The following is a 53035-nucleotide window of genomic DNA, read 5'->3' on the forward strand; positions in this document are numbered from 1 at the left end:
TTGGCTCCAGCATGCCTGCAACCCCTTGCAAGGAGTACGTTAAAAAAATAGATGGTCCTACTGGACCCTTTCACACCCTGCCCACTACCACTTACATGAAGGAATTAGATTAAAGTGTCCTCCATACTTATTTCTCATGATGAAAATAGTGCAGCATGTTCTACCGAAGACAAATTCCTTGTGTGTTCTACACACTTGGCCAATAAAGATGATTCTGATTGGATAGAAATCAGAGATGGAATTACCACACAGTTCCTGCTGCCAGACTTGAATTTTATTCAGGCGTTCTCTGACACACACACATGATGTTCATACCGGCAACAAAAAAGAAGGCAGCAACAGTCTGTGGCCTGAAAGGACGTCCATTTTGAGCATTTGAGGTCAGCATTCAACTTGGCGGACATTTTGAGCCAATGCAAACAAAAAGAAAGAGACTATTAAAAATAAGACTGAGATGTGTCTGAGTGGCCACAAACCCATGGATTCAGTTGGTGACCAATTTGAAGTTCAAATGGATTTTAAACAGTTGGACATCAATAAGTACAGTGATACCTCAGCTCACAAACTTAATTGGTTTCCAGAAAGTGTCTGTAATGCAAAAAGTTCGTCTTCCGAACATTTATTTCCCATAAACCATTAAAATGAGAATAATCCGTTCCCAGCTCACCATAAAACATACTTTTCTACTAAATAAGCCTTAAAACAACACAAAATATACCTTATTTTATGTATAATAAATGTGATATTGTACTGTAATTAAAGAAATAAACTGTACTATATAATAAAGTCATTTTATTGAACTTTGTGATGGTCGTTGATGTAGTTGCCTCTTGATGATATTCGAGTAAAGTTGCTGAGCTTTCTCGGCAATAATACCCTCACTCACACGGTCCCCTGCTAGATGATTTTCCTTAATCCAAATCAACATAAGTTTTTCAACCTCTTCTATTGCCTGTGCTACAGTCTGTGCTTAGACAACACAAAAACACCTTTATCCACACGTAGCAATGGTCAACTTAGGATACTGATCGTGGGACAATAAGTCACACAAACGCACACCTCATTCGTGTTTTTTGATGATCTCCTTTTTCTGCTCGACCGTAATTTTCTTGTGTCTTCTTCGGCTTAACACTAGCCTGTGTTAGGGTCTTTTTGGGTCCCATAATAGCAAAAGTACTACACTCGATTAACAAGCCACGTCTGCACTCAAAGAAAGGGGGTGACAAAAACTAGTCCCCCAGCCACTGTGGCGCTGTTCGACCGTGTGGTTTGATTCGTCCGCCGAAAACTAGTTCGTCATTCGAGACTATATGTTCGCAAATTTAATGTTCGTAAGGAGAAATGTTCATGAGCTGAAGCGTTCGTATGCGGAGGTATCACTTTACCAGGAAAATCTGTTGTGTCCATGTGCCATCAGTGTCGCGAATGCCGCATGCAGTGTTCATGTAAAAGCGACAATTTGGATGTTAAGGCATTTCCAGGAAACATCTTAATAAAAAAATGTCAATAAAGCAGTTCTGTTAAACTGTGAGAAGCCAATAACAAGTCATCCAGTAGTCCCATTGCTTCACAGTGAATCTTTGCTGTTAATACTGCCAAACAATAACATGGCTCTTTTCATTTGTTTTCAAATTTCCGTCTCTCAAAATGACCTGAGGAATTCCAAGTATCAAAGCAAATAACTAGCATGTTATCATCGAGAATGATATTTGTGTCTTTTACATGTCCAAAAGAAGCTAACGTTAGCAAATTTGGCACAGCGGGTTTTTTCTCATCTTTCCAAAGAGAATATCATCAAACAAGAACCAACCAGAAACTGATAAATACCGACAAGCAAATATGGCTGGTTGGGTTTTGCCGAATCATCCATTGAGTACGTCACAAAAGCAATATCGATCCATGGCTTTCATGTCGACTGTGTGCGGTCATTCACTCGATGCATCAATGTCGTGTCACTTTTCATATTAAATGTTGGACTATGGTGAGACAAAGGAGAAGTAAAGCAAGCAACAGGCCATAATACATTTGGTTGCGAATTAGTGTCATGGGGAGATTTTAACAGAGGTCAGTGCAGCTCAATAAAAGCTTCCATCTCCTCAGAGATGAGCCCCCTGTAGGGAAGTTTGTGCTTTTCCACCGCACGAGCCGCCAGGCACTGAAGGGTGATGTAGTTAAGCGGGTAAAGAGCCGGGTCACCCATATTATGCTCATCTAACAGCTCGTAGGGTGCTTTCTTTCGTGCGTTGGTGGCATCAAAGTGAGCGCCGGCTTTCATGAGAAGCGCCATGATCTCCGGACAGCCGTTACAGGCGGCCACGTGCAGCGGCGTGTTGTTGTCGCAGTCCCGCGCGTCCACGTCGGCGCCGCATTCCAGGAGAAGCGACGCCACCGCCTGGGAGGGGAATCGCCCCACCGGGTAGCGACCCACGGACGTGGTTTCCTTATCCACGGCCATGTGGAGCGGCGTGAAGCCACAACGCCCGCGGGGGTTTAGCTTTAGGAGGCGGTAGACCGTGTGTTTCTTCTGGTGTTCCTGCTCAGGGTTGCACTCCAGCTTCTCAAGCAAGAAGATGAGATGGAGGATAATGGCGAGCGCTTTGGTGAACTGAGGGGCTTCTGGGGGATTGTCCTTTTGCGCCACGGCTCGCTCCACCTCCCGCACGCTTTTACCCAACACCGTCATCAGATCGTGGAAGGTGACGCGTGTTGACAGGGTACCTTTGGCACGGTCTTGAAGGACAAAGGAGAAGAGCTCGGCGAAGGACAAGAAACTCGAGGCCGTCATGGGGCTGAGTGGATCCAGGTTGCTCTGCTGCATATCCAAAGCGTATTTCCACAAGCTGATGCATCTTTCAAAATTGCCCGAGTCGGCGTAGACGGCTCCCCTGTAGCGGATGTAATATGAGGTGTCCGGGTGGGATGGTCCCAGGATGCGCTCGCGAACCAACAAGGCCTGCATCCTCATCTCGTCGGGGTCTGTGATCAGAGCTTCCAGCTCCTCTGCACTGTTCACCTCCTGCGCGCAGCCATAGGCGGGAACGGGTGGCCCGGGTGGGGGCTTGGTCAGGCACCCTGCTTTTTCTCCTGGTTGCCTAAGTTCCATGGCCCGTCGCCAGTACTTCATGGCCCCCAATAGATCCCGTTTCTTGTCCACAAAAGTGGCTCCGAGCAGCTCAAGCGCATCTATGCGTTCCTCCCTGGAAGTGCGGGGCTGGTGGGCAAGGTACTCCACAATGTTGGTGTGTCCAGTAACGCTGGAGGCGAGGAGAGGGGTCATCCCGTAACCGTCCCTTTCCATGCGAGCGCTACACTTTAACAACATTTTCATGATGTCCAGGCTGCCGGACTCGGCACAGTCGTGGAGGGCCGTGTTTCCCTTGACGCTTTTACGGTTGACATCGGCACCGCGGTCCAGGAGAAACTTGGCGATCTCCTTGTGGCCTTTGTAGCAGGAGATCATGAGGCAAGTGTGACCGTGTCTATTGGCCACCTCCATGTCAGCCCTGTGCTCCACCAGATAACGGACGATTTCCAAGTGGCCGTCGAAGCAGGCAGCCCGTAGCGGAGTAGAGTTAGTTAGAGTCGCGTTGTTCACCGAAGCACCGTGTTTTAAAAGCGTCTTGACAACGGCGAGGTGACCGGCAGCAGAAGCCGCCCACAATGGAGGCGCTCCTTCGATCGTCTCGCCGTCAAAGTTCACCGAGCCCCCGAGTTCGACGTTCGCTCGACAATATTCAAGGAGGTAGTCTACGACTTCTAAATGTCCATATCGTGACGCTATCAAAAGAGGCGTACCTCCCTGTGTTTTCTCTTCGGCTAAAGCTTCGAGCTCGTCGGGAGTTTTGTTGCTCAGCAACTTCTGGATAAGTTTCAGCTTACCATCTCTGGCCGCGTTGAACACCGCCGTCGTTATATCCATTGTTAAAGGCTCAGCGTTGTGTCACATGACATCAACCCCATAACCACTAGTTTACCACCAAAAAGGTGAGTTTGGCTTCAAAAAGGGAGAATTTCTGTCTGGGTTATGGTTCGAGCTCTCATCTTTCTTCCATTTTGAGGGCGCTGGCAAGATGGCGTTTGTGTTGCTTGACAGCTCTGTGTTTACCGTGGCCGTGTTGCATTGTGGGTGACGTAGTTTTAACCGCGGAGATGCTGACGCTATGTCCCATAATAATAAACTACTTGTCACACAATGCAATGGGATTAAAAAAACTCAATCCAGCTGGTGGGTTCTTTTGATTTCGAACAATCAAGGTACACTTATTGCCTTCGTAAACTGACACCTGTCACGTCAATGCGACGTTAAAGGTTGGGAATCCCAAAGCTCCCTTCGATATGACACATTGACGTTCAACTTGGAAGCGTTAATATAAATATTCTTTTGGTAAAAAGTATTCGGGTAATAAGAATTGAACACTTAAAAGCGCGTAAGAACATCTGTCAACGTGAGTCATATGTTAACGTGTGTTCTTCAAAGAAATCTCGATAAAACATGTACCCACATCGATGCTTTAAGACTATTTATTTAAGATGGACTGCAAATATACAGTACTCAATTTAAAACTCAAATACCGTACCACGGAATTGTCATTACCTGTGATTCTATCGAGTTCCATTCGAGGGCGCCCACGTACCACATTATGGGAATGACTCATTTTCGTATTCCCTTGAATGCCATTAGAACTCGAAATTACCAACTTCAACATACCTTGGTAACCTGTTGTTGGTTCTCGCTGCCCTTTTCTCTGCGAGGCACATTTCAATCAGATATCTATGTTCCAAATATTAAACAGGGAGTTGGAATTCACAGAGACAATATTTTATGCACATAAACGAGAAGAAGCCTCTCAAATGTCTTCCAGCTTCTTCTTGACCCTCAGGATCACTTCGGTAGATTTGTGTATTAAAAAAAACATGAACAAATCATTTTAAATACACGAAATAGGCAAATACACGACAAACCACTTTATTAATGCTTCAATTCAAACGACATCAAACATAAATAAAGCATTGTTCTTTGGAACATAGATGAACTTATTATTTTGACAGCAAGACACAGCAGCCTCGGGGGTGTTATATTCAGGAGCCAGTACATAAGCAAATACGGCATCTGTCAAAAAGAAAAAGGGCATCGTTCATTTGACAAAGCACAGTTGATACAATATCATTTGGCATCATTGCAGCAATACCGACTCCATGGAAACTAGACCATTACATCTAATTGAAAACGGTGATACATTGTGCAATTCCGATACGTAAACAAGGTTCCACTGTATTTAGACTGTTAAATTGGTTTTTGGTTTGGCTCTTAGTGTGCAAGATATGATTTCTTTTACCTCTCCGGGATCGATACAATCTCTGAAGTGGAATGAAGGTGATAAAATAACGGCTCAGAAGATGAAGGGCTGCTTGTTTTTCACCAAAGTCCTGACAGGGATTTCCCTACAGGCCCATGAGCAGCTCACTCAGCAGCACTTCTCTTTCTCCAAGAAGTGTGTCTCTCTTCAAACTGGTTCCCTTATTCACTACCTTGATCTTCATGGCTAGACTTTTGACTTGTGCCTTAGGCAGTGAGTCAAAAAAGAAGTCCTCGTTAAAAATGGGATTCCTGCTATTCTTTATAATGGTGCTTCTTTGTTTCTGTTTCTTGCCAGGTTTCAGGTAGAGCGCCACACAGCAGTTGATGCTCTTCAGGTCTGTCTGCTGGCCATAAATGGCCTCCGCCGATAGCACGCGAACCCTCAGCCTTGCCGCCTCTGGGTCGTAGTGCGTACTAAGTCTGAGTGTCCCGCCCTTGTGCAGGTTAATGGTGTGTTCACGCTGCAAGGGGTCAGATGCCAAAGCCCTGGAGCTGCTTGTCCTGCCTTTGCGGAGTGCGGGAGAGGTAGGGCAACGCATACGCCGGCGCTGCATGTTGGGGCTGTTGTCGGCAGAGCTGCAATCATCCGTGGAGAGAGAGCTGTGGCGAGCCAGGGAGCGCTTGGCACGAGATACCTCAAGACAAACGAGAAACACACGTGTAAACTGGCAATACCCAGAATGTTGATATTTCTTTTCCGCAGCGTGCAGTTCGATGTGCGAGAGAAATCGCTAGAGAAAGAATGATACCGTCCGTTCCACATCATTAAAATTGATCTACTTTCGGTTAACAAGGTGCACGCAGTACGTTATTAATTTGCGTATTTATGTCTCATCGAACAGATTGTAGTAATATCGATTGTTGTTTTAAATGTCTTTTAGTTTTCACGGTGTTCCATAATAAACGTTTTGGACATTATTATGGGGCGTCATCCTTCACTGGGGTAGATAAAGTGACGATGGAAAACATAGCCATATGATGATTAACACATTCACTGCAACTCACGAATTTATTCGGGGTTTGAAAATATGACGTGGAGCGCCATTTCTGAATTTGCTCGGGTTTTGTTTTTTCATGCTTGGGTGCTACTATTGCATTGTATTTTGGACAGCCGCCCTCATTTCAAGCTCTTATAACTCCCGACCCATATAATTTAGGAATTAACTCTCTTTTTCTGATGAAAGAAAAGAGCCTAAGGTTTCTAATGATGTATTGACTGTTTATGTAGTCCTAAAACTCTATATTCAGTGGGTCCTGGAATTCAAGTGACAATGACAAAACCCCTGGCACTGGAGTGGACAATTTTTTTTCACATTTCTGGCAGTGAATGAGTTAATCTCAGGTTAGAAAATTTCAGACTTCATGTGAAGTGGTTTCAATTCAAAAAGGCAAAAAAGGTAACCACTTGCCTTGGCTTGTGTCTCTTGTGTGATGGAGCGCAGGAGGGACGCCGAGCGGGACAGCAAAGGAGAGTTAAAAGGGGACGAGTCCGCCGAGGAGCAGGTGTCACTCTCGCCGCCACTGAAGTAACGGTAAGGGTTGGTGTTGGACGGAGTTAGATGAGTCGCCCCTTGTGAGCGCCTCTGGGAGATCGGGGAGGTAAGAGGGCTACTGGGGTCGCTGTGAAATAGGCTCTCCTTGCGTCGGGTATGAGGAGACTCCACTAAGGTGGAAAAGCCATAGGAGGTCTGAGCCTTAGGGACGTAAGGTAGTGACATGGCGGTCTGTGACTGAGGATCTGCGTTGGTGTTGGCGTCCCAAGTCCCGGCGGCTGGCTCGTCTGCACTCTCGATTTGAATAATGTGACGGTTCGCTGACTTTTGGAGATTACGTGCGTCCCCACCCAAACGGGAAAAGAGGCGAGGGCTGCAGGGGTTTTTGCTGCTGTGAGCTCTGGGGCTCTGCACACAGATGACATGATCGGAGGTGGAGGGTCGCAAGGCGGAGCAGTGCTGAGGCTGCTCAGGGGTTGCCGATTCCTCCGGTGGGCAGCAGATGAGTGTGGGGGGGATGAAAAAATCTGGAATTTTTCCAGGCGTGAGCACATTAGCGTATACAGACACTGGAATGGCCTCGGTGGTCTGCGGGAGCTGAGATTGTGTTCCACTGCTCTCTATTTTGCTACGTAGCTTCTCCAGTAGCCACATGTCCAACCAAGGCGTGTCAAATCTGCATTTACTAAACAGTTTTTTTCACAGAAGGAATATCAGAGATCGTCAATGGAAATTGATCCTGCAGTACAGCAAGGTGATTCAAAACTAAACGATATCCAGTGATACCTCGGCTTACGAACGCATCTGCTCACAAACCTTTCGCCTTATGAACATTAAATTTGCGAGAATATAATCTTAGCATCCGAACTAGTTTTCGGGAAACACACGGAGTGCCACAATGGCTGGCAGACTAGTTTTCGGCGGAAGAACACCAAACCACATGGCCGAACAGCGGCTCCATGGCTGCCGGACTACTTTTCCACACACCCCTTCTCTGAGTGAATACGTGGCATATGTGGTTTGTTTTCGAGTGGAGTACTTTTGCTTTTTTGGGACCGAAAAAGATGCCACCACAGGCTAGTGTTAAGCCGAAGAGGACACAAAAGAAAATTACGGTCGAGCAGAAGAAGATCATCGAAAAACACGAACGAGGTGTGCGTTTGTGTGACTTAGCGTATCATTACCAGTATGCTAAGTCGACCATTGCTACGTGTGGCTAAGGGTGTTTCTGTGTTGTCTAAGCAACGGTCTCAGGCAATAGCAGAGGTTGAAAAATTTCTGTTGATTTGGATTAACGAAAAGCAGCTAGCAGGGGACAGTGTGTGAGTGTATTATTGCCGAGAAAGCACCGCAAATTCACTCGGATATCATCAAGAGGCAACTACATCAACGACCATCACAAAGATAAATACAGGTAATATCCGACTTATGACCAGTTTCCGTTCCGACAAAACCGTCGTAAGTCAAACGGCCGTAAATCGAAAAGCATTCAAAATGGCTGACGTGAGGATCACATGATCATAACAAATGACGACACGCTGGCAACTCCTATACGACAGGATAGTATACGATGTCAATCTGTTGTTTTTAAGCAACGTTTTCGATTGAATACTATTACAGTAAAGTCTCGTTATATCGATATCGGATATATCGATAGTCCCGGTTATATCGATACTATTTCTATGCACGCACGGAGAAAATTACATGCAAACAGGGTCGGATATATCGATAGTCCCGGTTATATCGATATTTTTTCGGACTCCCTTGAATATCGATATAACGAGACTTTACTGTATATACAAAAATGTTGACAGTTCAATTATAAATCTTACAACGAGCTTATGCGAGCTGTCAAAAAAAACAGCTGTCCAAAAATCGCTCTCCTTGCTAACGGAGAAGCCAGAAGAGGTCACCTGTCTCAAAGAGGCGGCGACGCTGACCGTGAGCCCAACGTGGCGTTCGCGTCGCGGCGATCCCACCCGCTCTGCCTCGGCCTTGGTGAAAATTGTCATACGCGTTTGTTAAGAAACAGTTATTTTGTAACGTCATTTTGTGCAATGATGCTCCGGCAAATAAACACCCTACTTGTTCGATATTGTCACGTTCGGATTGACAGCTGGGAGTGGGGCCACGCCTCCCCGCTTCCTTCTTCAGGACAGTGGGTACGAAAACGGGACGCTGTCAACTTGTGTTTGTACTTTGTATTACCCTGGACTTTGTCTTCGGTGCGCGGTCCGAGCCCCCCACATCCCGTAATCCTTTTGGGATTGTACCGTGTGCGAGTTGCTTTTCGCCATTGTGGGGTTCACATTGCCACACCCCACTCGTCGTTTTTCGTATTCGTTATTTTTGATTATTCTCCTGGTCCTCGTTTTAGGAACAGTGCTTTGTGTTGTAGCTTAATAAATCATCATGCACGGACCTCTGTCTCTGTCGCGTTGCTGGCTGTAGCTGTGGCAGCCATAGAATAAAAAAAAAAAGTCTGGCGGTCGTGGTCGTAAGTACGGGTGGTCGGAACTCGCACCGGTCGTAAATCGGATCTTACCTGTATAAGGACTTTATTATACAATATTGAATTTATTATACAATACAATAGCACATTTATTATAAATAAAATAAGGTATATGTTGTGTAGTTTTAAGGCTTACTCAGTAGAAAAGTATGTTTTATGGGGACCTGGAACCGGATTATTCTCATTTTTCATGTATTCCTATGGGAAATTAATGTTTGGAAGACACACTTTTCGCCTTCACACACTTTCTGGGAACCAATTAAGTTCATAAGCTTGAGGTATCACTGTATTTTCAAAAATCATTTTATGCATTCTCATGTTAGTGTGTGATTTGTGTTTACCAAAGAAAATGTCGTGGCAGACCACCAAATAAAAATGTCATACAAAGTACAGTCACTGAAAGTATAAGCTTATCAACACTGAAAAAAATATGGCTGTTGAATTACCATTTTGTTTTTGTCAATTTAAGAATCATTTAGATTCAGATTTTTAGATATCTTGTCAAGAGATCATGTCAGTCTCAATGGTAATGGGTGAATATTTTCTACCTGTCAGTAAACATTGAGGCTGCAAAGAAACACAGAATACAAGACAATACAACACTAATTTATATGGCACGTTCTTTCACAACAGCAGCAGCTGTAACAAAGCACTTCACAACAACACAAGGCAAAATAATAAACACAACAGGAACATCAAAACATGGACAGTTGTGCAATCTTAACGACTTTCCCACATGTACTCTGTGATGTAATAATATCTGACGTAAAATGTAATAACTAGCCCCAGTGAGTTTTTATGGAACCACTACTTTCCTGCGTACATTTGACAAGAAGTGCATATGAAAAGAACACATTTAACATGACGTTTTGTTTAAAACTCAATTTGGACTCATCGTCAAATATTAAATGACAAACACACACACATATATGCACACACACAGACACACAAAAGAGAAAACATTGAAACACATTTTAAAATAATATATTATAATATATTATAAATACATGTTTTAAAATATTCCGTTACAAATTATAAGAAATTGATACAATCTCAAAATATAAAACACAGTACTGTACACCCAAAATCCCAGAAAATACAAGGTAATAATGATTTCATTCAAAATGAATGATTTCACATTCACGGTTTGATGATTTATACAGAAAAAAATGCTGTCGCAAATGGACATTCAAATACACGTTTTTTTAACCTGCAAGCAACGATATAAACAGCATGCGAATTCCTTTTCAACCCTTTCTCACATAGTAGAAGTTTCTTGACGATTTTCACCAAACCTACCTGTTGACTGCAGAACTTCTGGCTTCCTCCAAACAGTTTTGAGAAGTGATGCGTACGATTAAAACGTTCGTCTGCTTCAAATGTGATCCAGAAGCGGTGGCGAGGAAAGCATCGAGATCAGGCGCCCGTTTTATAACGATTGAGCTGCGCTCAAGCCAACAGCCAATAGGGACGTTGTGAAAGCCTCCCAAGATATTGACCAACAATTCATTTTTCGCTTGAGGGAGGGGGGGGGGGTCACAATCCAATTTAAAATCACCTACAAATAATCTCACATCGTCCGTTTGGAAGCTGAACGTCGCAGTGATTTCAGTTGGCTTCTCCGCCATAAACTGACTCCTTGTATGTGTGTGGTGGACGTATGAGGCAGTCACTCCCGTTACGTCGTTACTGTAACGCAACGCAGAGAGTGCAAATAAAACCAGAGCCCTTAATTGCACTATTCAACGGTGTGCTGATGAGGTAGAGAGAAATAACGCTTTCTTCATCGAACACAAGGATTTGTGAAGCATAACAACAACATCATTAAGAAGATAGATATACAGTGTAGGTAGATAGGTAGATACGTAGAGATAGATAGATAGATAGATAGATAGATAGATAGATAGATAGATAGATAGATAGATAGATAGATAGATAGATAGATAGATAGATAGATAGATAGATAGATAGATAGATAGATAGATAGATAGATAGTGAGAGAAGGGGTGAAGGGTCGTCGTTCTGTGCCAATTGAATAAGTAAAGATTTTACTTTAAAATTTGACTGTTTAAAGAATAAAGAGAGGGTTCGAAAGTTTTTTTTAGATTAAATAAAGATTGCAAATCTGTTGAATCCAAAGTGTGGGAAGTAATGCGGATTTTTGTTGCTTCTATCTTGATCAGTTTGTGTTTGATGGAAGCCCAAAATGTTTCCAACACACTGAGCCTCTTGCCAGGTGTTAAACATGGAGGTGGATGAGCAGCAATCACGTAGGTGTCACCAGTCACCGCTTTGTTGTGTTTAAAAAATATAAACATTATACTGCAGGTTCACTTTTCATAACACTTAAAGGGCAACCGACGTCACTTTTTTGTTTTTTAACTGACGTCAGAAAAACGTTTTATAGCATCTAAAATACCCAAAACACACAGTATGATATTTTTAGTCAAATGCATAACACCAATAAAAATTTCCAAAAAATTGAGCTGCGATTTGGTCATTTTCAGAAAGTCCCGCCCCCAGTTCGTGACGTCACGCCAAGACGTCTTGCATTGCTGGAGAATAAAAACAATGGCTTCAGATTCAGATAATATGCTTTCTTGTTACACATCCAGTTATGAATATGATTCAAATAGTTCTGAAGACGAAAGCAGACATGTTTGCCATCGATTAAAGAAGTCCTTCCGTGTCATTTTGAGGCATCTGGACTGCAATGTAACGTCCCACAAAAGAGGCAGAAAAATGGCGACCAGCTCCTGTGAGGAATGAATCAGCCCGTTTCCACAGGCTGATACATTCCTTGCATGGAGCTTGGACTCCCTCTGCTGGCGTCTTTTGGATGTAACACAAGGGTTTCAAAAGAAACAGTACAGCAAAATACATTGACGTGATGGAAAGACGATAGATACAATGCGTCTTTTTTACGGTCAGGAGGTGGTCCTTTTCTGGCGTCACGTGAGGACTCGTCACCAACTTAAAAACAAGACTTCCTGAATGTTCAGCGAGAGTCTTAAAACGTAAAATATAGCTACATGCGGTGGAATCTTATTAAAATACGCCCAGTAGAAGTCATTTGAAGCCATTTTACAAATTATGGACACAACTTGTCCAGAGTCGTCGGTTGTCCTTTAAGTCTTTCACTGCCATTTGCGAATGTAAAGCATATCGTGGAGCGCCATTCCCGAATTTGTTCGGGTTTGGTTTTGTCTCGCGAGAGGTGCCGATAAAGCACTGGTCAGACCTCTGGCAATGTTTTCCCTTCCACGAGAGGGGCAGCATTTGCCGTTTGCCCATGTTAGTGCTTTATTCCAGCTTCAGCTGTTGTGAAAGCACTACATAAATGTATTGTGTTGTTTTTTGTCCAGCTGCCCCCATTTCAAGCTTATCTAACTACAGACCCATATAACTTAGGAATTAACTCTTTTCTCTGATGAAAGAAGAGACTGTAAGGTTTCTTACACTGTATTGAATGTTTATGTAGTCCTAAAACTCAATAGTCTGTGGGACCTGGAATTTGAGTGACAATGACAAAAACCCTGGCACTGGAGTGGACACATTTTTGCACATCATCTGGCAGTGAAAAAAATTCTTATCCCATGAGTGCAAAGTGTCCTTGAGAGTTTTGAACGGAGCGTCAAAATAAAATGTATTATCATTATTATTATTAACAAATGTAAGTGTCGTCGTTTAAATAGAAGTTTTGGAACCTTAAAGGCAATCACTTGAACGAAAAGATTCACCCATTTATTTTTCCATCTGAAAATAGAACAAAGTCCATTAGGGATTGGTGAAGCCCCATTAGACACTGAGATGAATCATCCCGTGCGCTCGCCATCAATTTAGCTTTCTGAACACTCATTTCTTTTCAAATTATGTCTAAATGTGAGAGTGACATGGCACTCACATTTGTGACATGCATGCGAATGTAAAAAAAAAACGTTTGGGCAGAATGAAATTGAGTGCTGCAGGAGGACACCTTAGGAAAAGTGGCCCTCCTGAGAATTTGTGCTGGTTGGTCGATGCAAAATTCTCCCAAGCAATTCAAGCTCCTTTGCCCTCTCAGAACAGGAGCAGAGGCGGTCTTATAAAGAGAACTAGCAGTAAAATAATAATAATAATAATAATAATAATACATTGTATTTATAAGCGCCTTTCAAAACTCTCAAGTACACTTTACAGTCATGGGATAAGAACATTTTTCTTCCAAGTCGTTCGGGGTGTCCCCCGCCTAGTGCCCAAAGACGACTGAGATAGGCTTCAAGACCCCCCATGACCCTTAATAATACTGTGCATGATGACATTCTGCGTGTTAAATGATGCTGCACATATGGCCGCCATTGAGCGAGGCACACTCAAATCAGAAGCAACGTGCTGACCATTGAATTCTTTACCATTCTTTACAATATATTTAATTATGTCACTTATGTTTTTCTGAAGCGCACAATTAACAAGTGTCATCTTGAATGAGGAGTTTGTTTATGAGCATAGTCGGGATTGCCTGTCTGCAGATTCGCCATCACAGTCAAATGACATGATTTATTTTTGCCTTCCCTTCTCATGTTAAACGGTTCCGTGTATAAGGGAAAACAATGTTCCAGTCCGCCTCCTACACGTTTGTGCTATGGCATCAGCCTTCATTAGTGTCACGGTTTGCGAGGTGGTGATGGCGGGTTCGGATCCCAAAAAGCAGGCAGGAGGGAGCAGGAGGTTGTTTGACAAATTGAATTAAAATAAAGTCAGCAGGAACAAAATGTAAAACATCAAAATGATCTGAATGGAAAAAATACAAAGTAGCAAAAGAAGACCAAAAGTAAAAGCCCGCCAAGGTTAAACAAACCCGTACACGATGCATGCTGCAACCAAGCAGCAAACAAACAATGAATCGGCACCGGATGATCGTGCCAGGTGTCTTTTTAAGTGTCATTGATTATAACGACCAGCACCTGCGAGGCTGCCGGCAGGGCTGACGTCGCTACCCGCTGGTCGCCAATTTGATCGGGACGACCAGCACCTGTGCAGGTGCAGGCGGGGCCGACAGCGCCCCCCGTTGGTCGCCAACCAGATCATGACAGTACCCCCCCTTCAAGGGGCTGCTTCCAGAAGTCCCAACAGTCTCCCAAAAGGTCCACTCGCCAGGGAACGGTCGGTGGAGAGGGCAACCGCGGCCTCTCCAGCATACGACGGGCGGCGGCCTGATGGGAACGGGACTCGGCCTGGGGTGGACGAAGACGCGGCACGGATCGTCGTGGGCGTGAGTGCGATCCCTCTCGCACGTTCACGCGACGGCGCATGGCTCTGCGTGGACGTCGAACTGCCAGGCGCAGAATGGCACCCCGTACGGCCGTATGGGACCAGGTCTCGGCCGGACGCCGACGTGGGCGTGAACTGCCCGGCTCCGGGGGAACGAGACGGGTCCAGAGCCGCTCCGGGATCCAGCGGTGAGTGGGGTCTCGGACTGACATTGACGCGGACGTTGCACGGCTCGTCGTGGATGAGACTCAATCCGTCATGCACGACGACAGCGTGGCTGGACGTGGGCGTGCAATGCCAGTCACCCAGGGTCACCCTGGACGGCCACCTGGAAGGAGGTCTCGGCCGGACGTTTACGTGGACGTTGCGGCTCGTCGAGTGACGCAATTCAAACTCGACGAGGCTTGCGCTAACGTGGACGTAGCATTGCCAGGCACAGGGTGGAAATGAGACGGGTCCGATGTACCTGCGGGATCCGATGGTTGGCCGATTCATTCTGTCACGGTTTGCGAGGTGGTGATGGCGGGTTCGGATCCCAAAAAGCAGGCAGGAGGGAGCAGGAGGTTGTTTGACAAATTGTATTAAAATAAAGTCAGCAGGAACAAAATGTAAAACATCAAAATGATCTGAATGGAAAAAATACAAAGTAGCAAAAGAAGACCAAAAGTAAAAGCCCGCCAAGGTTAAACAAACCCGTACACGATGCATGCTGCAACCAAGCAGCAAACAAACAATGAATCGGCACCGGATGATCGTGCCAGGTGTCTTTTTAAGTGTCATTGATTATAACGACCAGCACCTGCGAGGCTGCCGGCAGGGCTGACGTCGCTACCCGCTGGTCGCCAATTTGATCGGGACGACCAGCACCTGTGCAGGTGCAGGCGGGGCCGACAGCGCCCCCCGTTGGTCGCCAACCAGATCATGACAGTACCCCCCCTTCAAGGGGTTGCTTCCAGAAGTCCCAACAGTCTCCCAAAAGGTCCACTCGCCAGGGAACGGTCGGTGGAGAGGGCAACCGCGGCCTCTCCAGCATACGACGGGCGGCGGCCTGATGGGAACGGGACTCGGCCTGGGGTGGACGAAGACGCGGCACGGATCGTCGTGGGCGTGAGTGCGATCCCTCTCGCACGTTCACGCGACGGCGCATGGCTCTGCGTGGACGTCGAACTGCCAGGCGCAGAATGGCACCCCGTACGGCCGTATGGGACCAGGTCTCAGCCGGACGCCGACGTGGGCGTGAACTGCCCGGCTCCGGGGGAACGAGACGGGTCCAGAGCCGCTCCGGGATCCAGCGGTGAGTGGGGTCTCGGACTGACATTGACGCGGACGTTGCACGGCTCGTCGTGGATGAGACTCAATCCGTCATGCACGACGACAGCGTGGCTGGACGTGGGCGTGCAATGCCAGTCACCCAGGGTCACCCTGGACGGCCACCTGGAAGGAGGTCTCGGCCGGACGTTTACGTGGACGTTGCGGCTCGTCGAGTGACGCAATTCAAACTCGACGAGGCTTGCGCTAACGTGGACGTAGCATTGCCAGGCACAGGGTGGAAATGAGACGGGTCCGATGTACCTGCGGGATCCGATGGTTGGCCGATTCATTCTGTCACGGTTTGCGAGGTGGTGATGGCGGGTTCGGATCCCAAAAAGCAGGCAGGAGGGAGCAGGAGGTTGTTTGACAAATTGTATTAAAATAAAGTCAGCAGGAACAAAATGTAAAACATCAAAATGATCTGAATGGAAAAAATACAAAGTAGCAAAAGAAGACCAAAAGTAAAAGCCCGCCAAGGTTAAACAAACCCGTACACGATGCATGCTGCAACCAAGCAGCAAACAAACAATGAATCGGCACCGGATGATCGTGCCAGGTGTCTTTTTAAGTGTCATTGATTATAACGACCAGCACCTGCGAGGCTGCCGGCAGGGCTGACGTCGCTACCCGCTGGTCGCCAATTTGATCGGGACGACCAGCACCTGTGCAGGTGCAGGCGGGGCCGACAGCGCCCCCCGTTGGTCGCCAACCAGATCATGACAATTAGTGAGTATTCACTATGTGATCTTTGACGGATGAGGCTATATAGCAAAAGTGTTCCCATATCACATCTCCATCTGTTATACACAGTACAATTTTTTTTCCTTCACCATGTGTATGGAATAAATGAAGCGAATCTACTCTATTTTATCTGCTATTTTAAAATAGCAACAGATGCTTGATTGAGTCACATTGCTATTTTTAGTCCACGGGAGGTTACCTTTGGAATCTTGGCAAGCAGTTGCTGGGCTTTCTTGACAGACTGAATGATCTCATCACGTTGACTCTGAAGAAAAAAGAACGCTAATTATGTTAATGACGTGTCGATTCAAGATTTCATAGTCGAGTACAGAATTAAAAACTTTATTCTCTGAAAACTTCAAAGCTGAAGTCAAAGCGTTTGAGTCATTTCTCCGTTTGAAGCCGACCACGAGGACAAAATCGTTGAGTCAAGTGCAAAGCAGCAGGGGGGATTGTGGTGATTTTGAAAGAGCTGCTGCGGCGCTCTAATTTGGAGAATGTTGGAAATCTCCTGGTGGCTATTGGCTTTAACTTCATACCGCACAGAAGATAGAAATGATTACGCACGGTGTGACTCAGACTTTCGATTGGAGAGGTCAATGTTTAGAATGGGCCATGTGTTTATTTATAAAAGATGGTGTTTGCGCTGATTAAAAAATATATAGTGGGAAATAAATCCTCTGAAATCCCACAAAATTCTCACCGAGGCAAAAACACGCGTTTGGAATAAAGCATATAGTGATGAATGTTTTTAAATCGGGTGTCATCAGTCGTATCACGCATATCAAATCGCACATCCCACACATAAACAACAAAGAGAGCGCACATGCATGACACTGATCCCTTTGTTCATGTTACACAAAGCTGATACGCACACTTTGATGCCATGCCAGAGCTGCGTTTCATATTTTCTTCATTATCTCTTTCGGTTTTGATGTCGCATCATAATATCAGAGGTGAATGTGACAGAGTCAAATTTGACGAGGCTGCCATGTTAACATTCGCCGGGCGATGTTGTTGTTTCAGCTAAATTATGCTCAGGCTTTAGCCGAGCTGTGAATTTGACACCTAGGCCTTCAGTCGTTGTACGTCTGAATCAATCCAACCCTTACCCCGTTCACTGCCACACGTGCAAAAATGAGTCCACTCCAGTGCCAGGGTTTTTGTCATTTTCACTCAAATTCCAGGACCCACAGAATATTGAGTTTTAGGACTACATAATAAACATCCAATGCGCGTAAGAAACCTTAGACTTTCTTCTTTCATCAGAAGAGTTAATTCCTAAATTATATGGGTCTGGACTTATCTGAGCTTGAAATGAGGGTGGATGTTCAAAATACAATGCAATACTTATGTCTTGGTTTATATAACGCTTCAACAACAGCTGAAGCTGGAACAATGCGCTAAGATGGACGAAAGGGAAATCCTGCCCCTTGTGGAAAACAACAAACATTGGCACAGCGCTTTATCGGCACCCAAACAAGAAAAAAACTCTCTTCTTTCATCAGAAAAAAGTGTTAATTCCTAAATTATTTGGGTCTGGAGTAATATGAGGTGCAAGTGGGGGTGGCTGTACAAAACGCAAATGCTGCCCCCTCGTGGAAGGGTAAAATATTGCCAGAGGTCTGACCAGTGCTTAGTCGTCAACAAGAAAAATCAAAACCCGAACAAATTCTTGAATGGCGCTCCACATCATATTTTCAATTCCAAATAAATTTGGGAATGGCAGTGAATGAGTTAAATACGAAAACACACATCTGGTAGTAGCACAAGAGAGGAAAAGCAATGAAAGGAAGCTAAAAGCCAATTTGGAATTCATGGACCAAATATAATTAACATCAGTCTGTGATTAAGATATTTTTAAGCCAGCAGAGAAGCCCTTGCAGGCCCTGGTGCTCACATTTAAGGAAGCTGGAGCATTTCTAAAATGGCATCTCAGAGAACGAATCATTCAGAAAAACTACCGAGTGTGTGATTTTGTGTTGATCGTATAGCTTTGTATCACAGTCTTGACATATGGACAATGCATTCCAAACAACTTTGTTCCGGAAAACATCACGGCATCCCTGCCTCAACGACATATTTTGTGAGATCGTGCTAAGAAAATTCTTCAAACGATGTACTATCTGGTGTTGGACTCATTCACCAGCTGCACCGAAATCTCCTTTAAGGCTCTTTCAGTCCATTACGCCATCTGGTCAGGGGCCACGGGCAACAAAGGTAAACAGACATCAAGCGACATTCTCTGCTAAAGAGAGAGTAATTTCTATGTCGGCCTCCGGGCTCGTGATGAGACACCCGTTTGAGGATTAGCGCATATGCGGACCAAAAGAGCAGATGACTGGAGAGTACATCGAACAAGTAAACATGGCGAACAGAACATTGGACAGATGGAGATGGGGTGAAGACAAGACGGAGAATGCAGAAATGAAACACGGACCTGCACCATCTGTAAGACAGTGTGGATGAAACACAGTAGCTTCTTGACTAGGCGATAACAAGAAAACCAAAAGGAGGAAGTCTTTTTGACTTTTCGTTTTCTTTCAACTCGCTCCAGTAGACACCGCTATGTTTTCCGAAGCGGAGCAGCCTTGGGAACTCACTAAAACCACACGATGGCATGCACAGGAGATTGTTGTGAACACCTCAAAAAGTCTTGGACTTATTTACTTTTTATGTCTGTGTTCTACCCACTAAATTAACTCAAGCACTGCCATTCAAAAATGTACTCGGCAATTGAAAATATGCGCCATTCCCGAATTTGTTCGGGTTTTGGTTTTTCATACTTTGTGCTGATAGAGCTGCCCCAATTTCAAGCTCAGACAACTCCAGACCCATATAACTTAGGAATTAACTTTTTTTTCTGATGAAAGAAGAGAGTCTAAGGTTTCTGACACTGCACTTGTCACGGTTTGCGAGGTGGTGATGGTTGTGGATCCCAAATAAGCAGGCAGGAGGGAGCCGCAGGTTGTATTTGACAAATTGCATTAAAATAAATCAGCAGGAACAAAATCTAAAACATCAAAGTCATCCGAACAGAAAAGTACAAAGTATCAAAGAAAACCATGAGTATAAATCTGCCAAGATGAAACAAACTTGCCAGGGTGAAGCAAACACGTACAATGAATAGAATTACCCGACCCCCGAATGGTCGTGCTGGGAGACCTTTTAACTGCCACTGATGACGACAACGAACACCTGTGCAACTTAGGGCGGGGCCGTCAGCGCTATCCGTTGGTCGCCAACCAGAATGTGACAATCTGCCACGGATTGGAACGACCAACACCTGTGCAAGTGCCGGCGGGGCCAACAGCGCCACCCGTTGGTCGCCAACTAGATCGTGACAGCACCGAATGTTTATGTAGTCATAAAACTCAATATTCTGTGGGTCCTGGAATTTTAGTGACAATGACAAAAACTCTGGCACTACAGTGGACTCATTTTTGCACATATCTGGCGGTGAATGAGTTAAGGATAAACCATAATGTTAAAGTATTGGTCGAAACAGAGTACGTAGTTGATTAGCAACATTGCTTAACTCATTCACTGCCATTCACAAATTTATTCAGGAATTGAAAATATGACATAGAGCGCCATTCCCAAATTTAATCAGGTTTTGTTTTTTTCATGCCTGCTTGCCGATACAGTGCTGGCCATGGCCTCTGGCAATGTTTTTTCTTTTCCACAAGGGGCCAGCATTTGCATTTTTTCATGTTAGCGCTTTATTCCAGCTTCAGCTGTTGTTAAAGCGCTATATAAACCATTATGTATGTATTGCATTGTAATTTTAACAGCCACCCTCATTTCAAACTCATTTAACTCCAGACCCATATCATTTAGGAATTACCGTTTTGTTTTTTCCTATGAAAGAAAACGGCCTGCGGTTTCTAACTCTGTATTGAACGCTCATGTATTCCGAAAACTCAACATTCTGTAGGTCCTGGAAATCAAGTGACAATGACAAAAACCCTGGCACTGGAGTGGACACATTTATGCACGTCTGGCAGTGAATGAGTTAAGTGGCCAATTGGGTTCAGCTTTGAAGGAAGTCTAATCTTCAGATTTATACATATCAACTTGGATTCGTCACCACTCCAGGAAAAATTGCTCCTAAAATGAATTTGATGGACGTTTTTATTGCCGCCCCAACGAGAAAAAAATAGCTCAATAATCACTCAACGTTTGACAAACTCACTCATCTCGGCCCACACCATTGTAACAGCGAGCAGTCCCTAATTAATGACAAGTTGGAAATCTAATTCTTTACTTTTCTCAATACAATAGGAACGTGAGCAGCCATCTTTTTGGTCATTTAAATAGCACAAGGCGATAAAGAACAAGAGAATCATTACAACTGCATCCATGTCCCTCAACTCACCTTAGTCGAGTGAAGAACCCCGTGCCCAAAACAATAACAAAGCAAACAAACATATTTGAATTGTGTTCGGCATAACACCATCCATGGCTCGCTCATTAATTCGCAGTGCCGTTCAACGGCACTTTATCGCACTGTGAGATTTTTATTATAAACATATCCAGAAGAATATGCCCGCGAGTCAATTAGAGCGAATATCGTTTTCACCCCTCTGTGAATTGCAACTGGTGTTTTGAAAATAGCAGAATGTTGATGCAGCTCTTGTATTGGATCTCATTAGCGTGCGGATTGACCAACTGTTGTCCCCCAAGACTGTACAAATTGCATTTTTTTGGTTTAAAAATACAATGTCAGAGATGTTTGGTCGGACACTGTAAACAAAGGCTCGAACATGACCGATTCATGACCGATGCCCAACGTCTGCAGCCCTCTGCCAAGCTATATATTGAAAGTATATGCAAATTTAAGTGATACGTTTGTAAAACCATGACCCTGGACGTCCCAAGCACCAACATCCATAAAACAACAGAACATAGATATTTTAATAGGTTGTCGTTTCCATGAACTGATAGATTTGTAACCTGGCTAATGACCTCTTCCTGTGAATGAGTTTACCAAGTCGAAAATTAGCCCAAGGCCAGATCTCCTACATGATGATGAGAGTTCGACAGGCTGTGTCTATTCACCTCAGACTGACCCCAGATTTTCTCAGCTTCCATTGTGAGCCTTCTAAGCATTCAACTTTTAAACATGATAACTTCTATTCTGTCTATTCTCTATCATATAATGAATTAAAAAAATCAAATACAAAAGAAACTTCACAGATGCTGTTAAGCTGTGGATTTCAAAAAGCACGAACAGATCTGTGCACACGAGCAGCCCTCATCGAAATGAACGATTGACATCCAAAGGCTACTTTATGTATAATTGTGTCATTATGTATAATACAACAAAGGACGATTTTCAAAGAACGCTGTTTTTGATAGCGCTCAAACCACAAACCGCAGAATGAAAAGGCAGACGTAGTAAGTGAATCGTGCTACCGGTAGCAAAATTATGTCATTACATAACATATTTTAATGCCTTACGTTGAATTCCATCTACTTTTATTGTCACGTAGAACAATCTGAACGAATACAGCCAGGAAAAAAACACAACAACAATATATTTGATTCTGTAATTAAACTTACAACGTACGCACAGTGAGACGTGTGGCACCTCCTATAGGACTCCTATTTCCACACATACTTCTTTCTGCCTTGCGACGCCCACAATCAAATTGGCTATTACATGTATTGGTAATCGCGGCGTATTATGACTCACTGAATATCAGCGACTTTATTGTCGACTTTATTTGCGACATAAAGAAACAATCCCGGCTGGTCGCTGTGGCCCTGCTAGTTTGTTAACATCCTACAAAAGTTCACTGTCCTTGCTGTTAGCTTTGCCTTTTATTTCTCTTTCTTTTGTCACTTGGCCCACCCTTGGTGGTGCACAATGGCAACACATCGGTGAGGGTGTTTGAAACGGAGGAGGACTTTAGGTGGTGAGACAAGAACAGAACACACTTAACATAACAGAGCTTGGGTTTATTTAGATTTTTTTAACACGCCTACAACGTGCACTTGAACACTAATCAGTAATCTTGAACCAGTGCAGCATTGTTATCTTTTTTTTTTGCAACTCAAGACATTAATTTGCACTGCAGTATCTCAACTGTATAAACACACACATATTTAAAATTGCATCAACAAACAAATCAAAGGCGATGAAAGTATTTTGTGGTGATTTTTTTTAATGATCATGTATCCTTTTGCAGAATCATTCGCTGCCATTCCCGACTTTGTTTGGGTTTTGTTTTTGTCATGCTTTGGTGCCGATGAAGCGCTGGTCAGACCTCTGGCAATGTTTTTTCCTTCCACAAGGGGGCAGCATTTCCCTTTTTTTCCCATGTTAGTGCTTTGTTCCAGCTTCAACTCTTGTTAAAGGACAACCGACGTCACTTTTTTGTTTTTTAACTGACATTAGAAAAACGTTTTATAGCATCTAAAATACCCAAAACATGCAGTATGATATTTTAGTCAAATGCAAAACACCAATAAAAATGACTTAAAGTGTACAAAATCTGCAAATAATTGAGCTGCGAATTGGGCATTTTCAGAAAGTCCCGCCCCCAGTTCGTGACGTCACGCCAAGATGTCTTGCATTGCTTGTGAATCAAACCAATGGCTTCAGATTCGGAGAATATGCTTTCTTGTTACACATCCAGTTATGAATATGATTCAAATAGTTCTGAAGAGGAAAACATACATGTTTGCAATTGATTAAATAATTATATGTGCCATATTGAGGAAACATTGGGGGGAAATCTCTCACCCCCCCAAAAAAAGAGGCACAAAATGGCGACCTCCAGTGGCCACCTCCGCTTCCACAGGCTGATAAATTCCTTATATGGAGCTTGGATGCCCTCTTCTGGCGGCTTTTGGGTGCAACACGGTTCTCAGACCAAACATGTACAGCAAAATACATTGACGTGATGGAAGGACTGCTACAATGTGTGTTTTTTTTTTCAGTCAGGGGCGGTCCTTTCGTGACGTCACGTACGGACTCGTCACCAACTCAAAAACAAGACTTCCTGAATATTCAGGGCGAGTCTTAAATCGTAAAATATAGCTATAAGCGGTGGAATCTTATTAAAATACAACACAACTTGTCCGGAAACGTCGGTTGTCCTTTAAAGCGCAACATAAACCAATATTGGATTGTATTTTGGACAGCCGCCCTCATTTCAAGCTCATATAACTCCAGATCCATATCATTTAGGAATTAAATCTTTTTTTCTGATGAAAGAAAATAGTTTCTAACATTGTATTGAACATTTATGTAGTTGGTAGAGAATAAGAACTTATCATATTTAAAAGTTTCTTGCTGTTATATGCTTAGTCTACATGTATGACTCGAATACACAATTGAAGCACAGACAACCTGGGGTCAATCAGGTCAACAGACACAGCATTAAACTGTCAGCTTCATCTAGGAGATCTTGCCTTGCACAAAATTTAGGACTTGGGAAACTCCTTATCAGAGAAGTAATTTAGGACTTCAAACTCCTTCACAGGAAGAGCTCATTAGCCAGATGACAAATTTATCAGTTCATGAAAAACAAAGTGTTTTATTGCTTACAGCTGTTCGTGCTTATACTCAAGAGGTGTGGTATTCTAATCAAGAAAACTATGTTTTACTAATGTATCACTTTAATTTGCATGTACTCTCAATAAATAGCTTGGCAGAAGGCTGCAGAATTCAGACGTCTGTCATGAATGGCTGCGTCTCCTGCCGGCAGTAAGAAGACAATCTTTCTGGGTTTGAGTCTCTGTTCAAATAGTACAGATAATAGTCCTAAAATTCAATATTCTATGGGTCGTGGAATTCAAGTAACAATGACAAAAACCCTGGCACCGGAATGGACACATTTATGCACATGTCTGGCAGTGACTGATTTAAGTGGCCAATTGGATTCAGCTTTGAAGGAAGTTTAATCTTTGGATTTATATACAGTAAAGTCTCGTTATATCGATATTCAAGGGAGTCCGAAAAAATATCGATATAACCGGGACTATCGATATATCCGATATCGATATCACGAGACTTTACTGTATGTCAACTTGGATTTCTCAGCACTCCAGGAAAAATTGCTCCTTAGATGAATTTGATGGACGTTTTTATTGTCGCCCCAACGAGAGAAATTAGCTCAATAATCACTCAACGTTTGACAAAGTCGCTCCTCTCGGCGCACACCATTGTAACAGCAGACATTTAAACAGCTTCTTCCCCCAAGCCATTAACTCGTTAAACAGTACCCCAAATAGAACTGTATAGTGCCTCTTTGCAATGTTTTGATGATGATACTAGTGCAGCGTGTTCTACCGGAAACAAATTCTTTGTGTGTTCTACATACTTGCCAATAAAGATGATTCTGATTCTGATCTGATTAGTAAAAGAGTCTGAAACGCGTACTCTCAGCGTGACTGAAAAAAGACGATGCACAGTGTAGCAGGAATGGCTTGACAACCGTTTTCCCCCTGTTGCTAAAGCAACAAGTAATGCCATGGCCTTTTAGAGAAATGAAACTAAGAAGGCAGGAGGGAAAATGCGGCCGCTGTATGTATCTCCACCTGCTTGACGTCTCCACCTATCCAGTCCCTCGTTTAACACCGGCAGGAGGCATCTGTGGAAAGGAAGTTGCAAATTAAAATCATGTGAATGCTACTTTTAATCACACCTTTCCTAACTTTGACAGATGTTCATTACGCATGTATTTTCTGTTGCGTTGACGAACCCCCCCTTCCCCCCTGCCAAACAATTAATCCCTCAATCATAGGTTATTTTTAGCATTGCAAACGTGTGCCTCCTCACTTGGTTATGGTTCATCGCCACAGGAGTGTGTAATTAACTCTGGCTGATGCCGCCAAAGGCTTCCGCAGTCCTTTCGATTTGATGTAAGCTGATGCCAATTAAGCCTCGGAAATGTTTTTATCACCCAAGAAGAGAAAGAACAGAATCACCTGTTAAAATGACCAGCACTTCACCTCGATCGCTGAAAAATAAAGCATACGATATTTTGTATGTGCAGTAGTATATTCTGTTGGTTTTTTTTCTCACTTGATCGTATTAACTCATTCATTGCCAGACATATGCAAAAATATGTCCACTCCAGTGCCAGGGTTTTTGTCATTGTCACTGAAATTCCAGGATCCACGGCAAACATTCAATACAGTGATAAAAAGCATAGACTCTCTTCTTTCACCAGAAAAAGAGTTAATTCCTCAATTATGGGGGTCTGAAGTTATCTGAGCTTGAAATGAGGGCGGCTGTCCAAAATACAATGCAATACACACATATCGGTTTATATAGCGCTTTAACAACAACGGATGCTGGGACAAATCGCTAACATGAAAAAAAGGGAAATGCTGACCCCTTGTAGAAGGGAAAAACATTGCCAGTGGTCGGGCCAGTGCTTTATTGGCACCCAAGCAAGAAAAACAAACCCGAACTGTAAATACTGTAGTTAAAAGTTTATATAGTATATAGTGACCTTGTTTTGAAATGGATCTTTGTTTTTGTACTTTAAATTATTTTCGGAGCACTCTATTGTTTGTATCGTGTATAATAATTATAATAATAATAATAATAATAATAATAATAATAATAATAATAATAATAATAATAATAATAATAATAATAAATTTCATTTATAAGCGCCTTTCAAAACTCATAAGGACACTTTACAGTCACAGGATATTTTTTAAGCGGGCGAGCAGCGGCAGCCACACGCACCACCGTTCACTCAACCCGGAAGTAGTTCAAAAGAATATCAAGCCATATACATTAAACGTGATATATTGTATGTTTGTTTGTTTTTTTTTGCATTAGTAATTAATTTTACATATCATTTGACCTTATCTTTGGTAGTAAATCAATTTAAACTGAGGAGCCATTTGGGAGCAAAAAGCCGGTTCATTTTGGTGAGCCGAGACAAAAGAACCGGCTCTCTAAAAAGAGACAGAATTCCCATCACTAGAATGACACAGACTTATATAATAGTTTTTTTTGGCCCCAAACTGCAGTTCAAGCTTCGTGAGAGTGATTCAGCCCTCAATCACTGATAAAAAAAAAAGGGGTTCAGGACAAATCAGTCAGGTCTGAACCGGAAGCAAGCGTGTGTGCGGATGTGGACAACGCAGACTTTACAGTCGGAACATGGGCGCCATCTGTAGGTCTTAACCATCATTCGACATTTATTTTCATACATTTTAATATAATAAAATTTCTTTACGTCATTAGCAACGGACTAATTTTTTTCTCGTTGTTTTTGAATTCAAATACGCTTCTCATGCACTGTAGGCAGTCGCTGGGTGGGGCTTAGAAATGACGTAACAACGGTCGTTGGTGTCATAAGCATGTGGTTCGTTCGACCGCCTTCCGTGTTGTTGGGTTTGCTGGGCAGCAGAGGAGTGACGCGAGCCATGGTAAAAAAAAACGTGTAATTCCATTCCTGTAAACATGCAGATGTGATATGACTTAATCGATTTTATTAACATTTTCGGTGCACTTATAACGACGCGAAAGTAATGCTATTTATAAAAGGCGGTGTAACCAAGAAATAGGTCCGACGTTCGTGTTCGTGTTTCCTGTTCATGGATCGAAACAACAACGCGGTGGCCGATTTAAGTCTCGAATCTGGTAGATTCCTGTTTGTGCCATTTTGTTTGGCCACGCAAAAGCAACTTTAGTCTTTGTGGAAAGCTTACGTCGGAATTTGTGGCGTTGAGTCGTTTTGCTAAAATGCGCGTGCTGTACACTGAGACAAAGCACATAGTCATTTATTTGACATGAGGAAAACTAGAGAGCACAGTACCAAACAAAAATGTCACAAGTTGACGCATTGGCGAGTTATGTACCCCCTGTCAACTCGTGGTAGAGCGTTTTCATTGTTTATGTTTCTGGCATAGGTGGCATGATAAAACTTCTTTTTACTATAAACAATTTCACAAAACGTACGGTATAAGTAATTAAATATTGACCTTCAGTGGACTATCCGTGTCACGTTTGGGCTTGTTTCCTTAAATGTATGATGACATAATGAAAGAGACACACCCATGAGTTTATGAAAAACATTTTGAACCAAATACCCAAATCAAATTGGATAATTTTCCATAACACATCTCGAAAATCCGTGCTGTGGCAGTGAGACTCAGCACACTACTGAGCATTCTATCGGAGTTAGACTACTGTAAAATGTAATCGCTGTATCAAAATGCCTTGAGATATGTGTCTAGGTCAAGTGTTATCATAAAAAAATATGTAAAAGGATTACACTGTGAGGGGAAATTAGTGATTCCATGTCATGTGGTTAGGTTAAAGGTTACTTCAAAATTAAGAGAAGTGATATTTGAGCAAGCTGTTCACATTGTTGTCTATTTCCTGATTGCACAACTTGACCCTTTTGCCTCACCTTTGTGCAGTGCGCCCAAATGAAAGATTGGCAAAGTGCCAAGTCCATCTATGAATTCTCTGCCAAGGATATTGATGGAAATGAAGTGTCTCTAGAAAAATACAGGTAAAATGTCATCGTGTGTGATTTAATCTATTGTAGCAATCCCTAGCCTTTTTTTGGGCCACAGACCAGTTCAGACAAGTTTATGCTTTGAGCATACTGGCAACAATTCACAAACTACAGAGAGTTCTGTGCTTAACAATTTCATTCACACAGAAAGTATGTTTTTGGACTAAATTAAAAAGATGGTGAAGAGAGAAGATTGCTTTTCATTTATTCAGGAGTACAATAAATCTAGAACAACATAAAATAAGAAGCAACGTTTTAGAAAAGCCTACATTTAATTTAGTATATTACTGTCTGATTCTGTGACAGGGGTTACGTGTGCGTCATTGTAAACGTGGCCTCCAAATGAGGAAAGACCAGAGTAAACTACACTCAGCTTGCGGAAATGCACGCTTCCCTGGCTGAGAAGGGTTTACGCATCCTTGGATTCCCATGTAATCAGTTTGGAGGACAGGTAACTGGCACCGGGAATGATTTGCTATGTTTCATTTGGCGTTTGTCACATCAGCATGGGATTGTCAATACTCGAAAATATTTTTTTGAACTCATTCACAGCCAGACGTGCAAAAATATGTCCACTCTAGTGCCAGGGTTTTGTCATTGTCACTTAAATTCCAGGAACCACGGAATATTGAGTTTTAGGACTACATAAACATTTAATACATCGTTAGAAACCATAGGCTCCTTTCTTTCATCAGAAAAAAATTAGTTACTTCCTAAATTATATGGGTCTGGAGTTGTATTAGCTAGAAATGAGGGTGGCTGTCCAAAATACAAGGCAATACATATTTATATAGCGCTTTAACAACGGCTGAAGCTGGAACAGAGTGCTAACATGGAAAAACGGGAAATGCTGCCCCATTGTGGGGACAAACATTCCCAGAGGCCATGGCCAGCGCTTTATTGGCATCCAAGCATTACAAAACAAAACCCGAACAAATTCGGGAATGGCGCTCTCCGTCACATTTTCAATTCCTGAATACATTTGGGAATTGCAGTGAATGTGTTAAGCAATTTGGTTAATCAACTATGTACTCAGTTGCGACCAATAATTTAACATTTTGGTTCATCCTTAACTCATTCACTGCCAGACATGGGTCTGGAGTTATCTGAGCTTGAAATTGGGGCAGCTGTACAAAAGGCAAATGCTGCCCCCTCGTGGGAGGGAAAAACCTTGCCAGATGTCTGACCAGCCTTTTGATCGGCACCCCCCTGCAAGAAAAAAAAAACAAAACCCAAACAAATTCAGGAATGGCACTCCACGTCATATCTTCAATTCCCGAATAAATTTGAGAATGGCAGCGAATGAGTTAATATTGAATGAATTTAACATTGTATTTGGTTGATTTTTTTTTATTTTTTTTTGTACTGTATACTGGTGACATACGTTAGTATTTGGCACACCACCAGTCGCAACTGGTCATAAATTGTATGTTTATTCTTGTCGGTGATCTGTAGGAGCCTGGAACTGAGGCGGAGATTAAAGAATTTGCCAAAGGTTTCAATGCAGACTTCGACCTCTTCAGTAAAATTGATGTGAATGGAGACAATGCTCACCCTCTTTGGAAGTGGATGAAAGCACAGCCAAAGGGAAAGGGAACATTTGGAAAGTATGTTTGCCGTCAAGCAAATGTCTGAGTGAAATACATCATGCGTTAGCAAAAAAAGTTTTTAGCTCTGACTCTCTCATACATTGTGAACCGGCCGTATTTTGCCATATTCTGTACAATTTTTGCACATTTTTAGATGTGGATGGCATACAAGAAAGTTTGTACGGGAAACGCAAAAATTGTCAAATATAATTTTGAGATATTTTCAATTCCCTTTTCGTCATTAAAGATTAGCACTATTGTTAATGATAACAAATATCGATACTCGTAAAAAGCAGTCGACCATCAAGAAAACAAGTCTGTGCGAAAAGCCTCGAAGAAAAAAAAATTACAAGAAGACAAGTTCCGGTCAAGTGGAATTTTATTTTTCAACATGTTTCTATTTTTTTCACTCTAATATCATTCATATTTTTTATAACCATTATACATCGTAAGAACACAAATTCAAATTACAGTGATACCTTGGCTTACGAGCTTAATTGGTTCCCAGACAGAGTGTGTCAGACGAAAAGTGTGTATGCCAAAAATTTATTTCCCGTAGGAAACCATTAAAATGAGAATAATCCGTCCCCAGGTCCCCATAAAACATAGTTTTCTACTTTCTAATTTTCTCATCCTTAAAACTACATAAAATATACCTTATCTTATATATATATAATAAATGTGATATAGTATTTTAATTAAAGAACTAAACTGTACTGTATGATAAAGTCGTTTTATTTACCTTTGTGATGGTCGTTGATGGCTTGGAATGGAGTGGCTGGCCGGTTTCATCAGCATTAAACACTTGATGAGGAACGTAACTTTCTTCTTTCACCATCTTGAGGAATGATCCCTTGTAGGTGCTTTCTCTGTGATAATTTTACCTGCTTCCTCATCAATTGTGTTGTTTAGCTGGGTTGATAGCTTTTTTCATCAAGTGTACAGATGGCTTGCGCGGGTTATTTGCAGAGCCTGATTGATGGGAATTTTAACCTTGCAGTCTACACTTTGCCTTTGAACTATCAAAGTTGAAACAAGTCCAAATTTTACTGTTTTCTATCCATTTTTTCACTCTCTGTCGTCTGCCTGTGTCTTTAATGTTTAAACCACCTGCCCTCACTGCTGCGTTCTTGACCAATCACGTGGCTTTAACCGAAGACTGGGGGCGGGCAGTGGACGACAAAAAAATGTCGGCTGCCATATTCTTTTTCGGAGAATGGCTTCACTCTCTCTGTCTGTAAACCCTCCCCCTCACTGCTGCGTTCTCGACCAATCACGTGGCTTTAACCGACAACTGGGGGCCGGGAATAGAGGACCAAAACAAGCGGGCTGCCATTTTTCGTTAGAACCGGCTCTTCGCGAACGACACATCACTCATTGTGGCAGCTCCGTGTGTATGCCAAGGTAAAATTGTCATAAATTTAACGTTCGTAAACCGAAAAGTTTCTAAGCCAAGAGGTTCGTAAACCGAGGTATAACTATTTTTTTGCCACAAAAAAGCCACAATGCTCTACAACAAAGAACATGCTTGATTATTGCTAGAAATATGTTGTAACTTGTTAAAAGTATTCATGTTTACATGTGAAATTTTGTTAATAAAATTGCGCAATGAAATATTACACACACGTTTTTTTTTCTCAGTAAGGAGAAATTGAGCCGTTAATAAGTTTACGGTGTCTCGCAGGTTGACAGCTATGCTCTCTTGAAACTGCTGATGCTAGCATGTTGACACATTAAAAATCTTATTGCATCGCTGAAAATGAAAAGATAAAACTAATCCTCCCTGTCCCTCCATGTTTTCACAGTAGCATCAAATGGAACTTCACAAAGGTAACTTGGCTTAATTAAAGCTCCTTTTTTCTCGTCTATTCTATGAGAAAATATTTATTTAAATTCCTTGACAGTTTCTTATCAACAAAGAGGGACAAGTGGTGAAGCGGTACGGTCCAACAGATGATCCCGTTGTAAGTGTCACTGATTGCGTCACTGTTTTGAGATGTTTGTTTTTCAATCCACGTAATACATTTTTTGAACCTTATGTTTAGGTTGTGGAAAAGGATCTGCCATCGTACCTATAATACAACTATCTCCAATGTGTATGACCGCTTCTGGGTCTCCCATATGGACTTGAGGTTGTTGGTGTGTGGGTGTCTGGACTAATGACGGCCTGTCTGTGAACCCGATTCTCGGAATGGGCAGGTCTGATGACTCGGCGTGCAGCTCACCTCCAGGCTTCCCACCGCACCACCCTATAAGTCCATATCGGTCGAGATTTCTTAGTGATCTAACCTGAGGAATATTTGTTTTAGAAAATTACAAGAATTTAAGCAACCATTCCTTCAATATAATCAGTGATGTGTGGTGTTTAGGATTTTGGGTGCTTTCATTATGCCATCTGCCATTCAAAAGCAAAAGATGCCGTCATCCACTGACAAAAAGCCACTGACAATGGCTGCACTGACCCAAAAGTGTTGTTGGTATTGTGTTTCAAATTTCTTTCTTTTGCTTTGCAATCACGTGCTTGTGAGAAATATGGGGGTTTTGGCCTTTAGGGTGTTTAAAGTAAAAACAATGCTCATCTGCTGTAATTGTTGCTGTATACTTTTAGTGTTACTTTGCAGGGAATTAAACTGTCAACAAAACATAAATTATGTTTTCACATTGACTGCACAGTTATTGCCCCAGTCTGATAATTTTTTGGCGGAAATGACTATCCAATTAGAAAACGAATGAAAAGAATGTTGAGCAGTTTTCTCAAGAAGAGACTTAAATGTAAGAATGTTTTTTTTTTTTTATTTAAAAACATTACAACCAAGTACAGTAAAGTCTCGTTATATCGATATTCAAGGGAGCCCGACAAAATATCGATATAACCGGGACTATCGATATATCCGATCCTGTTTGCATGTAATTTTCTCCGTGCGTGCATAGAAATTGTATCGATATAACCGGGGCTGTCGATATATCCGATATCGATATAACGAGACTTTACTGTAATTTAAAAAACTGATTTTGCACTGTGGGATTATTAAAGGCTTTCTGATTTTGAACATAATGGCAACAATCAATTTTAAGTTGAGTGTAAAGAAAATATTCACAAAACGTTCCCCTCTGTTTACTTGCATCTTGCTCCTATTCATTAAAGGTAAAAAAAAACACTTACCTGTCATCCATTTTTTTCCCCTCCAGGGTGAATTTTTGAACGCCTGAAGAGTTGTTTATTTTTTTAAGCTGTTACAGAAAAAGTCTATTGTGATAAAGCAGGTAGCAAGTACAACTGTTTTCAAGTATAGGGAGTAAATGTAAAAAGTAGACCGAAAATATATTATTCAATACATTAGGAAAAAATACCGAAGCACGGTAACGAAGTACGTTATCTGTAATCGTTACGTTCCATCATGGCGAGCAATATTCTTGGGGGACAGTGTTGGATAACAGTGAAAATGTTTCTAATTTCCATAAAAAAAAACATAAACCGTCTCATCTTTAGATTTTAACATTGTGCTTGCATGATATTTGTCGTGTCTGCATGAAATTATGACGTCGTGATTAGAATGAAGCCGGATCTGTAACGTCGCTGCACGAGCATCGGTCGCGAGTCAAGGGACGAAAAAACGAGACGGCTAAAACGAGGACATTTCATTTATCTTCCCGGCTACAACTTCAGTAATACTAAATCACTTTGAATATTTAATTTCCAAGTTATGTAGGCTGCAGTCCAACAACGGTAATGTGATGGTCTTTCTCCGACCGTCGCAACCGGCTCGTCTGCCGTCATGGAGCTGGACCAAGTGACTGCGGAATCTGTCCGGGGAAATGAGGAGGAAGATGGACATGTTTTGCATCTGGACCTCGGTGACATAGGTGGGGATTTATTCTTTTCATGTGTTTGGAAATACTTTTTATTCGCGAATCATTGCCCATTATACATATAGATGTCGCCATTTTGAAGTGCTGTCATATGTCGTATGATTCTCCCCCCTTTTGAAACTGAGGAGTTGTATCACAGACGAAATGTACACCGATTAACACATTGTACGGAAAAGTTAAATACAACTGAACTGTACTCAAAGGAGAGGTGAAGTCAAAAATGGACAATTTTTTTCTATACAAGCCCCGCAAGTTGAAAACATTGTTCTGGTTAATATGTTGTTTGTAAAATATGAAATAACGAGAGAAACTCGCCTGTATTTATATCAAGAGGCTTGCTGTTGGTTTAACATGACAATAAGTATGTACCATATTTTCCTTGATATTCTTCAAAAGATGACCTTGTGTCTAATACGTAGGTGCGCCTTATATGTGAAGTAATATTGACTGTCAGCAGCCACCAACTCCATATTCCCCTTGAAGGTGTGCCCTATAGTCCGGTGGCTTTATATATGGAAAATGTTTGAAAATACACCATTCATTGGATGATTGCCTTAATACTCTGGTGTGCTATTGTACATCGGAAAATACAGTAATTATGGTGCCCCTGCGCAATGTTTCATATCTGGTTTTCATTTGACTCATCAATGAACAATTTTGTCCACTATATTAAAAAAAAAAATCCTATACACTAGATTCTCGTGTATATGATTTTTTTTTTTTCTAGTGAGTCGAAGCTATGGTGAATTTTCCAATTCACAAATATTTTGGGGCATCATATACCCTTTGTGGGCGGCCCGGTAGTCGAGTGGTTAGCACACCGGCTTCACAGTGCAGAGGTCGCCGGTTCGCGTCCCGGTCTGGCCTCCCTGTGTGGAGTTTGCATGTTCTCCCCGGACCCGCGTGGGTTTTCTCCGGGTCCTCCGGTTTCCTCCCACACTCCAAAAACATGCATGGCAGGCAGATTGACCACTCCAAATTGTCCCGAGGTGTGAGTGTGAGAGTGACTGTTGTATGTCTTTGTGTGCCCTGCGATTGGCTGGCAACCAATTCAGGGTGTCCCCCGCCTCGTGCCCGAAGACAGCTGAGATAGGCTCCAGCACCCCCCGCGACCCTAATGAGGAATAAGCGGTACGGAAAATGAGATGAGATGAGATATACCCTTTGTGGGTGGCCCGGTAGTCAAGTGGTTAGCACGCCGGGCCTCAGGCTTCGCAGTGCAGAGGTTGTGAAATAAAGACATATCACAAGTTTAGTCACAGCTGGTGTTCTATTCCAAAACGTTCCAAAGTAGTTTCTCCCCATTGGCTTGTTTAAGAGGGACTTGAAAGCTCAGAATAAAACAGCCAGAGGGGAACAGATGTAGATGGCACGAGACGCATTTCAATTGTTTTGTGTGGATACAGAAACATGAAACCTCCTCTTGACATCTCTTCACAAGATCCAATTTCTCAGCCTCTCCTCATCTTTGCATGTCTTTTTCCTTCTCCCTGCCAGATCTGATAAGTGCATTACATAATGCAACATGGAATTATAACCTAAACCGCACGCACTAATCCCTTGTTGTCCCAAGAACCGCTGCAGACATTGAAGTGGAAATAATAACATGGCGGGTTCATAATGTTTACGTTTAAACATAAATTAAGAGTTACACCGGAGTATTCAAGGAGAAGTGTTAATGTAGTATATGCATAATATTGTGCATGGGAGTATCATGAACATACTGTTTATGGGATGATACTGCTTGAGCAGAATACCAAAATGCAATATAAAACTGCAGCAACTGGATGTGTTGTATTTCCCCCACTGGCGCAATCTGCTTTGCTATGATACTAGGCTACCCATTGTTATATTATTTTACAATTTTCAGTTTCCAGATGAACTTCTTTTCCTAAATGGGTTAAAATAAGATGGTCCAAACAGCGCCCTTGTGGTTAATTTCCCTTTCTTTCTTAACCCTAATCCTCCATGTGCGCGTGTGCCTGTGAGGCTCTGGTTGGTTAGCAGTGTGATCTTCAGACATCAGCCAAAAGCAGGACTCAGATTAAAGAGGAAGTCAGTCCAAGTCGAGGTTTTACAACCCACCTCGGGGCCATTGTGGCTCTTACAAGCCATAGCATGAACAGTGTCAACTGCTCTGCTCTGATTAATTTTTCCTTGGCAATTGCCTGTTTGGGAACGTAAACACAAAACCCTTCTGTCGGTGAGTGAAGTCATGATTTCCGATGAATTAGGTTGATGAGAGTTGTATTTCTGAATATTTGGCAATATATCTCTAAGCTTGTACAGGCGCTCACCAATTTACAAATGAGATACGTTCCGAATGGTAAGGTGAATTTGTTCATACATTGCTTCAGTGCAATGGTTTAGGATTGTATAAGTAACATGTTTTCGTTTGTAATGAAAAATAAACATTTAATAAAAATATATGCTCGATAAAGATATGTACATCCCTGCAGAATACTACATATGTAACTACAAAAATGTTGTTCGTAACTCGAATGTTCGTAAGTAGGGGAGCGTCTGTATACACAAGTGTAAAGATGATTTGAACTGTTAGAAGTGTATTCATCAAAAGTTAATTTTTACTGGTAAGTAGAAAATTCCCCATAAATGTATTCTTTATTTGTTTGTTTGTTTTTGTTTGTTTTACACTGCAAAGACATTTAGCAAAATTCTATGCTCCCAACTGTAGAACTTTTCTATTCTAACAGCTAGAAAATGCATTTAACTCCATTGACCTCCGACCTCCCAAATAGTGAATGGGATTTTTTTTTTCCAAACAAACATCATTATTTAGATGTTTTTATTTGTATGCTTTGAATACCCACCATTGCTTTTATAGCAAAAAAAAAAAAAACAGAAGCCGTAATCCTACCTTTTCCTCAATTTTTGACTTCCACCAGGTGTTCAAATACATTTTTTTTCCATTTGTGTATGTTTATTGAAGGGGATCCAAGTACGGCGACATATTTGTCGTGTAGAGACCGAGTTGGGAAGCAGGTGAATAAATATTGAAATCATGCACCGTTGCTCGTATGGACAAATAGATACATGGACCGTTGCCTAATTCTAATACATCCAAATCTCATTTGACCTTGTGTTTCCCCCTCCTGTTTGCTTGTAGATCCAACCAAAAAGGGTCAAGTCGAGGTGAGTGTTTGGATTGCTCGCTCCGACAGGGCAAAGGATTGCAATTTTTTTATTGAAATTCCAACAATTCTTTTGATGCAGATGCCATCTCCGTTCGGAGCAGGCCAAGCTCCCGAGAAGAAGATTGGCCACAGGAGAGTGGATGCCTCCGGAGAGACGTCGTACAAGAAGGTCGGCTTTGCCTCATTGTCATTTGTGTCTTTCTGCGTGTATGCGCTTCAGTTCTCGCAATAAGAGTAGTCGTGATCACTTTTATTGTGTGGGATGCTTTTGCGGTCCAAAAGTTGGCATCAAGATTCCATCAGATGCCCTCCACCCACACGTGACTGTTGATTTATCTGGCACCCCCAGACATCCTCCTCCGCCTTAAAAGGGGCCATCCAACTAGGTATTGGCTACACAGTTGGCAATCTCAGCTCCAAGCCCGAGAGAGATGTGCTCATGCAGGACTTCTATGTGGTGGAAAGCATCTTCTTCCCCAGGTAGTTTCTATATACGCTCATGTATGAGCGGTCAACATATTATAGTGCGCATGTATAATCCACTTTCATTTGTCGCAGCGAGGGCAGCAACCTCACACCAGCCCACCACTTTCCTGACTTCAGGTTTAAAACGTACGCCCCCGTGGCTTTCCGCTACTTCAGGGAACTCTTTGGAATCCGACCAGATGACTACTTGGTAATGTTTTTTTTTTTTTAATTGAAGAAGAAACATGAATTAAATTGTATCATTTCAAAAAGTGAAATGTTTTTTTTAATTTATTTATTATTTTTGATTTATTTATTTATTTATTTATTTATTTATTTATGTATTTATTTATCCATTCATTTATCTAATTATTTATGGATTTGGATGTATTTTTTGATTGATTTATTATTTTTGATTTATTTATTATTGTGATTTATTTAATTAATATTTATTGTTTTTATTTATTAATTTATCCAACTACTTATTTATGTATTTATTATTTTGAATGTGTTTATTATTTTCAATGTATTTATTATTTTTATTTTTGATTTCTTTCTTTCTTTATTATTTTTGATGTATTTATTATTTTTATTTATTTATTTATTTGTTTATTTATTTATTTATTTATTTATTTATCCATTTATTTATTTATTATTGTTAAATTTATTTCTTAATGATTATTTTTGACTTATTTATTTTTGATGTATTTATTATTTTGATGTATTTATTTATTTAATTATTTAATATTATTTTTGATGTATTTATTATTTTTATTTATTTATTCATCAATTTATTTATTTATTATTATTAATGTATTTCTTAATGATTATTTTTGACTTATTTACTATTTTTGATGTATTTATTATTTTTGATGTATTTATTTATTTATTTATTCATTATTTCTATATAATAATATATAATATATTTATTCAAATCTCTTCAAACATGCCAAAAAAGAAGAAGAAAAAAGACATAAAAAACACACATTTTGAGTTTTTCAAACGGCATCTCATCAAATTATCATCCAAAGGAAACAAATGATTGCATGTGACAATCGAAAGCGTTACAAAAACCCGTTGGTATTGATTGGGTGGAATGCACATCTGTAATTTAATGTATCCATTGGATGTGAACTACTGTCCGATCACTTTAGAATCAGCAAATAAAAGATCACATGCATTCCCATGCACGCATCTAGTGCTACGCCAGCACGGCAATTTCATGCGCTGTCACACGTGCAAGTGGCGATGCACATTTGCCTACACACGCAGACGTGCTTTGCACTTACTTGGCTGCAGTATTTAAGCTCTCGCTGACTCCTGGTGCCAGAGGAAGATTAGTAAACTAAAGCTTCCTTTTTTTAAACTCGGCCCAGAAGCAACAGACAGTGCGGCGGTGTCTGTCATTTGCATTTGTCGCGTCACTTTTAATAAAGCTGCAAAACTGCTGTCAAGCAACTTTGCATTCACTGAAGTTTCTGTTAAATGTAACGCAAAACTTTATCACTCGAGGCGTGACATGTATATACGAAAGACTGCTTGTCTGGGTTTTATGCTATGTTGATGCATTTGTGTGCTTCTTTCCAGTATTCCCTCTGTAACGAGCCATTGATCGAGTTGACTAATCCAGGAGCCAGTGGCTCAATTTTCTACGTAACACGTGACGATGAGTTTATCATCAAAACAGTCCAACATAAGGAGGCAGAGTTCCTACAGAAACTGCTGCCTGGCTACTACATGGTAAGTCTCAGTCAAAGTTGTCAAAATGAGGAAAAATAAGGCTTTTGTACGTGCACTGTTGTTCTAAATTCCGCCCAACTGCATCTTGTGTATTAGAGCAGAGGGGTTGGACGTAGTTAAGTACGCCTTAACGGCTTTAGTGCACTGCAGCATGAGCGAACGAAGACCTTGTGGGTATGTCACGCTGTGCAGCAGGTGCAAGATACCCAGACTGTAACGAATGAAGACCATGTTGCATGCATACAACTCGCGCAAACGTTGACATAAGCTACTCCCAAAAATTATTGAACGGTGAAATTTGAGGATCAGCATAAAATACCTTCTGTCCAACTGTGTCCAATTTTGCTGTTGTCCATCAAGCAAACAAAACATGTCCAAAATGTAAAACAGGATACTGAAGAAGACGTACCAATTGCAATGTTCAAATTGTAGGACACACAGAATATTACGTTTTAGGACTACATAAATATTCAATGCATATTCAATGCAGCATAACAACCCTTAAAACCTCTTCTTTCATCAGAAAAAAAGACTTAATTCCTAAGTAATATGGGTCTGGAGTTATCTGAGCTTGAAATGGGGGCTGCTGTACAAAATGCATTGCTAGAGGTCTGACCAGCTCTTTATCGGCACCCTTTGCAAGAAAAACCAAAACGCTCCACGTCATGCGTTTCAATTCCAGAATAAATTCAGGAATGGCAGTGAATGAGTTAATGTTTTGTATTGTCGTATATGTTTCACTTTCATTTAAATGTTTGTGTGCACTTGTTCTTTTTGTCTAGGTGTGTAAAAACAAAACATTCCTCAGAATATTCTACGTTTCAGCATGATTTTTTTGGCATCCACTTCAGGGTTCATCAATATAGAAAATAAACTAGATGGGGCCCAACATTGACCCTTGGGGGATACCACAAACAATACAATAGTACGATGAACGTCACCAAAATTAAAAAAACAGACATTTTTGAAAAAAAATCACTGAAAATAAAATCTATATTAAAAAACTGACTTACTCCCCTGCCTTTCTTCTCTCTCCTCCCTTTCACCAGAACTTGAACCAGAACCCTCGGACATTGCTTCCAAAGTTCTTTGGACTCTATTGTGTCCAGTGCGGGGGTAAAAATATCCGCGTTGTTGCCATGAACAATATTCTACCGCGCTCTGTACGCATGCACCTTAAATTTGACTTGAAGGGCTCCACTTACAAGAGGCGAGCATCCAAAAAGGAGCGGGAGAAAAGCAGACCCACTTTTAAAGATCTAGACTTCCTCTGCGATGTTCCCGAGGGCCTCAGCTTGGACCAGGACACTTATAATGCTCTGGTCAAAACCTTGCAAAGAGACTGTCTGGTAAGTGAGCGTTACAAATTTGCATCCTTCCCAACTGTAGCGGCAACTTATGTTCCTCCTGTCGCTACTTCTGACGCCTTCCTTTAGCTTTATAAATAATCACAACAAAAAGACGAGACTGTCATCGTTGATCCTAAAAAATATTTGCTTGAACAAAGAGCCTAAGGCTCATCAAAAAGTGAGTAGAGAATAAACATAAAAAAGCGAGTGAACATAACTTCAACACTGGCCTTTTCTACTAACACGAAACACAATGCTAACATGCTCTTAACACATTCTGATCACATTCATAGCACGATCTCAATGCGTGACTTAACACAATCTGATCACGTTCATTAAACGATCTGATCGCGTGACTTCAGACGTGGCTGATCACGTGACTCCAGATGGTGACTTCATACGATCTGTCAGTCTGATCAGGTGAATTTAGACTATCCGATCAAGTGACTGCTGACGACCTGATCAGGTGAATTCAGACATTCAGAAAAGTTGTTGCTCCATGCTTTACTGTCTTGCGAATGCTGCTTATGTCAACCTGTCATGGCCTTTTTTTAACTGACTAAAGACAGGATGACTAATGGAGCCCAGATACCTCAATATCGCTAATAGATTTAGCTTCTGTAAAACAGCAATAAAATAAAACCTTTTGCACATTTTCAAAATCAAAGTATACAGTTGTGAAGGATAACAAACTCTATTTTAACCAAAATGTCCTGATGGCTCTAACACAAACTATCAATGAGTATGTAAAAGTATACCGGATTTTCAGGTGTATAAGGCACACCGGAGTATAAGGCTCACCCCCGATGAAAGGTGTATTTTCAAACGTTTTCCATATATAACGCGCACCTTCAATGAATGAAAACGGTTTTCCTGATATGTATATTTGCATAATATATCAGTCAGAGTCATCTTTTGAAGAAAATCAAGGCTTTTGGGTGCACCGTATACACCGGAAAATACGGTAATAATAGGAAGATCAAAAACAAGATTAACATGTTATTTGTTTCAGGTGCTGGAGAGTTTTAAGATCATGGACTACAGTTTGCTCCTTGGAGTCCATAACAAGACGCATGCGCAGAGAGAGCGTCAGTCCCAGCGTTCGCCAGCAGGTAGCGTGGATGAAACGCGGCCTGGTGCACAGAGAGCTCTGTATTCCACTGCAATTGAATCTATCCAAGGAGGATCCACATGCAGGGAAACTCTCGACCATGATGACACGTAAGTCTCGCGAGGCCCTCGTAATTAAGGCACAGAAAACGCTTTGACACTTTCAACGGTGACATTTTCCCTCTATTGCAGATTGGGTGGTATTCCTGCGGTGGGAGTGAAAGGAGAGCGCCTCCTTCTGTTCATCGGTATCATCGACATTCTGCAATCATATAGGTATAAGTACCGCATTTTAATGATTCATTGACTTTGATGCCCAAAGACAGTCACTTTGAAGCAGTGTGAGAATTTTAACTGCGACAGTTTTAGAGGTCAGTCACTTAGGAAATCCCATCACTCCATAGAAGCGACTACATGAACATTGGTTTAGTCTGGTTTTAGTATGTACTTTGTTTTCATGTTCGCAGGATCTACTTTCTACCTTTTTTAAATCTGTGGAACATAGAAAAAAAATCTTAATAATATATTTTTTCCCTTTCACACTGTAATGCTTTACGCGGCCACAAGATGGCGCCAAAGCATGAATTAACTTTGCATATAAAATCAAAAGTAGTAAATCACAATCACGTGTACAATATACATTTTTTTAGGGGGTAGAGTTTGTGTTTTTTTTTTCTTTTTCTTATTCTCATTCTATTCACAGCAGAGGTTTTTGTAGTTGACAATAAATCACATTTGAAGTGTGAAATCAGATCTTGGCATGCCTACATTGGACATTACAAGTAGATGAAAGCCATTCAAAGATGTGGAAAGCCCCAAAAAATCAATCCAGTCTCGTATGACCTGTATTAAAATCTAAAGCTCTTCCATTAGTTCTCATAAATTAGCAGGTAATTCCCTTTATGAGTCAAGTGGTCGGCCTAACTAATGAAATTATCTTCTAGATTAATGAAGAAATTAGAGCATTCCTGGAAATCTCTCATCCACGACGGGGTAAATCGATTTGCCACTTATACTAATCAACCTCATATAAATCGTCCTTGTTTATTTTCATGTGTGTTATGCACTCAGCTGACATCTGCCATTTATTCTCCTCAGGACACAGTGTCCGTTCACAGGCCGGGTTTCTACGCGGAGCGCTTCTACAGATTTTGTTGCGGTGTTGTCTTCAAGAAGAGCTGCTGTGAGTTCCAAAATGGACACGAGCTGGCCACAACGATAGAAATGCCTGCATATGAAAATATTGGAGCTTTAATAACAGCTGATAAAATCATTTTATTCAGTTCCTATTTATTTTTATAGCGTAGCTACCATTGTTGCCAATGATCACGACTTTACGCAGAGATTTTCACCTTTCCCTTTCCTCCGTAGCACTCAGACCATCTCCTTCGAAACGGGGCCGAGGAACCCTCTCTATGTTAAAATCCAGCGCTGGTGCATCCGGGTTGCCCTGCCAGCATCCCTCGCTGAGTGATGAGGCGCAGGAAAATTTGGATGACCCGGAGAATCTGCGAGGACCTCACAGCTTCCTCGTGCTTGAGGACAGTGGTAGGGAATCGTTCATTTGTAAACTGTATAGTCTGTATAGATCCAACAATAACATACCTCCCAACTACTCCGGTTTTGCCATAATGAATACGGGTTTCATTATCTCATTCCGGGTTACGGTTTAGTAATGAGAATTAGGTTTCCAAATAAAAACAATAAGTCAAAACAGTCAAAATGGTAAATACCCAACGTTCATTCAACGTTGATTATTAAATGTTTGGTTAATTGTAAATTATTATAGATTTCGTTTTCTTAAAATGGTAGAAAACATGATACAGTGATAACTCAATTTACTTAATTGGTTCCCAGAAAGTGTGTTTAAGGCGAAAAGTTCATCTTCCAAATATTTATTTCCCATAAGAAACCATTAAAAATTAGAATAATCCGTTTCCAGGTCCCCATAAAACATAATTTTCTCCTAAATAAGCCTTAAAAGTACACAAAATATACCTTATTTCATGTATAATAAATGTGTTATTGTATTGTAATTAAATAAATACAACTGTACTATATAATAAAGTTGTTTTATTTACCTTTGTGATGGTCGTTGATGTAGTTGCCTGTTGATGATATCCAAGTGAAGTTGCCGCGCTTTCTCAGCAAAAATACCCTCACTCACAATGTCCCTTGCTAGCTACTTTTTGTTAATCCAAATCAACAGTTTTTCTATCTCTTCTATTGCATGAGACCGTTGCTTAGACCACACAGAAACACTCTTAGCCAGTGGTCCCCAACTTTTGTTTAATGTCAGACAATATTTTCACGGACCGTCGGATAAAGAAAGAACCTTTCCGAAGACATTTGTTTTTTACTCATTTTGCTAGTTTACGGTGGACTAATTTTAGCGGTATATGTATCATGTGACCTAGACAAGCGTTTTGACATGCGTAAAGAGTAAGTCATAGACAGATGTAATCTGGTAATTTTTCATTTTATGTAAATTATTTATTCTTTCTGCGCGGCCCGGTACCAAATGACCCCTGGACCGCGGCCCGGGGGTTGGGGACCTCTGCTCTTAGCCACACGTAGCAATGGTCGACTTAGCATACTGGGACGCTAGATTACACAAACGCACACCTCGTTCGTGTTTTTCGATGATCTCCTGCTCAACCGTAATTTTCTTTTGTGTCCTCTTCGGCTTAAAACAAGCCTGTGGTATTTTCATGATTGAAAAATTTGAAATGAACGTATTTGTTACAAGTGTTTCTTTGACTTTGATCAACATTTGTATGGTGTTTTAGCCTCATTTTAAGTAGCTGTAATGTTAAAAATTATTTGCTTTCAGGGGGGCAAAGACCCCTTGAACCCCTGGACCCCGGCATATTACTAGACTTTTCTGGTTTTAAAAGTTGGCAAGTATGCAATAACACCCTGAGCCAATTGATAGCTACCACAAGTACTAAAACTGAAATATGAAGGTTTTTTTGGCACACTTATTAACTCAAATTGTCTCCATTTGGGTGTTCGATTTTCTCTTGAAAAGGGATAAAGTCAACCTTTATTGATCTTCCTCTGAGAAAACAGCTCAACAGTAGCACCTACGCAATAAAGTACAAGCAAAAACTTTCTTGAGCACGAAAGGGCACTCTTACAATTAGGGTTTTCATACATAGATAATATTTAGGTTTCCATACGTTGATATTATATCACGGAATGTTCAAAACTAAACGTTCATAACTTCCACCTATTTGGCGTACCCGTTTCCGTAGCAAGAATCCATGCTAAGTAGGCGCCCAGGAACATTGCAAGCTTTCCAAAGTTTTGCCCGGCGTGTATAAATTCCGGAGCTGTCATCAGCGTCATTGCAATCTCCCCCCAAAATCTGAGGCGGAGAAATGAAAGACCACTGTGCGCTCGTCCCCCTCTGCTAAACTGTGCCAAAATGGTCCATCAGTGGATTGAATTCTCTTTTTGAAGTCTTGTGCAGCATTTCACTTTATGAGGGGGGGGGGGGGGGGGGGGGGGGGCAGAAATGATTGATGAGGAATAGTTGCTTGAACATTTCAATATCCTCTTCTTATTCGAATGTATGTCTGTATTTTTTGCTTGCTAATTAGGGGGAGAACCACCCTGCATGACTCCCTCCTTTGAAGACGCCACCACGGCCTCCATCGCCACCACGCTCTCCTCCAACAACTCAGTGCACACCACCCCCTTCAATACCCCCGAGCACCCACGTTGCAGGAAACAAATGCTCTCACCCAATATGGCCAAGTGAGGACGAAAAAAAACCCAACAAATTTTCAAATAATCGGTGATATTCTATAACTAAATGCCTATGTATCATTTTTAGGTCTCATAAAGAGGTTGTTGAAGTTCACGAGAGGAAGCCTGAGACCATAACAGTTGAAGTCGAGCTCAGGTACACACACAAAGTTGTTTGTGATATCATCAAAATGTGTCTTTTCAGGAATTTATTTTATTTTATTTGAATTTTTTATTTTATATTTAATTGAATTATTTATGTTCTATTTATTCTATTTTTATTTGCTATTTTATGTTATATTTAATGTAATTTAATTAAAAATTTTATTCTATTTGTAATTGTATACCTTATTTTACTTTATTTTTTATTTTATTTTATATTTTCTTTCATATTTTGTATTTTATTTTATTTTGTATTTTAATTTCTTTTGTATATTGTATTTTTATGATGTTTTTATTTTATATTTTATTTTATATCTAATTAATTGTATTTAATTTAATTGTATTTTATAGTTTATAGTTATTTTTTTAATTTAATTTTATGTCTGTATTTAATTATATATTTTATTACATGTTATTTTATTTAATATTTTACTTTATATTTTATTTAATATTTTTTGTTATGCTTAATTTTATATTTTGTTTTATATTTTATTTTATTTCATTGTAATTTATTTTTTATTTTATATATATTTTTTATTTTATCTTGTATTTTAGTTTTCATTGCGTTTATTATTTTTTATTTAATATTTAATATTTTATTTGATATTTTATTTTATATTTTATTTTCTTTTTTTTAATTATGTTTTTATTTTTTTTAATAATTGAATATTTAATTGAATATTTTATTGTATGATTTATTCCATTTTATTGTTTATTTAATTACATTTTATTTTACTTTATTTTGTTTCATTTAATTTCATTGTATTTATGTTTTGCTCCTTTCAGTAAAATTCCATCCAGCACCGAGCTCACCCAAAGGACCGAAGCAACCTCGCCAGCTGACAATCAGTCCAGCTCTGTTCCTCCATCCCTTCTTCCTCCTCTCAATCCCTCATCTGCACACGACTCGTCAACCCTCCCCCTCACCTTCCCACCCCCCTCCGCCGCCGCTCAATCAGCGGGCCAGTCCTCCTCCACGCTTTCCTCTTCCATCCGCCCCTCCACCAAACTGCTCACCTCTCCATCCGCCCCCCTCACGCGCCCCGTGCCTCACCCGTCCACGCAACCCGTACGTTCCGCTCCGGCGAACCCTTCGGCCTCAAATGCAAGCGCGCTTGAGCCGTCCTCTGCGTTTACCCCCATCTGTCCCGCGTCCTCTCGCTCCTCCATGCAAACTTCCTCTTCCCAACCCCCCGCGAGCAAGCCGGTGTGCACTCCGGTGGCACAAGACACGAGCAATCAGCTGTCTGTCTCAAGCAGCCACAACTCACTGGATGGGGAGGTGCAGGTTTCCGATATCTACTTTGTAAGTCCTCATCCTTATTCTTTATTGGGGACTGGGGTTTATGTTTTCAACATAGGCACATAGTTTCTGGACAGGGAAGGGGGTTAAATCAAAACATCTCTTTTTGGTATGTTTTATAAGCCCCTACCATAAACGCGGTACAGACACTCCCCAATTTACGAACGAGATACGTTCCGAACGGTCGTTCGTAAGGTGAATTTGTTCGTAAGTTGCTTCAGCGCTATATTTTGTATGGAATGTATGTTTAAGGCTGATATAAGTAACCTATTTTGGTTTGTACTAAAGAAATAAACATTTAATAAAATTTATGCTCGATTAAGATATGTATATGCACAACAGGAGAGAAGACTACATATGTTACTACAAAAATGTTCATATATACCGTTCGTAACTCGAATGTTCGTAAGTAGGGGAGTGTCTATTTGGATTCAAAGAACCCAGTTTCATTCTGAGTCAATGGGATGCAATGATACTCATTGTATGTGACTTATTCCCAGTGGACTTTGTAATGTTGTTTTTTTTAACTGCAATTTTACAATGACAGGATATTGGAAATGTAAAAATTGTATTTTTTTATTTTTTTTATTTTTGCATTCTTAAGACCAGGGGGTCACCAACGTGGCCTGTTACGCACATGGCAGTTGGCCTGCCTGATCTAAAAATAGCTCACCAGTGAGAGCTACATATTTTTGGGTTATTTTTCTAAAAAATAATCAAATAAATGTGCATTGGTGCCAATTTGAAAAAGTGGAAGTATTTGTGATTAAAAAAAGTAAAATAAAAACACTAAAGGTCAGTTTTGTCACAAATGACCAAACTATGGTGCTTGTAGAGAATCAGAATCAGAAATCCTTTAATAGTCCCACAATGGGGAAATTTGCAGTGGCACAGTCAGGACAGCGTGATAGACTTATAAAGGTGAGAAGGAAGGAAGGCTCACAAAATGGTGTGCACGCACTTAAGGGACTTTCTCAGGCATCAGGCTGCAAGTGCCAGCGTTTGTGCTTTTAATGCATCAGCAAAAAAAAAATGTCCTTTCACTGCTCGATGTTCTAATATGTCCACCTTGCATTCATACGCCTGATCACCGTTTTCCCAACACTCATTTTGAATTTCAGTTGAAGCAACTTGGATCGTCTCATTTTTCCATGTGTGTGTGTCTGCGTGTGTGCATCCAACCCTTCATCAGTATGCAGATGGCAGATATTGGGTGTACTCTCCTGCTCTTGGGAGCCGTAAGCTAAACTCTAGCTGGAGTGACACTGTAAGTCACCAGGTGATTGATCGACCTACGGGATAGACAGACAGACAGGCAGGCAGGCAGGCAGATACTAGACACTAGACAGATACTAGACACTAGACAGATACTAGACACTAGACGGATAATAGACACTAGACGGATACTAGACACTAGACGGAAACTAGACACTAGACGGATTCTAGACACTAGACGGATACTAGACACTAGAGAGATACTAGACACTAGACAGGTACTAGATACTAGACACAAGACAGATACTAGACACAAGACAGATACTAGATACTAGATACTAGACACTAGACAGATACTAGATACTAGACACTAGACAGATACTAGATACTAGACAGATACTAGACACTAGACAGGTACTAGACACATACTAGACAGATACTAGACACTAGACAGATACTAGAGAGACACTGGACAGATACTAGACACTAGACAGATACTAGATACTAGACAGACAGATACTAGATACTAGACAGATACTAGACACTAGACAGGTACTAGACAGATACTAGACACTAGACAGGTACTAGACAATCGACACATACTAGACAGATACTAGACACTCGACAGATACTAGACACTAGACAGATACTAGATACTAGATAGATACTAGATAGTAGATACTGGATAGATACTAGATAGCTAGATCACGCCTAGCAGCCCGCCGCTGTAGGAAAGAAATTGTTGGACTTGTGGCTTTTCAGTAGCGTTTTTTTTTGGCAAATATGCCAAATCTGGGTCAAACACCTTGTGAGTGAATTATTAGTGAGTGACAATCATTAAAGAAAAAAAGCTGTACCTCAAATGTGGTGGGACAATAGTGGGCTTCCGTCTGCTGGCCAACAGTGGAACTGCAACCAAAATAAATGGAAACTACGACAAGAGTTCTAAAATTCCTCTCCCAAAAATATTTTCAGTTCTTTTATATTTTCAGGATTTTCACTCAGCAAGAGTTTCACTCGGCATCGGTCTGACCACTTCTGAATAAATTGTACATTTTTTTGAAAGACTTAAAAAAAGCCACTTAACTCATTCACTGCCAGACTATGTGCAAAAGCGTGTCCACTCCAGTGCCAGGGTTTTTGTCATTGTCACTCGAATTCCAGGACCCACAGAATATTGAGCTTTAGGACTACATGAACATTCAATACAGCGTTAGAAACCTTCGCCACAAAATAGTTAATTCCTAAATTATATGAGTCTGGAGTTATAAGAGTTTGAAATGAGGGCGGCTGTCCAAAATACAATGCAATACATACATATTGGTTTATGTAGCGCTTTAACAACAGCTGAAGCTGGCACAAAACGCTAAGATGGAAAAAAAGGGAAATGCTGCCCCTTGTGGAAAAGAAAAAACCAATTGCCAGAGGCCATGGCCAGCGCTTTATTGGCACCCAAGCATGAGAAAACAAAACCCGAACAAATTCGGGAATGGCGCTCTACGTCATATTTTCAATTCCGGTATAAATCCGTGAATGGCAGTGAATGTGTTAAGGGACTCATTTGTCTTTGATTTATTTTTTTATGTATTTATTCTTAATATTTTTTTATAGTTACAATGCAACATTCCAGTGGTGGTGCCGCATTCAGCATCTTAGCTTGTGTTTAATTTACTACAAATTTACTACAGTGATACCTCGGTTTATGAACCCCTTGGCTTACGAACTTTTAGGTTTACGAACGTTAAATTTATGAAAAGGCTTAGAAAATTAGAAAGTAGAAAATTTTGTTTTATGGGGACCTGGGAACGGATGATTCTCATTTTAATGGTTTCCTATGGGAAATTAATATTTGGGATACACACTTTTCGCCTTACACACTCTGTCTGGCAACCAATGAAGTTCGTAAGCCAAGGTATCACTGTATTGTGAACTCTGGCTCAAAAGTAAAAAAAAAACCTGAGCTGACTAATAAATCAATAAATAAAAAGTTAGCAGCTTCAAACTAAACCGTAATCAGTAAAATCGCTGCTTTTTTCCAAGGGTGTTCTTCTTCCTCTCATTTCCTCCATCACTCACCTCCTCCTTTTGCCCTTATCGCTGCTCTCTGCTGCCTAAATTTGGTACCATCAGTCTCAGGAGGATCCAAGCTGTGTCCATTCTCACTCCAGCTCAGAAGATGACTCATGAGGAATGTGACTCAGTAAGTTATTTGACTTTTATTTGACTATCTTGAAATGTTCTCCCATTGTGAGCGTTCACAATCATCGCCCCGTCGCGTTGTATTTGTCTTTCAGTCGCTCAAGAAGCAAAAGAAGAGCGTGTGGCGCGCTAGCTGTCTGGAAACTTTTGAGAGCTGATTTAAAGCTTACCCGACGATGCTTTGATGCTCAGAGGTTAGGTTGCACGTGGATTTTTGGAAACAGATCGACGGAGAACAAACTCACCTGAAAAAGCATTTCAATAGTCCAAACCCAAAGTCAACATAAATTGTGGGAAATATGTTGTGCATTCTCGGCACTGGGCCACTAATGGTTATGCAATGTTTTTTTTCGAAACATGAAGAACTACGATGTATCCTTTATTTGTTGTACAGTGATACCTTGGCTTATGAACTTAATTGGTTCCCAGACAGAGTGTGTAAGGCGAAAAGTGTGTATCCCAAAAAATAATTTCCCACAGGAAACCATTAAAATGAGAATAATCCGTTCCCAGGTCCCCATAAAACACAACTTTCTGCTTTCTAATTTTCTAAGCCTTAAAACTACGCAAAAGGTACCTTATTTTATGTATAATAAATGTGCTATGGTATTATAATTAAAGAAATTAACTACTGTACAATAAAGTCATTTTATTTACGTTTGTGATGGTCGTTGATGGCTTGATGGAATGGAGTAGCCGGTTTCATCAGCATTAAACACTTGATGAGGTAGCCTTCTTTGACCATCTTGAGGAATGATGCCTTGGAGGTGCTTTCTCTGCGATAATTTTACCTAGTTCCTCATCAATTATGTTCTATTTATCTGGGTTGATAGCTTTTTGCATCAAGTGTACAGATGGCTTGTGGGGGTTATTTGTGGAGCCTGATTGATGGGAATTTTAACCTTGCAGTCTACACTCTGCCTTTGAACTATCAAAGTTGAAACTAGTCCAAATTTCACTGTTTTCTATCCATTTTGGCACTCTTTCTCTGTCGTCTGCCTGTCTCTTTAATGTTTAAACCACCTCCCCTCACTGCTGCGTTTTTGACCAATCACGTGGCTTGAACCGCAGACTGGGGGCGGGGAATAGAGGAAAAAAAATATCGGCCGCCATTTTCTGTATTGGAGAATGGCTTCACTCTGTAACCTCCTCGCCCCCCTCTCACTGCTGCATTCTTGACCAATCACGTGGCTTTAACCGACGACTGGGGGCGGGGAATAGAGGACCAAAACTAGCCGGCTGCCATTTTATTGTTAGAACAGGCTAGTTTGCGAACGACACACACTCATTGCGGCAGCTCCATGTGTATCCCGAAAAATAGTTCGTATGCCAAGGTAAAAACACAGTAAATTTAAAGTTTGTAAACCGAAAAGTTCGTAAGCAAAGAGGTTCATAAACCGAGGTATCACTGTACACTATTCATGCAATTTTAAGATGTTAATACAGTCAAAACCTCGACCAATTTGGTTTTCAGCCAAAAAATTCAGTTTTTTTTATACATCGGTTGTAACCGAAAATTGGTACTCTACCTAACCGAGCGCACCTGAATGCACCATTGGACTCCCTTCCGCTTCCTTTTACATCACTTGTGTCGCATCTCATTGTGACAGACACATTATCCTCATGTAGTGTTCTAATGTGAGCAGGCGTGTTTGTATTGTTCAATCACAATAAAAAAACACAATAATTATATAGATTATAATGGGAAATGTTTAGTTTTTTTTACCAAATTGGTTTTCGAGTTTGTTTCTGGAACGGATTATGGTTGAAAACCAAGATTTGACTGTATTTATAAAAAAATATTAAAAAATATCAAAATCTGTTTTGTACATAAAATGTGTGCACTGCACTGGAAGTGTATGCACGCCCCGAGACCGATTAAAAAAAGAAAAAAAAAACATGAAACCCAGTCCAAATTTTTATGTAAATATTGTCACTGAGTGTGCATGCACTGTACTGTATGGCTACACATGCTTTTTGTTTTGTCATCATTTACATCTCGGTGTCAACCAATGATTAGCGTGTCGCCTGGATGGGAGCAAATATAGTAAATAAAAAGCATGTACTGTACACAAACGGGACATGATTGTTGTTTTGTAACAAACAAAAACTCAATGTATGCGGTTAACAAGTTGGATGGGTGGATGGGCTAGCTAGCTCGTTTTAGCTAGCTTGCAATCTTGGTAGCTAAGCTATCTTGATTGCTAAGCTAGCTTGCAAGCACTTGTTTTATCTCGCTAGCTAGCTCGTTTGAACTAGCTAGCTATCTCGTTTTATCTAGCTATCAAGCTTGTTAGCTAAGCAAGGTTGATATTTAAGCTAGCTAGATAGCTAATATAGCTTTATAGCTAAGATAGCTTGATAACTAGCTTGCAAACACTTGTTTTATCTAGCTGACTAGCTTGTTCTATCCAGCTAACTAGGTCATTTTATCTAAGTAGATAGCTTGCTAGCTAAGATAGTTTGCTAGCAAGCTACTTTGCTAGCTATCTAGCCTGATAGCTATCTACCTAGCTTGATACTTAAGCTAGCTTGCTAGCTGAGCTAGCTTGCTAGCTAAGTTTGACAGCTAAACTAGCTTGTCAGGTAAGCTAGCTTGACAGCTAAACTAGCTTGTCAGGTAAGATGGCTTGACAGCTAAACTAGCTTGATAGCTAAGCTATCTTGATATCTAGCTTGCTAGTACTTGTTTTATCTAGCTAGCTAACTCGTTTCATCTAGTTAACTAAGCTAGTTTGATAGCTAAGCTAACTTGTCAGGTAAGCTAGCTTGATAGCCAGCTAGCTCGTTTTATCTAGCTAGCTAGCACGTTTTACCTAGCTATCTAGCTTGCTAGTTAAGTGATCTCGATCACTAAGCCAGTTTGCTATCTAAGCTAGCTTTACAGCTAAACTAGCTTGACAGCTAAGCTATCTTGACAGCTAAACTATCTTGACAGCTCAGCTAGCTCGATAGCTA

At 41.1% G+C, this 53035-nt stretch overlaps 4 protein-coding genes across 10 annotated transcripts; 2 read left to right on the forward strand and 2 right to left on the reverse strand.

Moving 5' to 3' along the window:
• Positions 1–256: 256 nt before the first annotated feature.
• Positions 257–4085, reverse strand: fem1a (fem-1 homolog a). The gene has a single exon (XM_089008918.1). It carries the CDS (start codon positions 3917–3919, stop codon positions 2066–2068), a length of 1854 nt encoding a protein of 617 aa, XP_088865044.1. The 5' UTR covers positions 3920–4085; the 3' UTR covers positions 257–2065.
• Positions 4086–4950: 865 nt separating this feature from the next.
• LOC148891364 (C2 calcium-dependent domain-containing protein 4C-like) lies at positions 4951–10888 on the reverse strand. 2 transcript variants are annotated; one of them, XR_016116508.1, is made up of 4 exons: positions 10664–10888; positions 6769–7537; positions 5337–5994; positions 4951–5110 (listed from the first exon to the last, which is right to left on the reverse strand). XR_016116508.1 is itself a non-coding variant. In XM_089008943.1 (3 exons), exons 2-3 carry the CDS (start codon positions 7504–7506, stop codon positions 5443–5445), a joined length of 1290 nt encoding a protein of 429 aa, XP_088865069.1. In that variant the 5' UTR covers positions 7507–7537; positions 10664–10888; the 3' UTR covers positions 4951–5442. The 2 variants fall into 2 exon arrangements, 1 of the variants encoding a protein (XP_088865069.1); XM_089008943.1 differs by having other exon boundaries at positions 4951–5994.
• A 16059-nt stretch (positions 10889–26947) lies between these two features.
• On the forward strand, positions 26948–32914 carry LOC148891365 (phospholipid hydroperoxide glutathione peroxidase-like). 2 transcript variants are annotated; one of them, XM_089007575.1, is made up of 7 exons: positions 26948–27070; positions 28067–28161; positions 28474–28618; positions 29623–29774; positions 31562–31586; positions 31661–31720; positions 31802–32914. In XM_089007575.1, the coding sequence occupies exons 1-7, from the start codon at positions 27002–27004 to the stop codon at positions 31832–31834; spliced, it is 579 nt and encodes a 192-aa protein (XP_088863701.1). In that variant the 5' UTR covers positions 26948–27001; the 3' UTR covers positions 31835–32914. The 2 variants fall into 2 exon arrangements, with proteins under 2 accessions (XP_088863701.1, XP_088863702.1); XM_089007576.1 differs by having other exon boundaries at positions 31565–31586.
• A 143-nt stretch (positions 32915–33057) lies between these two features.
• LOC148891366 (phosphatidylinositol 4-phosphate 5-kinase type-1 alpha-like) lies at positions 33058–52148 on the forward strand. Of its 5 annotated transcripts, XM_089007574.1 has the most exons (19): positions 35569–35829; positions 36577–36629; positions 36754–36779; positions 36861–36950; positions 37131–37261; positions 37340–37457; positions 38834–38986; positions 40036–40335; positions 41348–41556; positions 41638–41721; positions 42390–42438; positions 42544–42628; positions 42817–42993; positions 45051–45207; positions 45287–45355; positions 46147–46666; positions 47856–47930; positions 50009–50078; positions 50173–52148. In XM_089007574.1, exons 4-18 carry the CDS (start codon positions 36861–36863, stop codon positions 50063–50065), a joined length of 2274 nt encoding a protein of 757 aa, XP_088863700.1. In that variant the 5' UTR covers positions 35569–35829; positions 36577–36629; positions 36754–36779; the 3' UTR covers positions 50066–50078; positions 50173–52148. The 5 variants fall into 5 exon arrangements, 4 of the variants coding, with proteins under 4 accessions (XP_088863697.1, XP_088863698.1, XP_088863700.1 ...); XM_089007571.1 differs by lacking the exons at positions 35569–35829; positions 36577–36629 and adding an exon at positions 33058–33620; XM_089007573.1 differs by lacking the exon at positions 36577–36629.
• Positions 52149–53035: the final 887 nt, after the last annotated feature.

This window comes from Hippocampus bargibanti, linkage group LG11 (genome assembly GCF_051943395.1).
Source record: "Hippocampus bargibanti isolate YZ-2025 linkage group LG11, ASM5194339v1, whole genome shotgun sequence".
Lineage (NCBI taxonomy): Eukaryota > Metazoa > Chordata > Actinopteri > Syngnathiformes > Syngnathidae > Hippocampus > Hippocampus bargibanti.

Coding starts and splice junctions, on each gene's coding strand:
- fem1a (XM_089008918.1), bottom strand. CDS start 3,919: ATGGATATAACGACGGCGGTGTTCAACGCGGCCAGAGATGGTAAGCTG.
- LOC148891364 (XM_089008943.1), bottom strand. CDS start 7,506: ATGTGGCTACTGGAGAAGCTACGTAGCAAAATAGAGAGCAGTGGAACA. Junction 5,995..6,768: donor CACAAGAGACACAAGCCAAG/GCAAGTGGTTAC, acceptor GTTTGTCTTGAG/GTATCTCGTGCCAAGCGCTC.
- LOC148891366 (XM_089007571.1), top strand. CDS start 33,533: ATGGAGCTGGACCAAGTGACTGCGGAATCTGTCCGGGGAAATGAGGAG. Junction 37,458..38,833: donor TCCGACCAGATGACTACTTG/GTAATGTTTTTT, acceptor GCTTCTTTCCAG/TATTCCCTCTGTAACGAGCC. Junction 41,557..41,637: donor ACTCTCGACCATGATGACAC/GTAAGTCTCGCG, acceptor CCTCTATTGCAG/ATTGGGTGGTATTCCTGCGG.